The 60,948-nt window shown below is 40.5% G+C and overlaps 1 protein-coding gene across 3 annotated transcripts; it reads left to right on the plus strand.

The window, feature by feature from the left end:
* The first annotated feature begins 26,152 nt into the window (after positions 1 to 26,152).
* Positions 26,153 to 60,436, plus strand: SALL4 (spalt like transcription factor 4). 3 transcript variants are annotated; one of them, XM_034433020.3, is made up of 4 exons: positions 26,153 to 26,775; positions 48,400 to 50,904; positions 55,924 to 56,225; positions 57,938 to 60,436. In XM_034433020.3, exons 1-4 carry the CDS (start codon positions 26,703 to 26,705, stop codon positions 58,370 to 58,372), a joined length of 3,315 nt encoding a protein of 1,104 aa, XP_034288911.2. In that variant the 5' UTR covers positions 26,153 to 26,702; the 3' UTR covers positions 58,373 to 60,436. The 3 variants fall into 3 exon arrangements, with proteins under 3 accessions (XP_034288911.2, XP_034288913.2, XP_034288912.2); XM_034433022.3 differs by lacking the exon at positions 26,153 to 26,775 and adding an exon at positions 29,046 to 29,463; XM_034433021.3 differs by lacking the exon at positions 26,153 to 26,775 and adding an exon at positions 31,459 to 31,591.
* Positions 60,437 to 60,948: the final 512 nt, after the last annotated feature.

Here is a 60,948-nt window from a genome sequence, read left to right on the forward strand (position 1 = left end):
TACAGTCCCCTACTTTCTAGCCTTGTGCCTTAACCACTAGACCAGGCTGCTCACTGGAGTAAAAAGAGAAAAACCTGCCCATGAAATTAGGAAGTTAAATCTTTATTATTAAGGAAATCAGATCAAAATGGGGACAGGATCCTCAACCTTCACAGTAGAAACTATCCTATTGATTTTCATTCTTCTGTGTTATAAATCTTACAGGCTTTCTTCTGTTATTGCTGGCCATCCCAATAAATGGTGTGACCTACAATAAAACAGGATTTCAGCTTAACACTCTTTCAGATTCAGACTCGTATTAACACATGGATCAATTGCCTACTTTTCTTACTCAACAATGCAGTCAAATTAATTTCATCCCATTTGGTCAGAAACTATGGTAACCTACTTATCTAGAAAACATGTTCTGATAAACTGTCCTTACAACCAAAAGGCCTTTGCAATGTCTCTGTTTGGATCACAGAAACAGCTGCTCATAGATCTCTTTCTCCTTAAGGAGAAAGCATTTCCACCCACCCACTTCAAAAAACATCAGTGGAAAAAAATCATGAAGCTGATGAAAACAAGATTGAAGAATCCCTTTGAATCTTAAGCAGGAGTATTAGTCCTCCAGATCAGAAAAGTGAAGTGTTTTGCCTTTCTATTAAATCCAACCTAAGTGTTCTCACCTGAATTATGAACATAGAAATGTCTTTATTTGTGGAAATTTGCAATGGCACTGGGTGTTTCATTGTTGTTTTTTTCCTTGAAGACATTTCGCTTCTCCTCCAAGAAGCTTCTTTCGTTCTGATGAGAAGCAAAATGTGTTCAAGGAAAAAAACAAAGAAAATCTAGTTGCCTTTTGAAAAAGCACCTTTGAGACAACCATGACTGGATGATTGAGAATCTCCATAGATACTTGCAATGGATATTTTAATGATATGAATCAGATAAATTTCTTCCCCATATGATCCTTCCAGAAAACAACAATGACTAAAATTGCATTCCCTAATCCCATTTCTTAAGAAATAGGCCATGTAGAAAATGTATAGGACTGCATAATAAATGTGAAAACTACAAAGCCACTTCCTCCTTTACATTGTTTTTGTGTTTATTGGTGTTACTTCCTGAGGTAAAAAATGCATGAAGACAAACTGTACAAATCATTTCTCTGCTTATTTGTTAAGGAAATATGCTGTCCTTTCTTATTCAACTCTCAGGATCTCATTACAAGATTAAAATACCTAAGTAAAATAATACGTAATGTATAGTTTCATACACGATTCTAAATAGAAAGCATGCATATCCTGAGGCAAAAAAGCCAATTAGGGTTCTGCATATTTTTACATTAAGGATGGCTGCCACTGAAATGCTTTTGATTACTTCAGGAGCTTCAGTGTAAAATCTAATACAGAACAAAGTTCTCAGAAGATCTTTGGGTAATAAATATAATCTACAAATATAGAAAATAATCTGGATACAAAATCAATCTTCAGAAAACAAAAACAATCACCAGATTTTTAAAGGAAGAAAAAAATAATGTTCTGGGGAAAAGAAGAATCTGGTTGTTAGATAGCACACTCAGTGAAATATCTTGCTTTGCATTTATAAAATCTATTAGAGATCACAAAGTTCTCAGAAGATCTCTGAGTAACCCTTCAGATTGGAACAAATTTTGTAAAAAGATTCCAGGAATGTCTCTCTCTCGGTACCCAGTCCCTTTGTTCTATATTTTTCCGTGCAACCAACCAATTCTTTTTTAATCTTGCTTACTGGAGTTTGTTATCAAGACAGAGAGAAGCATCAAAGCCACAAGTCTCTAGAGATTTTCTGCAGGACTCCAAGGCCATAAATACACATTTAATCAAAATACAGTCTTGTGAAGTGCTGGAGAACTGTATTAAGAACTTCATCAACTAAGGAAGCCCCAGATAATCAGGGAAAAATAATCGTGAGGAAGGAGTAGTGAAGAGGGGGTTAGTAGTAAGATGGGCATAAGCACTATTTCTGTTTACTCTTAATGGAAATTGACTCTGCTCCTTAGGTGGGAAAGGCCTGGCTTGCTTTAATGGAGATGCCACAGGAGTGTTATTTGATCAAGAATGCTTTCCACAGCTGTTGTTTCTTTCTCTCTACTTCAGTCAACATTCTCACAGCAATAATTAATTTAGCACCTAGCCACAGACACAAAACACACAGTCCAGCATTGGAGATATCTATTGGGTGCAGAGTTTCTTAGTCTTGTTCCTTAAAAGCATTTCCCAATGCTATTTCTAATGCCAACCCTCTGTATGAAGACTATAGCTCCATATTGGTATCAGAATTTCCCAGTACATCCCAATGCTGCCTGGTTAAAGAAGCTGCACTAACCCCCAGTTATAAATGCTACAACTACCTTGTTTATTAATATATTTTATACCCTGCAGAGTTTATTAATATATTTATACTCTGATTTTTCTTGGGAACCCAGTTTGGGTGACAGCATCTAAATGATACTAATGTCAAAAGAAAACTAAGTGTAGGAATATCCAGAGTTGTTGGTTAGGCTGGGTTGGAAATGTTCTCAGAAGGCAGCAGGAGAAAACTGTTTCCAGGATCAACTCAAGTCTTTCCTTATTTCAATCCTGTAGTAGCTTTGGCCTAAGAAGTGGTGCCTTGTGTGAATCCAACCTGAATAGGTTCATGTCAGTGGTGAAATTTAAAAAATTGTATTACCGGTTCTGTGGGCGTGGCTTGATGGGCGTGGTGTGGCTTGGTGGGCATGGCAGGGGAAGGATCCTGCAAAATCTCCATTCCCACCCCCACCCCAGGGGAAGGATATTGCAAAATCTCCATTCCCACCCCACTCTGGAACCAGTCAGAGGTGGTATTTGCCGGTTCACTGAACTACTCAAAATTTCCACTAGCGGTTCTCCAGAACCTGTCAGAACCTGCTGTATTTCACCCCTGGTTCATGCCCTTACTAGAGCGAAGATCTATTTTAAAGTGATGCATTTTACAGGTAGTCCTCGGGTTACGACCACAATTGAGCTCAAAATTTTTGTTGCTAAATGAAACATTTAATAAATGAGTTTGTCCCATTTTACGACTTCTCTTGCCACAGTTGTTAAGTGAATCATTGCATTTGTTAAGTTAATAACGTGGTTGTTAAGTGAATCTGGCTTCCTCATTGACTTTACTTGTCAAATCACATGACCCCAGGACACTGCAAACATCATAAATATGATGTTGCCAAGCATCTGAATTTTGATCATGTGATCATGGGGATGTTGAACTGGTTGTAAGTATGAAAAATGGTCATAAGTCACTTTTTTCAGTGCTGTTGTAACTTTGAACAGTTACCAAATGAACTGTTGTAAGTCAAGGACTACCTGTTCTCGGGGACATGTATAATCTAGTAATAATTAATATAATATTTTATACTTTAACAATAATTAAAGGTTGAGGCATAGACACCTGCATGATCCATCATTTATCAAAATAACAAAAGCGGCATTGCATCATCGTAATGCAAACTCTTCTTCTATGTACATGTAGAGTGTCATGATGCACTTACAAAAGGGGCAGAGTTTGTGCTGCGTTAGCATGGCATTGCTTTCATCATGCACACATGCACATCGAAACACATATGAAGTAGGTGTATCTGGAGTGGGGGTAATGGTTGCTTCAAACATTTTCCAGATATAACTGACTGTCAATAGATTGCCTGCAAATCATACAATGAATTATAAACAGCAATGGTAAATGTAGAACGTCTAGGAAAGGGCATCATGGAATATTAGTTCCTATAACCAACAAGCAGTAAGGAGCCTCTGAATGAACAGAGATAGATGATATAGATGATAGCTACATGAGATGGATGGATGGATGGATGGATGGATAGATGGATGGATGGATGGATGGATGGATGGATGGATGGATGGATGGATGGATGGATGGATGCTTGGATACATGCAATGGTGGGATTTAATTTTTTTTACTACCAGTTCTGTGGGCGTGGCTTGGTGGGCATGGCAGGGGAAGGATACCACAAAATCTCCATTCCCACCCCACTCCAGGGGAAGAATACTGCAAAATCTCCATTTCCACCCCACTCCAGGGGGAAGGATACTGTAAAATCTTCATTACTACCCCACTCCAGGGGGAAGAATACTGTAAAATCTCCATTACCACCCCACTCCAGGGGGAAGGATACTGTAAAATCTCCATTCCCTCCCCACCCCACTAACCTGCTTTTCAGCTCCACATGCAGGGCAACAAAAGAAGACCCAGCGATCAGCTGGGACTCGATCAGCTGGGACTCGGGAGGCAGCGAATAGATGGGGGCGGAGCCAGTCAGAGATGGTATTTGCTGGTTCTCCGAACTACTCAAAATTTCCACTACCGGTTCTCCAGAACTGGTCAGAACCGGCTGAATACCACCTCTGGATGCATGGATGGATGCTTGGATGCATGGATGGATGCATGGATGCAAGGATGGATAGGTAGCTAAGCAGTAGATAGGTAGATAGGACAGACAGACAGATGGAAACGGGCAGGTAACATATTTATTCTTTAGTTCTTCCCAGGTTAAAAAAAGAGTTTTTATCTTCTGTCTGCTGAACTTTAGCCTCGGTTTCAACAACTGATCACAGGCAGTAGACATCTTTCCAAGTTAGAACTGGTTTTGTTTCTCTGTTTAATTACTACAGTATACCTTACTCTGTCTCCAAAAGGTGGCAAGATTGGATATTTGTTATTCTTGCTTAAGAGTAAAGCAACTATCACCTCACCATCTAAGAATGGAATGGAGCCAACTTTCAGCATAGTGTCCCAAAAGTTCAGCTGCATCAAAAGAGAATCATTTATAGTTTGCATGTTTAGAATTAATGCAACAGTACTTAGGGTTCTATTTCTGAAAGCAAAATTCTGGATCCAGTGCTGGATGAACTTAAGATGCTTTTGAACTGGGTATGATTCTCGCTGAAAATGCCATGCCATTTTCTTAGCACTGTATATACCTGTGGTTTTCTTTTTTAAAGTTAATTTTTAATTAAACAAGTTTTTTACAGAATAAAAATACAAATTCCTATTGTTTACAAGGAAAAAAAAAGTAAACCAAAGTAAAAGAAAAGTGATAAACGAATAGGAAAGAAAAGAAAGAAAAAGAGAAAAAGGGAAAGATATAAAGGAATGACTTCTTTAGAGCAGTTAAAAATGCATTTATATTTTTTCCTCATAATGGGTCTCTTCTTCTTCGTATATTTTACCCTTTCTAATCATCAAACCCATAAAAAGCAAGTTCATTTTTTTTCCATTCTCATTTTATGGAATGGAATATTCTCATTTATTTTTCCACTCTCTTTTATGTGCATAAAAAACTTCCAGTCACCAACAAATTTAGTTATTGCCTCTTCTCTAATCAGATAAGTCAGTTTTGCCATCTCATACAGCTGTGGTCTCTAATCAACTTAAAGGATGTATTTTTTGCACTTTCCACTCTAGTTTACAGCCCTGGGATTTCTAGTTTGCCCACCCAAGTACTAACCAGATCTAACTTCTCTTAGCTTTTACAGGTCAGCTAGGTGCTACTGCGTAGTTGAACGTCTGTATATATTGGAAACCCTGAAGTAGAAGCAATAGCCAAAGAAGCAGCGGCTATTACTCTAAGTCATTTCTGTGACCGATTTTTGATCTTCAGGCAAAAACAACATCTGGATTGGACCAGTTTTTCTCCTCACCTTGCCTGACCACCTGCCTTCCTCCCCAGCAGTGAGAACAATTCTTCTTTTAAACAGAACTGTTCCTGCCGAAGGACCACACTGGCTCTCAATTGCTAGCAGGGCTATATTTATGCAAACAAAATAGTAATTTCTACAAGCAGAAAGGCCAGATCATTTAGTCTCCTATTACAAGCCATTCTTGTGTTTATACCATCCTGTTTAGCTTACGCCTAATGCACCTCCTTGGTCACGCGCCCCCTGTACATCCCAAGAAATGTTTATGAAAATTCTGTATAAGCAAAATATTTTACTTTGCCTGGGGAAAAGTTCAGATATAGAACAGTTGCTTCCCAATAAAGAAGAGGAACCCGCTCCGTGCATCTCTTAAAAGGAAAACATACATACACAATTCAGCCCACCCACAGGTCTACAGCTTCCTTTTTCTTTCCTTTTTTTCCCCAGCATGTCAATTCACAGAAATTTCTCTTTGGCTTTGTTTTTATTTTATTTTATTGTTTTTCAATTGACAAATATTCCTTAGAATATAATTTTATGTTATTTTATTTTTCAATTGACAAATATTCTCCCAAATATCCCAAGCTTAACAAGACAAATAAAACCAGTTTGATATTGATATGGTGTTTCTTAGAACAATTCTTGGCCATGACTTAAATAGATCTACTCTAAAATGTATGATTGTTAACAGGCGTGAAACATCTAAATGCTTAGTAACTACTGTCCCAGGGCATCTACAGAAGGGCTGAAAAAAAGGCATGATGACAGTGGTTCCTGTGCAATTGAAGCTCTACATCTTTTTCATAAACCATTTCATGCGTACATAACAAAAATGGGATTGTGACCCATATTATGACCATATTCAGGTGCCGTGCTAGCTGCATCTGTTCCTGGAACAAAGGTGGTCAGCTACATTAATGCCCCTCAATATCATTTCATGGATATTGTATATCCTTATACTCATAGACAGGTATAAAACACTTGACATGAAAAGTATGTAATCCATCGAAATACTACACATATTGTATAGGTAGTCCTTGATTTACAGCCAAAGGTGGTATTCAGCCGGTTTGGCCCAATTAGTCTGAAGAGTAGTCATTTTATTTAGGCACATTTTTGAGGCCAGGCGGATGCTCAGAAGGCACGCGCGTGAGCAAAGCGCATGCACAGAAGGACGGGCACATGTGTGGAAGGACGTCATGTGTGTGCAAACCAGGCGCGCACACACACGAAGCAAGCATGCATGCGTGTGGTGAACCGGTAGTAACATAATGTGAAACTGTTTGTTTAGTGATCGTACCAAGTTACAATGGCACTGGAAAAAAGTGACTTATGATTGTTTTTTACACTTACGACCATTGCAACATGGTCATGTGATCAACAATCAGATGCTTGGCAGCTGGCTCATACATGTGACAGTTGCAGTGTCCCAGGGTCATGTGAACACCTTCTGATAAGCAAAGTCAATGGGGAAGCCAGATTCACTGAACAGCCCTGTTAGTAACTTAACAGCTGCAGTCATTCACGTAACAGCTACGACAAGAGAGATTATAAAATGGGGCAAAAACTCATTTAATAACTGTCTCACTTAGCAACATAAATTTTGAGCTCAGCTGTGGTCATTACGTCAAGGATTACCTATAATACAAAATGTACTAATAGAGACAAGCATGGTTGTCATGTAACACCAATGCTGCAGGAGTTCTATTAGTTGGTAAGTTTGTTTTGGGGTAAAAGTCATGTTGTTGGCCATTATGAAAGTCCTACATGACTTGAGGCTTGTTTACTTGCAAAACTACTTGATTCCTTCCTTGCCTAAGAGATGCTTGCTGAGAGTTGCAAGCATAGCAGGAAGAACTCAGAAGCAAGCTTTTTCTGCAATCCTCTATGGAATCCCCCCACATTAAAAAATATAAGATTACCCTTCTTACTAGGACTATTAAGACATTTATAAAATCACTTGGAGTCTGAGGCACAGGCAGTAGGAAAGTCCTGTGATGGATGACTACATTCTGATGATTTGCAGTATTTTCTGGGCTGGATGATTATGGTTCATTTTTATAACTAGAAGTTATGAATACAGTTGCTTCCGATTTAATTTGCTAATACTGCCTTTATATTATTGCTGTGTGGGCCACTTAGAATTAGCTGACTGAACTGGCATAGAACATTTTGAAAGGAATGAACAAATAAATGATCTAATGTCTTCGGGATATCCTAGGAGCCGATTCTCTTAATTCCCCAGTGCTAATTTAGTATTGTTTCATTGCCCTAATTAGATATTTTGCCCAACCTTAAAGAGGCTGTTCCTGCCTGAGCAGCTAGTTTCATTTCTCTACTCAGTTCTGATTATCTTTCAAATGGGGGTCATCAGGAAGAGCTCCAAATCAGAATTTTGATGAGACCAGCATAATCCACTATCTCACTGAGATCACAGTATAAGCTAAATAGCCTTCCCGGACACTAGTTAAGAACTGCTGTTTTTTCTGCCTCCTTTCAAGAAAACCATATTCTTTGACATCCTTTTAAAACTCATAACTGCAATAAATCAAAAGCAATTTGGCAAAGTATTGGGATGGCAAGAGGCCTGATTGGATCTGCCCACTTAGTTAAACTCAGTCTTGCTGAGACATCTTTCTGTTTATAAAATAGCTGTCACTTTATTGGGATTAATATATCATACTGACATACCATTCTCTTTGGGTGTCACAATAAAAATACATTTTAATGACAGGCTCACCTGTTAACTTTCCTATTTGCATTCTTCCCATCTAAGATTTATGGGGTGGGTTTGTGTTCTTGCTTTTTTTCATTCCCTCCCCCCTGATTTTTTTAAGACCCTTCTTGCAAAGTAAACTTGTATATGCTCGCTGCAGTCTTGTTAAAGTTAGCCATGACTGAATCTTCAGTTTTATGCACATTCATTTGGAAGTGAATAAAGTGACACTGGCTTCTGGGAAGACATGCACCAAAGAATATTAGGAATAAATCATTGCTTTCTCCAGCCAATATTCAAGCAAAGTATTCCTTGCTAAACTACGCTTCCAGAAGTCTCATAATAACATTTCCTTTATATACATGTTTTTCAATATGTATATTATTTTCAACTCTTTGCAAAAACAAACCACAAACCTGAAGAGTTGCCACTAGGGAAAGCTACACAATACCAAAAGCACCATTCCTTCTGTTTCTATTCTATTTAGAAGACATTGTGAGCTGTGAACAGGGGTGGGTTCTACTTACCTTTACTACTGGTTCACAATGGGATCACGTACAATGGGATCGCGTGATGACGACATCCGGGGCGGTGGGTGGGGCCTCCCGCTGGTTTTACTACCAGTTCTTGCGAACTGGTCCGAACCGGGGGCAACCCACCACTGGCTGAAAGCTAAAAAGATAGTATGTTACAGTGGTGGAATTCAAATGTTTTTTACTACCGGTTCCGTGGGCATGGCTTGGTGGGTGTGGTGTGGCTTGGTGGGCGTGGCTTGGTGGGCATGGCAGGGGAAGGATACTGCAAAATCTCCATTCCCACCCCACTCCAGGGGAAGGATATTGCAAAATCTCCATTCCCAGCCCACTTTGGGGCCAGCCAGAGGTGGTATTTGCCGGTTCTCCGAACTACTCAAAATTTCCGCTACCGGTTCTTCAGAACCTGTCAGAACCTGCTGAATAGCACCCCTGGTATGTTGCCATATTTTCAACCAGATACTGCTTTTCACAATAGTTTTTGGCAAAGATGTTTGTTGCTACAGAAATAAAAATGGGGGGAAAATGCAGTCAAAATTGATCCTGTTTGTTTTGATGGCAAATCCTTGCAAGTTTTTCCATCAGATGGTGGTAAAATTAGAAAATAAAATTGGTTCCTCTTTGCTAGAAGAACCACTTGGCTGCAAAATATCAAGCAGAAAGTTGGATAATTTTTTTTCTTTGAAAGTGATTGTCTTGAAAGGGAAGGTTTCTGGATGCATGTTCGAAATAGAAATTTGGGGTGTTAGGAAGTAATGGTTGCCTTGAGTTCATCCACCTAGAGATGGGAAGAGACTAGTTTCCCCATCAGTGAGGAAACTGGAATATTAAACTGTTTCCATTTCAACAGAACCAAAACTGAATTGGTTAGGGCTTGTACATTGTGAAAAGTTTAGAACCAAACTGCAGATCCAATTAAAACGCTTTAATTGGTTTTTCATACAGATCAATTACATCAAGGCCACAGATTTTAAGAACAACGGGGCCTAACATAAAGCACTCTAAATATTATGTTTTTCAATGAGTGTGCAAAGTGGCAGAATTAGACTAATTGCATTGACCATACCTAGTAAAGAACAGCTGAATCTTGGATCACATGTTTGCCATACGATCAACTGGTCCGCAGAATCAAACTTTTTCATTCAGAGTAATTTTAATTTATTGAAAATAAGTGAGATCAGCTAAGTTTATAGCATGTTTCAACCCTTCCCATTGTTCCATGCATATGTTGAATATACAGAAGGCATAACCTGAAGATTCATAAAATGCTTTGTTCAATAAATCCTGCCAGAGAAACTATGAAATGTTAAATATTTTTTAAAAATGAAAAGGGGAAGACAGTAAAATTACTGCAAATGGAAATTCTGATGGTCATAAATCAATCTGTATAAACAATGAATTCCATATAGGGCTCAGTTCTTTAAATGAAGCACTTTATATTGTCTTTGCATAGTACTAAATGCCCAGAAATACTAATAAATGAAGCGCAACGCACAGGATTTAGTCAACCCACTGATTGTTATAAGCAGCTCAACTGGTATTAAGAGTCACTGTTCACAAAAATTCCAATGCATCAAACTGAACTTTCAGCATTACTTCATAAATAAAATACTCACTGGTGGAGCCAGTCTTGCAAAATCGTCATCCTGACATTTGTATAGAGCAGTGATGGCTAACCTTTTCTGGACCAAATGCCCAAAGCACGCTCATGTAATGTATGCAGGCCCCCCCGCATGCGACCGCCCCCCTGCGCATGCACACGCCCCCGGCATGTGCCCCGCCCCATGCATGCATGCACGCCCCATGCATGTGCCCCGTGCATGTGCGCATGGCCCTCCGCACATGCCCTACCACCGCACATGCGCAACAGAGACCCAAAGACCAGCTCGCCGGCGGGAGGCACATCCGCATGTGCAGCAGAGCTAAACTGGGGCGACGGCTTTTGTGCCTACAGAGAGGGCGCTGCGTGCCACCTCTGGCACGAGTCCCATAGGTTCGCCATCATGCGCATAGAGCTTTCAGTCAAAGCACTTACATACTGAGCCCTGCACTTGTGAGGGCAACTAGGGGTGATTGTTCCCAGTGAAATCACAGATGGCTTGGTCATCCTTCCTACTTCCTAGCATGACTTCACAAGCAACTTACTGATAATATAGTTCCTATGCTACACAGTGATAGCTGTGCTTATCTCAAAGAAAGATAGCCTAGAAAAGTCTACACATGTTTGACTACTTATCAAGGAAGGAGAAGGAAGAAAAAGGGTAGGGAATTCCAAAATCAAACCCAGAGTTTCAAGTACCAGAACACATTGATCCAGAGATGGGATTCTGGGATGATTCTCATCTTGAAGATATGCTGAGGCAGAGAACACAAACTTCTCTTGGTTGCTCCTCTCATTGGATAAGAATCCAAACAAATCCCTCCAGGTGGCCCCCTTTTACAACTCTACATATTCTGCTCTATACTTGTAGTTGAAGATTTGGATTCTCATTTAATTACTTATATTTTATGCTATTTTGTTTTATGCTTTTATTGTATTTTTATCCTAGTAGTCTTGTATTCTTTATTTCATTCGTATTCCTTGTTACATATCTTACATTTATACTTATTACTTGTAAACTGAATATATGCATACATATTCAGTTTTTAGGTTTTATATTACTGCTTTCTGGCCTTATGGCCATAGTAAGTTGTTTTGAAGATTTGGGACCGGGAATTGGTTATTATTATTATCCCTCTTTTATTCATTAAACTCAGTCAATTGAACATTTAAAAATGTATCCTAAATACTATTGACTGGTGCTAATGGTTGATACAGGTTGCTGCCAGCATCCTAGGTATCAACCAAGTATCTTAAAATATATGATGTTCCGAGTAGCGCAGTTTTTCGCAGTTCCGCAGGTGTTATTGCAGGAAGCTGCAATTTCTTGATGCATTTTGTAAAATTCTTGGTGCCAAGTGCCCCAAAGACAATGGGTATCACTGTCACATGTTTCATCCATAATCACATAGCTTCGATGGTCAGGTCATGATATTTCGTGATTTTTTCTAGTTCTTTTTCTTTGACTCTGGCATCTCCTGGTACAATGATATCAATAAATTGTATGCTTTGGTTTTTGAAGACTGTGATATCTGGTGTGTTGTGTTCTAAATGACGATCCGTCTGTATTTGAAAGTCCCACAACATCTTCACCTTCTCATTTTCGACAACTTTATTTATTATTAAATATTGTTATACCTGAATTTTCTGTCTTTGCAAAAAATCATCTTATTGTTTATATACTGGGATGTTACAACTCTTAGGTCCTTGATTAGGACTTGAACTGTTAAGTTTTTCCCAGTTCCAGATTGCGAATCAAATTGAAGATTAATACTAATAGAATATTCTGACTTTGCAAAAAACCACCTTACTCGGAACTGCTTTTTTCCTCTTTTTGTTGTTTCATGCATTTGCATTCCTTCCATACACAAAAAAAATATTGTTTCTCTTTCAAAATATGAATAAATTGGGGGGGCAGGGGGTTTTGCAGCAAGTAATTTAATTCTTCTTTTGTGATTGCAGAAGAAAGCAGCCCTACCAAAATCAATATATAATTTCCAAACCATAAAATGAGGAGGAATTAAGAAAGCTTGGTAAATATAAGAAATTGCAATTTATCCCCTCCTCTTATCAGTCTAAACTATATCAAGATGACTACTAGTATTGTCCAGTTTTCTGGAGATAGAATAGAATAACAGAGTTGGAAGGGACCTTAGAGGTCTTCTAGTCCAACTGTTGGATAGAAATTTTCATTTCTTAGAGATATACATTTTAGACTAGAATAAAAGAGTTGGAAGGGACCTTGGAGGTCTTCTAGTCCAACCCCCTGCTTAGGCAGGAAACCCTACACCACTTCAGGCAAATAGTTATCCAACATCTTCTTAAAAACTTCCAGTATTGGAGCATTCACAACTTCTGGAGGCAAGTTGTTCCACTGATTAATTGTTCTAACTGTCAGGAAATTTCTCCTTAGTTCTAAGGTGCTTCTCTCCTTGATTAGTTTCCACCCATTGCTTCTTGTCCTGCCCTCAGGTGCTTTGGAGAATAGCTTGACTCCCTCTTCTTTGTGGCAGCCCCTGAGATATTGGAACACTGCTATCATGTCACCCCTAGTCCTTCTTTTCATTAAACTAGACATATCCAGTTCCAGCAACCATTTTTTATATGTTTTATCCTCGAGGCCCCTAATCATCTTTGTTGCTCTTCTCTGCACTCTTTCTAGAATCTCAACATCTTTTTTACATCATGGCGACCAAAATTGGATGCAGTATTCCAAGTGTGGTCTTACCAAGGCATTATAAAGTGGTAGTAACACTTCACCTGATCTTGATTCTATCCCTCTGTTTATGCAGCCTAGAACTGTGTTGGCCTTTTTGGCAACTGCAGCACACTATTGGCTCATAGTTAGGTGATTGTCCACTAGGACTCCAAGATCCCTCTCACAGTCACCACTATTGAGCAAGGTACCACTATACTGTACCTGTGCATTTTGTTTTTCTTTCCTAAATGTAGAACCTTACTTTTTTCACCATTAAATTTCATTTTGTTGGATGTCGAGCAACTTAGATATTGATCCTCTGGGTTACCACGCTAGCTAAGAAACTTGCATAGGAAAATATTGTGACCAAAGGTGTGATCAGCAGCTCAATTGGGTAATTCTAGAATAGGATGGCACATCTATTGCCTGGTAATTCTGGGAAATAGTGTTCAAATATTATAGGACACCAGTTTAAGAAACTGATTTAGATTACAGACTTAATGGCCTTTTGAGAACCCCTTCTGAAAACTGAACTATCATTTGCATTATTTCTCTTCTCCTTTCATCTATTTTTTTATGAAGAGTTTTGAAAAGAAGTTTAAAAACCAGCAAGAACTAACATAAAGAGAAGAAAGGAAGAAAAGACAACATGTACAAAAAAGGAAGCAGAATTACATTTGGGAGTCCTCAGCCTAACCAGAACCTGCAGATTTAAAAAAAAAAAAAATACCCTCCTGACACCAAATTTGTTTCTGGTTTTGTAAAATAATTCTTCGAACCAAACCCCTTTATAAAATGTATTCCCAACTTTCCTTTGGGTTGGAAGAACAGCCATGGTCATCTTTTATAAATATGTTTTAATCTTAAGCTTTCCAAGGCATAGAAAAGGCGTGCTAAAATAATGGCACAGTATTCCCCAACGCTATTGATGAGTTTAGATTACATGTCTCATCAATCCCCATCCAGGATGTTGATATGCATATTCGTGGTGGGGGGAGAGGATGATAAATGAAGCTTTTTTTAAGTAAGATTTCCTTCAAGTCAGCTTGTTTTTTCCCCTAGCATCTTCTAGGAAGTTTTTTTTTTTAACTTTTCAATTCAGCCTTTTCAAGCAGCTATATTTTAAAGGGGGCATCTAAAGTGGAAATTGTTTTCTTTTCCCCTCTGCTTATTCCTGTGACACAAGAGGTGGGGGGGGAGCTTTCTTTGATTTCTCTCCACTGTCATCCCTGGACAGAGAGATTTAGCACAAATAAATAAATCAGGAAGTCGGTCCAAGTTTTGAGAGCTCAAGTTACCTTTAGATGCAGGTAACATTAAGCTCCAAATGATAAACAAAGGGATAGGGGTGAGGGGTTAAAGGCATGCAGTTTCCGTGCTCATCTACAATTAATTAGAAGTCAAGCAAGAGCTAAATTCTGTGGGTTGGTGAAAAGATGCTATACTGTAGAAGGGGATATGTTTTTCTTAAATATCTTTGCATTTGTGATTCATCCAACCCTAGTACCATGATCAATGCACTTGCCTTATCCTGGATAAATTCTCACTGAAAAAAAGGAGAATGAGAATAGCAAATCTGTCCACCGCTCTCTTTTCTTATCTTTGATAAAGCACCCTGGTATATGGGAGGGGAGAATGGGGGCAAGAATAATATATTATTTTTTTCCATTATTCCTGAATATTGGGCTGTTGTTGTATCACACACATAAACCATCCAATTTTCTGCACCAAGATTGTACTTTGCTTTTTCAATGGACGGACTCCAAAACGTTGGTTAATTTGGATATATAATGTGGTTAATTATTAAAACTACATCCCTAATAATGAGGATCTTCAAGCTGCACTTCCTTATATGTTTTCTGTGGAATGCATAAGTGTTCTCGGAGCTTGGTTATTTGCTTGCAGACATTTCATTACCAAGCTGGATAACAGCATCAATGGACTGATGATGTTATCTAGTTTGACAATAAAATGTCTGCAAGGAAAAGTTCAGAGAGCATCAAAGACCCCACAATTCAACCCTGAACTACAAATATTCTTTTCTATTGGTCATACATGTTTTCCTCTATTAAGCCCATTGTCCACATAGGACTTATTTCTGATTAGCCATTCACAGACTTCAGCAACAGGGGTTATAACCCCTTGTCATTGATGAATGAAGTGAAAAAGATATGTCTTTCAACATCACCTGAATAAACTTATCAAAACATACTGTATGCAACTGTGATTTTAAAGAAACACACACAGAGAGAGAGAGAGAGAGAGAGAGAGAGAGAGAGAGAGAGAGAGAGAGAGAGAGAGAGAGAGAGAGATAAAGGATCCCCTTGCACATACTTGTTCCCAACTCTAAGGGATGGTGCTCATCTCAGTTTCAAATCTGAAGAGCCAGCGTTGTCCGAAGACGTCTCCGTGGTCATGTGACTGGCATGACTAAATGCCAAAGGCGCACGGAATGCTGTTACCTTCCCACCAAAGGTGGTCCCTATTTTTCTACTTGCATTTTTTACGTGCTTTCGAATTGAGAGGTTGGCAGAAGCTGGGACAAGTAGCGGAAGCTCACCCTGTTACGCGGCACTAGGGATTCGAACCGCTGAACTGCTGACCTTTCGATCGACAAGCTCAGTGTCTTAGCCACTGAACCACCGTGTCCCCATACACACACACACACACATGTATATAAAATTTTAATTTTATATATAATTGTAATTTTAAAGAATATATACATATAAATATATTAAGTGTTTTTCTATCGAGGAACCTGGTCTACCTGAGCATGTGGGAGGGAACATACTGCATCCTTTCGCCTTTCAGCTCCAATCCAGGAGCCCTCAAGCAGACACATTCACGATAAACCATTTTATACCAAATTTATATTTTGCTGATAAAGAAATAAAGGGAGACTAGTATAGATCTATTTCAAGCTATTTAGCTCTCATCGCTAAGTATGGCTAGTTGAGGAGAGCAAATAGCTTGAAATAGATCTATACTAGTCTCCCTTTATTTCTTTATCAGCGAAATATAAATTTGATATATACATACACACACACACATATACATACATGTATTTATTTAATTTTAATTTAATATATAATTGTAATTTTTAAAAAAAACATACATACACACACACACATATCTTAATTGCATGTAATATTTCCTCAATCTTTTTGTCCTTCTAAAACATAAACGAAAGTTTGCATGAAAATCTCTCCCCCCACCCCCCAAAGCATGTCTTATTTTAATTAAAATTATTCTGACCAAAAATAGTTGCTTAATTAAACCCCTTATGGAATAGGGCATAAAACAAAACATCAAAGATGATGAATCATAAAATAATTGCCAGCTTGTTGAGGAAAAGTATCCAGAATTTATTTCTATGTAGAAATTCTATTTCTATGCATCACTTTTGACTCAGAGATGTTTTAAAACATCCCTGAACAAGTCTCCAAAAGGTGCTTTGGTGGCCGTAATCAAATATGTTTATGTAGGAGCAAAGCTAGGTCTTAAAAACTCTAAAACACATTTAATCATTCGCACTGAAGATCTAGCAAAGCCTTAGCTTGGTTAGCCTGAACCTTAGTTTGTATTCTGGTGATTTAGCATGCAAGCTCATTCTTTTTGGTTAGTTTATGGTTAAATACACTCTGTATACCCAAAGAATGGGGACAATTCAAAACCAGACTTTAAGTCTTGTTTGACATAGCTAATTTTACATGGTTCTGAGTTGACATGTTGTTCAGTTACCACCCATCTAGATGTTACTTTAGCATATTCTATTCATTCATGATGAATATTTGATCATGAGTAGTATTTCATAACTTGAACACTTAGTTCCCAATGATCTCAAAGGTATAATTAACTTTAAGAGATTTTGAATGGTAAAAAAAATTAAAGGCTGGTTTATTCACATTAAGCATGAAAGCCAGCTGGATGACTTAGGCAAGTCACGCTCTTTCAGCCCAGCCCACCTCACAGGGTTGGAAGGGACATTGGAGGTCTTCTAGTCCAATCTTCTATCTGAGTAGGAGACCCTATACCATTCCAGACAAATGGTTGTCCAATCACTTCTTAAAAATCTCCAGTGATGGAGCACCCACAACTTCTGAAGGCAAGCCATTCCACTGTTTGATTGTTCTCACTGTCTGGCAATTTCTCCTTAATTCTAGATTAGATCTCTCTTTGATAAGCTTCCATCTGTAACTTCTTGTCCTGCCTTTAGGTGCTTTGGAGAATAAGTTGCCTTACTCTTCTTTGTGATAGCCCTGCAAATATTGGAAGATTGATCTCATGTCACCCTTAGTCCTTCTCTTTGATAGACTAGACGTAGCCAGTTCCTGCAATCATTCATCATATGTTTTAGACTCCAGCCCTCTAATGATCTTTGTTGCTCTTCTCTGCACTCTTTCCAGACTGACAATGATTATTTGTTTAATCACATTAATTAATTAATTATACCGTAGATTATAAATATTGTATTTCTGTAGCCAGGAGTGAAATCTTGTGAGCTGTTGTACCTTGAGTGCTAAAATAGTTTGACCTGTCTTCAGTGCTAAGTATTTCCTCCAGAGATGGACTCATTCTTTTTTAGTTATTCATTTATTTATTTCAAGATTTATAAGGCCACTCAACTCAGCCAGTAAGACTCTGGGTGTCGTATAAGGTAAACAATAATAAATCAAAAAGAAGTAAAAACAAAGAAAATAATCTAACAACCAGCAACAATATATAAATCCAAAATATAAAATGAAAATTGGAGACCAAACATACAACAGAACAACCAAGAAACTGAGGGGTGGGGGGTGGGGGAGTATTTAACTAAGTTGGAAGTTTGCATCTGAAGAATTGCTCATTCTTTCACATGCTTTTGCATTACTTTATATTTATTCCAAATGCATCATAAATACAGGTAGTCCTTGCCTTAACTCTATAATTGAATCCAGAATTACAGTCATAAAATGTTTAATCATTAAATTATTGCAAGTTCGAATCTCCCCAGGCTCAAGGTTGACTCAGCCTTCCATCCTTTCTAAGGTAGGTAAATTGAGGACCCAGTTTGTGGGGGCAATAAGCTGACTTTGTATAAAATATACAAAAGTATGAAGGCTATTGCTTAACGCATTGTAAGCTGCCCTGAGTCTCTGGAGAAGGGCGGCATATAAATCTAATTTAAAAAGAAAAAAAAAGTATCTCCCACATACCTGATTTTACAACATTTTTTTTTGCAGTGGTCATTAATGAATCTCTTTTTTTTCCAATGGGCATTTTTTGACAGAAACTGGAAATAAATACTGGAAACTGCCACTGATAAACCAAATATTGCCTGCTTTCCTGAAATGCCTCTCTAAAAGAATTGAACCACAAGTAGTCCTTGACTTACAACAGTTCATTTAGTGACTGTTCAAAGATACGACGGCACTAAAAAAACCTGACTTATCACTGTTTTTCAGAGTTATGCAGCATCCCCATGATCACATGATCAACATTCAGACGCTTGGCAACTGGTTTATACTTATGACCGTTGCTGTGTCCCAAGGTCATGTGTTCATCTTTTGCAACCTTCTGACAAGCAAAGTCAATGGGGAAGCCAGATTCATTTAACAACCAGGTTACTAACTTATCGACTGCAGTTAATTCACTTAACAAAGGTGGCAAGAAAGGTCGTAAAATGGGGGGGGGGATTTTGGACTCAGTCGTGGTCGTAAAGCAAGGACGACCTGTAATTCCATGGAATTATGCCAGGCTTCACTTTATTCCTATGCTTATATGTATCAGATTTCAGACCGGAAGTGGCCCTTTCCCCTCATCCACACTTAAAGGACAGTTTATTTAATTATTAATTATATTATATTATATTATAATTAATTAATTATATTTATATTAATTAAATATAATTATATTAATTATATTATATTATATTATATTATATTTAATTAATTAAATTTCAGACCGGAAGTGGCCCTTTCCCCTCATCCACACTTAAAGGACAGTTTATTTAATTATTTATTATATTATATTATATTATATTATATTATATTATATTATAATTAATTAATTATATTTATATTAATTAAATATAATTATATTAATTATATTATATTATATTATATTTAATTAATTAAATTTCAGACCGGAAGTGGCCCTTTCCCCTCATCCACACTTAAAGGACAGTTTATTTAATTATTTATTATATTATTATATTATATTATATTATATTATATTATATTATATTATATTATATTATATTATATTATATTATATTATATTATATTATATTATATTATATTATATTATAATTAATTAATTATATTTATATTAATTAAATATAATTATATTAATTATATTATATTATATTATATTTAATTAATTAATTAAATTTCAGACCGGAAGTGGCCCTTTCCCCTCATCCACACTTAAAGGACAGTTTATTCTACATTATCTTCCAGCCTTTAAGGGTCAGAGGAGACATAGTCCCCTTAACAACCCTGTTACTAACTTGACTGCAGTGATTCGCTTAACAACTGTGGCAAGAAAGGTTGTAGAATGGGGAAAAAATTCACTGATCAAATGTCTCACTTGGCAACAAACATTCTGGGGTCAATTGCAGTCTTAACTTGAGGACTGCCTCTATTTATTTATTTTTTTAAAAAAAAAAGGTGGGGAGGCTAAACGGCTATTCCAAAATAATACATTGCTGATCATCTTTTGGATTTGGAAGCTAGGAAAAATGGGACAGTTCAGTTCTATATGGCCTGAATGAAAAGCATGAACTAAAATCCCATTTTCTTTTCACCCTATGAATCATACAATTCAAGTCTTATGTATACGTGAGTTTTACATAGCAGAAATTTGCAAATCAGTCTGGTTGGACGATCCGTGCCTGGAATCACCGCTGTCCAAACCTTAATGGTGGATGAAAATTAATCCCTGCTTTCCCCCAATTCCTCCTTCCCCCCTAGAGCAGAGGCTGTTGTTTCATACTGTGAAAAATACATCTGATGCTGTTTACCTTGGATGAGATGAAAAGCTTAGGCGTTTTAACAAACATCCCAGCATTTGTTTGTTTCTCTGCCTAGCCCACATACTTGTCATTCTTCCAGGCAGTGGAGCCAGTTCATGTCTCTTTCAAAATATTACAGTTCTTATAAACCTTTTCAGCTTTCTTTTATACTAACAGAAGTTTGCTCAAAGTTACCTGATCCAGATATCAGCTCATTTCTTATTATGACTCTGCCGATTCCTCCTTGTAATAAGCTGAGCGACGTGCATTCCAAAAAACACAGAGAAATGGTTATTGGAGTCTTGTTAGCAGAAATCATGGTAATGAAAATAAGGAAAGCAAACAAACACAAATGGGAATTTCCTGCGCCCACCCCTCCCTCCAAGTTTTCTCCTCACAAAGGAGCTCTTTATTTTTCCAGTTCCATATTATGCATTTTTGTGAATCAAATCTCAAGAACCTAACTAGATACTCATGTTCTTTCTCTCCCGCTTTGTATTTTGCACTAAGCCAAAGCCTACATAATCAACTACATTTGAGTTCAGCCATCATATTAAAACCCTAGTCATGACTTACAAGCCACAGTTGTCGGGTTCATACAACACGCTAAAAAAAAAAAATGCTGATACGGAAAGCTGTAGAATTATACTGTATTGTTGCCTTGTTTGTGTATTTTATTTCTTTTTCTATTTGTATTTTTTCTTTTTTTTCCTTTTTTTTTTTACTTGTGATTTTTAAATTTGGAAAATGTTCAGTAAAAACTATTTTTAAAAAAACAACAACAACATGCTAAACCACAAGTAAACAAAAACTACCTTAAAGTTCAGAACCCCAGACTTGGTAAATAATACACAGGCAGTCCAGAGGTGGGTTTCAGCAGGTTTTGACCAGTTCTGGAGAACCGGTAGAGGAAAATTTGAGTAGTTCGGAGAACCAGTAGTAAAAATTCTGACTGGCCCCGCCCCCATCTATTCTCTGCCTCCCAAGTCCCAGCTGATAGGGAGGAAATGGGGATTTTGCAGTATCCTTACCCTGGATTGGACAGGGAACGGAGATTTTACAGTATCCTTCCCCTGCCACGCCCACCACACCATGCCACGTCCACCAAGCCACACCCACAGAACCGGTAGTAAAAAAATTTGAAACCTACCACTGAGGCAGTCCTCACCTTATGACCACAATTGAGTCCAAAATTTCTGTTTTATTAAATAAGCTTTTCACCATATTACGAACTTTCTTGCTACAGTTGTTAAGTGAATTACAGTACTGCAGTTGTTAAAATGGTAACACGGTTGTTAAATGAATCTGGCTTCCTCGTTGACTGCTTGTCAGAAGGCCACAAAAGGGGATCACATGACCCCCGTGGAACACCGCAATGGTCACATGTACATGCCAATTGCCAAGCATCTGAATTTTGATCACGTGCCCATTGGGATGCTCTAATGCAGAGGTCTTCAAATTTGGCTGCTTTAAGACTTGTGGACTTCAACTCCCAGAATTCTATGCTGGCTGGAGAATTCTGGGAGTTGAAGTCCACAAATCTTAAAGCGGCCAAGTTTGAAGACCTTTGCTGTAATGGTTGTGATTGTGAACTTTGAATTCTCTCCATGGAATTGCAGGACTGCAGATTAAAGACACCTCTCTGGGGAATGGAAAGCTATTTCTATATTGTATAGAATGTGAAGGATGTGTGTTTGTGTTTTATTTTTATGGTTATAATGTACACTGAAGATGGCATTTAATTTTGTTGTACGAGGTGCAATGACAGTAAACTAAACTATTGCTGCTGAGAAAATGGTATGAATGTGTTAATGAAGCCATTAGGACTTAAGGTAGAAAACGTGGTAATTTTTTCCCCCGAGCTCTATATCTGGAGGCTGGAAGAACTGACCACTCTAGACCAGGGGTGTCAAACTCGTGACGTCACGTTGTCTTCACGTGACATATTGCAACTCCCCCCCCCTTCGCTAAACCAGGGGTGGGTGTGGCCAGCGTGTGATGCATTTATCCTTTGCTTTGACATGCATTTCAACCCTGGTTCATCCTATTTGCTTATTTTAAAATTATTTATTTATTTATTTATTTTATTTTATTTATTTATTTATCAATTAAAAATAGATGTCTATGGAGATTCTCAGTCATCCAGGTCATGGTTGTCCCAAAGATGCTTTTTCAAGAGGCAACTGGCCTTCCTGTTTTTTTTTTCCTTGAAGACATTTCGCTTCTCATCCAAGAAACTTCTTGAACTCCAGTTGCCTCTTGAATAAACACCTTTGGAACAATTAAAAATAGAGTTTAAAAAAGACCTGACTCCAACTAACTTTACATATAAAGTGCCACATTAAAAAAAACAAAAACGAATAAGTGTCTGAGAGAGGAGAAACATGCAAAACAGAAAAATATCATACAAGACAAAATCTTATAGGGGTTCATTCATAAACTGCCTCAATGTTGAAGAGAACAAGCTAAGTTTTCTATGCCTTTCAAAACATCATCAGGATAGGGGCCATATGGATGTGCACCTTAGAACTCCACTACTCTTTGCACTGCAGTAAGAAATTTCATGAGACTTTTTTAAAAACCTGATTGGAAAATGGAAATTTTCAGGCATGGAATTGGGTGGGAGCAGTGGTGAAATTCATTTTTTTTTTACTACCGGTTTTTTGGGCGTGGCTTGGTGGGCATGGTGTGACTTGGTGGGAGTGGCTTGGTGGGCGTGGCAGGGGAAGGATACTGCAAAATCTCCATCCCCACCCCATCCCTGGGGGAAGGATATTGCAAAAACTCCATTCCCACCCCACTCCAGGGGAAAGATACTGCAAAATCTCCATTCCCATCCTACACCAGGAGAAGGATACTGCAAAATCCCTTTTCCCTCCCCATCCCAGGGGAAGGATACTGCAAAATCCCTTTTCCCTCCCCATCCCAGGGGAAGGATACTGCAAAATCTCCATTCCCACCCCACTCCAGGGGAAAGATACTGCAAAATCTCCATTCCCATCCTACACCAGGAGAAGGATATTGCAAAATCTCTATTTCCACCTCACTCTGGGGCCAGCCAGAGGTGGTATTTACCAGTTCTCCAAACTACTCAAAATTTCCACTACTGGTTCTCCAGAACCTGTCAGAATCTGCTGGATTTCACCCCTGGTTGGGAGAGGCCATTTCACCCAGTGAGTCCAATCCTTGCTCATTGCAGGGCAGACAGTTGCCTGGTTTCTCTTGAGCTCATTGACTGAGAAGGTTCATTATCTCCCTTGGAGATTGATTCTTTTGTTGAGTTGTGCTTATGGTTGGCTGGCTTTTCTGTCTTACTGTAACTGAAAACCAGTACTCCATCTTCTGCTCTCTGGAATGATAGACATCAGATATTAACCTTCTACGTTGCATCCTTTTAGTGTCTTTACAGTGTTCGCTCCCTCCAGCCATCTTTTTCTCAAGATTTAATATACTCAGTCCCTTATATAAGTCTTTTGTTTTCTTTGTACCCATTTCAATTATTCTGAGCTTTTCTTAAAATGTTAGGCATCATCTGCACCATACTTGAGATACAGAAATAGTTGCATTTCTAAGCCATTGAGAGTTAATTTCAATGTTTCAAACAGTATTAAAGTTACAAATAGCAAGTTACATAAATGAAACAGCGAATAAATGAATTCTGCATTAACAGCTACTCACACTTTTCTAATCTACCATCATTACCTTGAATTTTACTTATACTGTATATTTTAAACTATCAGCTCTCTCAGCTGTGTTTCATTTGCAACTTTTTATAAAACCTTTTAGTCCTTAATCAACTGGGAGAAAAATCTTGCTAGAGAGGGAATTTTGAAGCACGAGTATCGGGTCTACTCCTTACTCAAGAAAGGAGTAACAAACATATTAAAAGTGCTACGTGGTCTTGCTAGAGGCTTTATATAGGTTATCAAAACCAGCCTTAGTTCTCAGTCTGCCACTTTTCAGAATGATTAGGTTCACACATTGCAGCAAACCACAGTTTTTTTTAACTGTCACCTACTGAATATAAGAACCAGTTAAAATAGTAGTTAAGCCATCAGGCTAGAAACCAGGAGATGCTGCCTATGTCTTGCCTTGGGCACAAAACCAGCTGGATGACTGGAGCCAGTCACTCTCTCTCAGCCCTACCAAGCAGGCAATGTCAAACGACATCCAAAATCACAGGGACTTGTCCAGGCACTTATCAGAAGTCAGATCTGACTTGAAAATGTACACACACTGAATACACCACAGCATCTTATTAAGCCAAACTGAAACCACTTTAAGACTTAGTGGAAAGGGTGACCTAGGTTAGAAAAAGACAGTGGCTACTAGTAAGCCAAAACCAGGGGCATGGATTCAATCTTTGTCTGACCAAAACATTGTGCAGCTTGTTTGCTTGGGCTTAGATATGTGAACTACTTAAATAACAAATTAATGTTGCCTCTTGTGAGCACTATGTCTGCAAAACAACTTGCCATTCAAGAGGAATACGTATGTGCTTCCTATTTTGTCCTTCATTGGAGCAAACTGAACCACAAACTTGTCAAACTTATTTGACACTTAAGTGTGTTGTGTGAACCCAGCTAGGAGGCTGGTTTAGGATTTCATGTCTGAGTTTATACCCCACAATTAAGCCAATGAGTTATAAGTTTCACATACCCACATCCAGTTAAGTTTCCTTGGGTTATAACAGTTTATGGGCTTTGTGATTTTTCTGTGTTGGATGTCCTATTTGATTCCAGAAAGCAATCCAAGAATTAACTTTGATGAACTCAACTCAGGGTGTCACACAAACTAACAATAGTGGGTTAACTCAATAAAGCACAGTTCAGTTAACTTTGGGTGAGCCCATTGTGGAAATTCAGGCTGTATAAAAGGCTGTATATTCTGTGTCATAAGGGAGAATTGTATTTGCAACCTTTTTTACAAGGTAATCCATTCACAGTTTGGAAATCTTAAGCAGCTTGTCCTTTATCCCCCCCAAGGACCATCTTATCTTTGAACATTCGCTTGAAACCGGATTGTCAGATTCATGCAGGCTCCTCAACTCCTCTGTACATCCCTTTTTCTTTCTTCCTCAAAGTGGAAATCGCTCCCCACCCCACCCTTATCAAGGCAAATAAGCTAAAGAACCTGCAAGCCTAGAGCTAACCCCATCTGGGCTGCACACCTCTGGACGACCACCAGGTGGCAGCCAAGCCAGATTTCACTGTCTCTCTTCTGCCATCTAGTGGCCCTCCGGATTTTTGGCAGAAAATGAAGTGAGCTCCCCACACACTCGAAAATCCAATTCAAGGAAGGCATTTTCACGGAATTAATTTTAAAAAATGTATACATTCGTTCAATGTAAAGAAGCCTGAATGGCGCAGCAGACTAATGCTACTGTTAAAGGTAGTATTTAGCTTCCAGCTGCCTGCAATTACTGCGAGTTCAATTCTCACAAGGCTCAAAGTTGACTCAGCCTTCCATCCTTTCTAAGGTAGGTAAAATGAGGACCCGGTTTGTGGGGGCAATAAGCTGACTTTGTATAAAATATACAAAAGTATTGCTTAACGCATTGTAAGCCGCCCTGAGTCTCCAGAGAAGGGCGGCATATAAATCAAAATAAAATAAAAATAAATAAAAATTTTAAAAAATGGCCAGGAGTGATTTTCACCATTTCCTCTTTTCGTTCTTTTTCTCTCGAACTCGACGGCTCTGATTGTCAAGTAAATCTTTGAAGCCAGCCTACCAAACCCCCCCCCCAAAAAAAAGGGGGGTGGGGGAAAGTAAAGAAGCAAAGGATAAAGTTTGCACGAAAGCTTCCTCCGGAGGAGGACTGGGGAGAAAAAATGTGGTTTTCTTCAGTGTAACGGGGGGGGCGGGTGGAGATGCTTCTCAGGATCCTTTCCACGCGCGCACGGACAAGCCCTAAGTTCTCCATGGAGGCAGAAGACAATGCGAGGGGAAGATAAGGGAGGCAGGGGGAGGTTGTCCAGCCTGCCTAAGAAAACCAGTTCTGCCCCGGCTGTTTATTTACTTTCAAAGATGGACACGAGAGCTGCTGCTCGCCTCTTTTCCCTCTCTCTCTTCCTTCCCTTCAGGGAAATACCACCCAATCGGGCCGGCGGGCCTCTTGCGCGAAACCCCTCGCCTGCGCGGCGGCGGCGGCGGCGTCCGGCATCCACCCTTCAACCACCCGGACGAAGCCGGGCGGACAGGAGCGGGGCGAGGGAGAGACTACAGTGCCCAGCGTCCCCTTCTGCTCCCTGATCAATGGACCTTATTTGAATAATCTGTGAGCTCTTGGACTCAGGCCAATCAGCTGTCAGGGACCCATGATAAATCGCAATGCATTATTGATAATCATAATTACTCTGACATGCGCATTCCGCTCTTTGGGAGTAATTTCCCAACTCCAGGAATTTGTTGTGAAGAAGAAGAAAATAATTGCTACTATTTTGCTCCCGATGCGTGTTGTGCACCATGTCGAGGCGCAAGCAAGCGAAGCCCCAGCACATCCATTCGGACGAGCGGCAGTTCCCGGATGTAGCAAATGGTAAGGGGAGGAAAAGAAAAAAAAAAAAAAACAATCGAGGGAGCGCCGGTCAATTTCCAACTTTAATTGATGGGGGGGGGAAGAAATCAAGCAGGGGGATCGGGTTGGGGGTGGGGGGTTTGCATGCTTTTGTGCGCGTGTGAGTGGCTCCTTCTCCCACCTACCCCGTGCCGCATCGGGGTTTCTTGACCGGGATCCTGAGCCAAACTCTCGAAAATCTGGACCACTTCTCTTTCATCCCGATTTCCCACGACTGCGGGAGCAGATCGGAAAGTGTGTATCTTTATTTCTTAATATGCGCCTCCCCCCCCCCCTTCCACCCCATAGTCTTTCCTTCTTCCTTCATCCATCGGTGCTTGAATGTAGGTTTTAATTTATCGGTGGGAGGGAAATTGAACTCTGAACTCAGACTATTTTTATTTATGGAGAAGAAGAAAAAAAAATCCAGGTTTTCGTAGTGGGTGATTCTCTTTCCCCCCCCCCTGCCCCCCCCCAAAGCCCCTTCTCCGGTTGGGAAAAGTTTTTCTACCTCCTCAGTGTAGGTTGTCTTTAGCATCTCTCCCGCCCCCCCCCCCCCAATATCCTCGGGATTGATTTGGAGCCATCGTAGCCGAAAGCCGCGGACAGAAGGTAACTCCCTAAATATTTCTGGAAGGGAGGGGTGCGCCGAGAGGAACGCTGCGAAATACCTTTTGTGATATCTCTCTCTCTCTCCCCCCCCCCTCCTTCCTTCCCCGTTTGTGCCTCTTATTTGGATGAACTGCTGCTGCTTCTGCCATTTAGTAACTAAAAACTCGCCGAGAGAGAGATTACAATCGCTCGGGACCTTTTGTAGCCTGACCTCCAGCCATCTTTGATTTCCGACTTCCTAAAATAACTCCCGTGAGCTAATATGGTGGGGGGGGGAGAGAGAGAGAGAAGGGAGGGCAGAGAGCTTTTAAAAATCTTCCCGAAGTAGCTGCATGGAACCTCCACCTTCTCTCTCTCTCTCTCTCTCTCTCTTTCTCATTCACTCACTCACGCGGATCTCCTATAATTGATAGCGTGGCTTGATCTTTTGGCAGATTTAATTGATTTTGATAATGGGGAGGGGGAGCCGGCGCTGGAAAAGAAGCGCTTTGGTGATGGTAAAAGCGGAGAACTGGACGAAAGGGGGAAAGGGGGTACATTTCGGGATGGTCCGCTGAATTAGAGACGAGGACTTTGAAATCTCCTCCAAGGTTTTGGAAAACTGGATTTCAAATCTTATGATCCATCCTTTTTTTTTTTCCGGGGCGGGGGAGGCGCATGGGAGATGAATGGAGTTAATGGACCCACCAGGAAGGGGAAGACACTTTAGGAATAATCAGTTTAATATAGAGAGCCCTGAGCTTTGTAGTTTCGGACGTGGGGTGGGGGGGGGAACCTGATACTTTAAAATATTGGAAACTATGCCTAATCGATACACCTCTCCAATCTCTCTCTCTCTCTCTCTTTGGATCTCTCTCCCCCGGCTCCAGAGGCATAAATGCAAACTTTGGGTGAAATCTTTAGGTCTACTTTTAATGTTTAAGCAAGCGAGGAGAGGGTGAAGATCTCCCTGAAGCCCAGATCCGCCATCCCAATTGATAGGAATGCATATTTTGGGAAAGGGTGGGTGAGAGCTGCAGGAGGTTTGAGTCTCTTTGCCCCCCCTCCCCTCCCCTTCAGCCTCCCTCTTTTCTTTTGAGTCCAAACGTGCAATTGTTGAGCCCGGTTAATGGTGATTTAAGAAAACGAGCGAGCGAGCCCAGAAGGCTATAAATCCCATGTTTAATGCATGACTGTTTTTCCTTTGTGCATCTGGTTAGGATGGAGCTGGCGCGGGAGGGGGGCACGTTGGAGGTGATGTTGCCACATGTAAATCTCGCTGCCGGCAGCTGGAAACCCACCCGGGAGACTGTCTTGAAACAAAAGGGTTAATAACTTCTTTGGAGTTGCGTGATGGAGGTGGGGAGGGGGGAAGAGAGCGAGGGCAATCGGAAGATTAGGTAGATGTTCCTGCTTAAAGTGTGTTTGTGCTCCCGCTGCAAGGCACCCGAGCTTCCAAATAATACTTCTTGAATCAATTTTTATCTCATAACACACAAATTAATTTGCAGCCAAGGTTTCAGCTGTTGTTGGGTTGTCGCTTTAGGGTTGCGGAACCCTTTAACATCAGAAGAAATGGGGATTGGGGGAGGGAGGGAGAAGAGAGAGAAAAGGCGACGTCTTGATAAATCTTTTGAGTATGTTGTCAATCTGGGAAAAAGCATCCGCGCTTTTTAAATCGCGCTGAAATGTTTGTTTATCGTTGCGGATCCGGGATGTTTCGATTGCTCTGCTGCGCCACCTCGAGGATGCGGCCGGCGTCGCACGGCCCATCAGATTAAAAATGTGGATTTGGTTTCCCTGCCTTTGGGTTTTTTTTTTTTAATGCTCAGGGGTCTGAAGGATCGGATGAAATGGACAGCGACACCCAGACGCCTATCTTCACAGAATGTAGCTGAAGGTTCACTGAATGAAATTTCTGAACAGGGTGTAAGCCAATGATGATGTGGTCACATTAAAAGGAAAAAAAAAATTGCATTTGATGCCCTTCAAATAAATTGGGCCAATTCCCAGTTAATAGAAAATTGCAGAAGATCGAGTTCGGCCTATCCAGCTTATTAAATCACTGCACTGAGCAAGGTATTTGATCTCCCAAGATTCTTTAAACTCTCTTGCTGAATTTCCATGCAACAAAGCCAAAAAAGGCTTTACTCGCATTTTATATACAGTAAACTCAGCTAGTGTGGCTTCATTTATTCAAGAAAATAAGCAAATTAAAGTTTAACACACTGTCTGAACCCCACTGTGGTTCTCTGTCCATTCCAATTCTGAAAGGAATGTGCTCAAAAAGAAAAAAAAACCCAGATATTTTGGACATGAGCTTTAACTAATATGACCACTCTAGTCCAAGATTATGGAAACCCTCCTGCAAAAAAATTAGCTAATACTCCTACATAGGTAATCAAGCATCTTGTTTATTTAAAAGATTGCAGCAGTTAAGGTGGCAGGGTTACAGTATCAGAAAACACTTCAGCTGGATTCACACAACATGCTGCTAAACCTTAATGTGGTTAGTTGGCATGTACCTTTGCAAACTGAACCTCCTCACTATTCTGGCTAGTAAATGGTTGAGGGTTCTGTGTGCTGTATGAATGCAGCCTTTGCTTCTCCTTCCATTTGTAACCTCAGGATAAGCCTGAGAGGTAGATGTAGCCAAATACTGTAAGGAATTGAACTTGGGTGTTTCACATCAGCCTCAGGGGATGGATAAGAGAGTCAGTCTGGTGTAGTGGTTAAGGTGCTGGCTAGACACCAAGAGACTATGAGTTCTAATCCTGCTTTAGGGATGAAAGCAAGCTGGGTCACTTTGGACTCATCATTCTCTCTCAGTCCATCCTACCTCTCAGAGTTGTTGTTCTAGGAAAAATAGGAGGGAGGACTGCTAAGTATGGACGCTGCCTTGAGTTAACAAAAATAAATGCAGGATTAAAAAAATCTAACATACTTTCCAAAGAATGAAAATTGTGTTGTATTACTGTACTGTCAAACTCTTGCCCTCTATTTTTGTACTGGGGGATGTATTTAAATGGTAGGGAGAATCGTTTTAAAGGTGAGAAACTCATAGAAGATATCTGACTGTTAACAGTTTGTGCGTGGAAGAAGTCTAGCAACTTAGCTATATCTAGCTGAGGCACTTTAAGGTATGATAATAATTAAAATAATTATTAATTAAATAATTAAAATAATTTAAAATAATTAATTTAAGAATTCTGAAAGATTTGTTGGGAGACATTTTCTCACATTTTGGGTGGGGTTTATAATGAAATCAAGCTCTTTATCTTTTGCCTTGAAATGAAATCCAGATACTACAGAAATTTGCAAAAAAGACTTAAGTGGATATGGAGAGGGCCAGAGTGGGAAGGATGATTAATTTGATGGGTCAAAATAATAACAGGTGATTGTCTTAAAAGCAACCATTTCATACTGACAATTAGCACTTCCCACCGTCCAAATGTTTTAATTGCTCTTTGCAGCTGCTAACTGTCCTTGAGGCAAACTTCTTTTTTCTTAATATGTGAGGTATATCTGATAAGATTCTTCCATATGAATAACTGCAGGATCTTCAGGTATTTTTAACTATTACATTTGAAAGATAAAAACGAATATAAAACAGCACGGGAGAGCTCTTAAGGAATACTCTTCCTGATTACGTCAATTACTTTCTGACATAAACTGGTGTGGAAAAGATCTCCAAATATTTCACCTGAAACACGCACAGGTCATTTTATTTCAGAAAGGAAAAAAAAAAGATTAAGCAGTGCAAACCTTCCTTAGGACAAGAAAGTTTCTTTTATGCTTGAAAGAGAAGGTAAGGGGGGGGGAGGTGCCTTCATGATGATTTTCTTTCTGTCCCCACCTTTTTTTTAAAAAAAAAAATTCAACTGAAACATCATATTGGCTGCAGTGATTGGGCCTTTTCTCCGAAGCCTCACGCAGCTTATGATGCTTTTTTGACAAGCTGCTGCTCTAACCTTTGCCTCCTCCTGCCTTCTGTGGGTGGTAAGTTGATGTCAAGCTTACAATTAGGACTTTCCCGCAATTGACCTTGGCAGCAGGATTTGGGGCTGTTTTGGTTGGTCTTAAAACACTGCCCTAGTGTTAAGTGTGGTCTGGAGTTGCCTTGTTTATAATTGGAGGGACTTGGTGGTACGTTGAAGCTTCCATAGCTTACTAGTCGGTGCAGAGGAAGAAATGATTCTTGGATAAGGTAGAACAACTTGTTACCCTCTTCTCTTTCTTTCTGTCTGTCTCTTTCTCTTCCCGGGTGATGCAGTGCAAAATTGAATGAGGTACTCTCTATTATTACTTAAATACATGGGCTTCTGGCTGGTAATGTCTGGTTTGAAGTTTATATTTCCCCCAGCTCTAGTCTTTGAATTCAAACCCAGTCCAGATCACTAGCTAAGAATTCTTTTATGGATCTTGCAGTATTTTACATAGATAGTGTTATGTTTATCAATGCTTTTTTTGATATGTTTATCATAATGCTTTTTAATGCTTATCGAATGCTCCTGGCAGGAATGCAGTATTAGCCAATACGGATGAAGTCATGACTCTTTTGTGCATAGATAACTCATCAGTTGTGATCCTGTTTTTCTAAAATGCCACCAGGTCAAAATTTTATTTTAAATCTCTTTTTGTTTCCTGTATCTATTTGCCTGTTTGCCTTTCTTAGAAGGCTACTTGTGATATAAACACAGGATTCTTTAATTTGATCCATCCAAATTTGAGAATTTGAACATTTCTCTCTCTAAGTCTTTAAAATCATGTTTAGTAGAATTGGTAGACTTTTTCACTAAAGCATAATTTTCTTTTAAAGATGTGTTACTTGTGGGAAAGAAAAGGTATTACATTCCTTCAAATGGTTAATGTTATGTGCTGTTCCAAGGCAGCATATTGAAGTCTGTTTCAAGTGAGTGAATTCCCTTTCACTTCTGTGTGGCTTATTAGCAACTACAGTACACACATTTAGCTATCTCCAATCTCTTAACAAATGTGTTTGGGTGTTTTGCATTTTTCCTAATTTGGTGCAAGACTTTTAAATCCAGGAGAGTTTTATCATCTGCTTGACATGTGGTGTGATATTCACAAACAGCTGTGACAGTTTGATATGTGTTTTAACTTAAATGGCTGAAAGCAAAATCAAAAACCTCATGCATTTAAAAAAAAATTTTTTTTGTTACAGTGGCCCACACAAGCTTCTTGGTGACCCACATGTGTAACTAATTAGTATTGATTTAACTCTTAGGATATCTAATGGTGTTATCTTCATGCTTGGAATATTGGAAATGTTTAACCAAATAAAGCAACACTCTCCCACCCCCATACTAAGCCTTGCTATGTGCCTAAAATTCTTGGCCAAATATCTACCCAAGAAACAATTTGGAAATAGTTGTTCTTGGTATTGGCCCCGTGGTTAATGCAACTCTTTTGCAGAACAAGTAAAAAGCTTGTTTTGTGAGACAGAAACTCTGACTTGTAACATGATCTGTTTGTAATGTTCACAATGCTATAATTTTAATAGGAGTAAAACCATCCATATTCTGCCAAAGAGAGAGAGAGAGAGTTCTCAAAGTGCTTCCTCTTGACTGAATTATGCTCTATTTGGGAATTACAATCTCTGCTTTGGTGGACAACTTTTGAAAACAAATTTTTAAAAACCAATCCTCATAATGGAAGTGGGATGAATATAATAATTCTCTGAAGCATGAGAATTCTTTTGGAACAAATTGGATCCTATCAGCAGTTGTAAGCACTTGAGTAAATTAAATCAGATTATGAAAGGGCACCAGGGAAAACTTCACGGACTTGTGTTAAATACTGATGCCCAATATCGCATGATCTCATCTACACTTTAAGATCTGCTTCCTGTTTGTTGTGAATCTAGATTTCTCAGTGGAGTTTGGTGCATTTGAGTTATTCAATAAGTTTACAAGATCTTTAAGACATAAAATGCCTATGCATTTTTTGAAGAGGTACAGAACCTGATATACAGAACACTGGATCTGGGGTTAAAATATTTCCCAATCTAATTTTTCTACATGCATTGGTATCCTAACTCCCATCATCCCCAGACAATATGCCCAGTTTAAATTTGAAATTTAGCGTATACCTAGACCTGTATTCTACAATGTCTTCTCACATTTAAGAGAATGGGATATGCTATTCTTTCTGGTTTCTTATCTAAGTGTAATACATAGATTCTGATAAATAATAAAACAGCTTTTCTCAATTTAATGTTCCTCAGGTACGTTGGACATCGAGTTTTTAAATTCTCAACAAACATGGGATTATGGAATTTGAAATTCATTGTACCTGCAAGGGAACTAGATTATATTTGTTCAAAAGGCTAGGCAGTGGTTATTTATTTATTTATTTAATTTATGTATGTATGTATTATTTATTTAATTTGTTTGTTTGTTTGTTCATTAGTGGAGCTCACAAGTTCTAGTCCCAGAGCCAGCTGAATCATTTTCAGTCACCCACCCACCTCACAGGGTTGTTGTGGGGAAAATAGGAAGTGGAAGGTGTGTTGGATATGTTTGCCACCTTAAGTTGTTTATAAAAATAAGGCAAGGTATAAAAAAATAGATAAAAATGATGATACAGTTTGGGCAAAAGAACAGGTAAAAATAGGTACGCTAAATTCTATTAAACTTCATTTTTTAATGGTGACGGCTGCTCACATTCACTTCAGTGACTAAAAAACCCCCCAGCATAATTAGCATTACATCATGCTATGCCTTTAACCATATGGTAGTTTATTGGTCATGATGACTAGTTTGGCTCAATAGGCTTTTGTTGTGATTCAAATGTTTTGTTTCTTTTTGCATTGTGAAAGACACTCTGAATGCATGGGTGGTTTTGATTACTTCAGATTCAGGCCTGAGTCTTGGTAGTGAAATGTGCCCGAATTGGTACTAGGATCACGGGGATTTGAGAAGAGTTGCATGTGGCCGTCCAATCCCAAAGGTGCTTTTTCAAAAGGCAACTGGACCTTGTGTTTTTCTTTGAAGTTGTTCTCTTCTCACCCAAGAAGCTTCTTCAGAGAAAAAAAACACCTTCGGGACAACCAGCTTATTTCACCTTTGGGAAATAAGGAGAAATTTTCTGACAGAACAATCAACCAATGGAACAGAAGTTGCCTTCGGAAGTCATGGGAGCTTAATTACTTGAGACTTTCAAGAAGAGATTGGATTGCCATCTGTCAAAAATGGTGTAAGGTTTCCTGCTTGGGCGGGGGGTTGGACTAGATGACCTACAGCAGAGGTCTTCAAACTTGGCCACTTTAAGACTTGTGGACTTCAACTCCCAGAATTCTCCAGCCAGCTATGCCTGGAGCTATGCTGGCTGGAGAATTTTGGGAGTTGAACTCCACAAGTCTTAAAGCGGCGAAGTTTGAAGACCTCTGACCTACAGGATCCCTTCCAAATCTGCAATCTGTAACCAAGACGTGGATGACTGAGAATCTCCATAGAAACTCAATAGACTTTGCCATCCAATCTCTTTTCATACAGGCTTTCTCCTTAGCAGGAAGCGGTCTACTTCACAACTACAGGTAGCTCTCGACTTATAAATAAATTAACATTTATGTTGTTAAGTGAGACATTTGTTAAGTGAGTTTTGTGTTATTTTACAACCTTTCTTGCCGGTTATTAAGTGAATCATTGCAGTTGATAAATTAGGAACCTGTTCTGTCCACTCCCACGAGTGGCCTTGCAGAAGCTCAAATAGCCCGGCAGTAACAAACGCAGACTAGATAGACTGAAGCTGGCCCTTTAATAAATAGTTCTCTTCCAAAGCGTTTATCAGTCCAATAGTTACCGGGCAATGTTCCAAAGGTCTTGGCAGACAGCCAGCAGGCTACTGCAGGAATGCAGACTCTCGTCAAAAAACTCCAGACTAACAGTTGTAAATCCACTACATCCAAAACGCCAACAAATTGTTCACCATGCCTTTCCAGCCCAGTCACACCCCTTTTATACTTTGTAGGGTGTGGCCCTACATCTGACCACACCTCTTGGGACGTGGCAATACCTGTTCTCTACGACGTCTCCTACGTCTCTGTTGCATCCAATAAGGGCTCCCCCTCCTCATTACCAGCCTCTGTTTCCTCCTCACTTTGGCTGGGGTCCAGAGGCACGTCATCAACTGTCAGTTCTTGCTGACTCACCAGTTAAGCCCCTCCGGCACATAGCTCATGACAACTTCCTCCTCCTCCATATCATCCTCCGACTCAGCATGCGAAGATAAATCAGCCTCCAGGACCGGGGTCACAACAGAACCTTAAATCTTGGTTGTTAAGTGAATCTGGCTTCCCCATTGACTTTGCTTGTGAGAAGATCACAAAAGGTGATCATATGACCTTGGGACACAGCAATGGTCATAAATATGAACCAGTTCCCAAGCATCCAAATTTTGATCACATGATCATATAGAGATGCTGCAAATGTTGTAACTTTGAAAAACGGCCATAAGTGTTCTGCCCCAGCTACGGACTCCAAAGAACACAGCACCCACAAAGTCTATACAAAACTTAATTTACTAAAATAACTCAGTCTTTCTCAAACAAATGCTGTTAATAAACTTTCTTAACAGCCTACAAGAAACCAAAGATAAAGTAATCACAATCTTACTATGGTTGGCAGAAAGCCCAGAAGCAATTTGCAGAGAATCCACACACGAAGGAGAGAGAACTAAAGTTGTTCCCTGCAAATTGCTTCAGTCAGCGGTCCTCCTTAAATAGGCTAAGGGAGTGGCCAATTAGCCCCAAGCCTTACTCTTGAGGAGACCTCCTCCTGAGGAGCCACTCCTGCCTTTTGGCAGCTCTGTGCGCCCATTTATCGAGAAGAGGCTCCTCCTCTTCATCCTCTTCACTTAAAGGAGCTTCTGGAGGTCCTGAAGGCCCTGGCTGAATCCCTGCCTCTGGCACCACATCTTCTTCAGCCTCCTCATTGTCTGACTCGAGTGCCAGCTGCAAAGGCTGCTGGCGCAGCACCACACCAGCCTCCTCATTGTCAGAATCAGCTACAATCTGCACAGGCCGCTGACGGGCCACAACAATAAGTTTTTCACATTTTTCAGTGCCATTGTAACTTTGAACTGTCTCTAAATGAATTGTTCGAGTTGAAGACTACCTGTACTGTTAAGATTTAAAACCAGGTCTGCGTGATTTGTGGTTTATCAAGCTCAGCCCCGCCTTCCCTGTGAACTATTTCTCTATACCCATCTCCTGCAGCAAAACAGAAGATGCCTCATCTTTTCTGGAGGGCTGCAAGTTAATGGGTGTAGGAACAATGTGACACAATTTGGTGAGTCACTATTGCACTGGTCTAATTTTACTTTTGTTAGCTCATTTGTTTCCTTATTGCCTGAATTTTAGTCTTATCTAGTTGAATCATGGTTGGCAGATAGCCATTACTCAATAACATAATCTTTTTTTTTTAAATAAATTTTATTTATACATTGCAATACATTGCATTGTCAGGGTATACCATTTACAAATAAGAGAGACCAAAGAAAAGGTGATAGTAAATATTAACAGACGAACTAATAACAGTAATAATATAATAGCAATAATAATAATATAACCAAATAGTTTTAACTAAGTTTCTTCTTACATTAGCTTATTTACATTTGTGTTGATTATTATAATTATAGTTATATACATCTCTATTTTCAATACAAACATTCACAGTCTTACTTTTTCTAATTTCTACCTATTGTTTCTATCCATTCATAAACTTTATTCCACATCAAATAATATTCTGTGTCTTCTTTATCTTTTATGTTTAAAGTTAGTCTGTCCATTTTGGCACAGTCTGAAATTTTCCAAATTACAGCCTCCTCTGGTGGGGTGTTCTCATTTTTCCAGTACTTAGCATATATGATCCTTGCTGCTATCAACAACATAATCTAATATTAGGTATACTGGATGAAAAATTATAAAATGGTGGTTGAAGAATTGAAGATCTATTCCTCTTGTTTCTTTCTCAAAGCTGCTGGGTCTTTATCTCTTCTCGTAGTCTTATCTCAGATAATCAGAGTAAAAGTCTGCCTGACTTTTTCTTGGCCGATTCTCTTTGCTCAGAATTCATATTTTGCTGCCCTGGTATTAGGAGGCTTCTCAATTGCTTCTTTGGAACTTAGATTTATCATTCTTTGCATGGAGCAGATAACAGGTCACTGCTCCTATGTTTAAAAAAAAGCATTGAGCATCTTGCTTCCCTAAAGCTTTCCTAGATCTTGGTTCTTCATAGTTGGGGGATCGGTAATTGATTTCTTTCACTAAGTTTGACCTTCGTCAGCATGAATCATCTGGAGTTCATATAAACTGAAAGTATTCTTCTACACGGCACCTAAAACTCAATGCCATCACCTTTCTGCATTATTTAATTTCAGTTTTTTCACATTTCTGAACCATCCATCTCCCGCACAAATACATTATACATCGTGTTTGGTCTTCAAGCTTTAGCATCACAGCTAACTCTGTGCAGGTGTTGAGTGAATGCATAGAGCTCAAACTAGGTTCAAAAATGGGACAGACAAGATGCCCTACTCCTTTCTTTCACTGTTTACCAAGTAATTACCATGCATGTCTACAGGAATGCTGTATAAATGTTTGCTTGAATGCAAGAATAACTGTTTGCATGATTTGGAAGCCTGCTTAAGATTTTGGATCATGTAGAGAGAACTGCATGCGTGTTCAAACCAACATGAAAAGATGGTCCTTTCAGACCTCTACTTATTGTTGGAAGTTGTGAAATGGAGGGGGAAGGGCTTTATTTATTTATTTTTTATTTTTTATTTTATTTAATTCCTATGCCATCCCATCCCACTGAGCTTGACTCTCTGAGGGCTATGTTGCAACTCCATTCTCCGTATCTTTTCGTGTCTTTCAACCAAAGAGGGCTAATCTCACCAGCATTTCTAAATTTTGTCAGCATCTACTTATCCGATAGTCTGAGAGAATAAGCTATGCTTCTCATATCAGAGCTAGAATTCATATTGGGGGTGGGTGGGAACGTTAGTTCTTTCAAGCTTTTAATGAAAATGGCTAATTCCTGGCTGTCGGTTTAGTTGCAAAGCTCTCGTGCCGGCATTTTCTTTCTTTCATCACTGAAGGCTGCTGATGAATCCATTCTAGCTGCTAGTTTCTGATCATGGTTGGTGGCCATGACAGCACAATCAAATGGAATACCTGTTAAATAGGAAGCATAGCTTGGGATTGCTCTATTGCCTTTTTTGGCACACTCCTATGAATACCTCTGCTGGCATTTGTGAGTAGGTTGTGGTTGAGTCTTATTGTTCTGACCTAGGCTTCCTTTATTTTCTTTGACATGCTGCCAAATACCTAATTGGCAATTATCTTGGCAAAGCCACATGGAAACATAGATTCAGAAATGGAGCTTCAAAGTACAAACCGACACCATACACAACGTTGCTTCCTGCAAATGCCCACATGCCTTTGCTCTTCCTTTATGTCTTTTGGGAGGGGCCAATCATCTCCAAGCCTTACTCCTGAGTCGTCCCTTTTGTTTTAACTGTTCTTGCCTTCTGGCAGCTCTGCGCATGCGCGCACTAGGAACATATTCCTCCTGTTCCTCTGGCTCTCTGATGTCCGCCTCTGGAGACTCCAGAGTCCGCACATAACTCCCAGATGGCCCTGTCCTCATCTCTGCCTCTGACGCAGAGCCCTCGTCCGAGCCTTCCCCAGACTCTAGGACTGGCCCATGTTCCTCCCCAGCCTCCTCATTGTCCGACTCTGCTGCTAGCTCCACAGGTTGCTGGCGGACCACTTATTTCTAAACCCAGCCCATTGAATATTCAACAAATCATAGTTAAAATAAGGGAGAAATAACTGACCTTTCCATATTGAGATCTGTAACATTTGCCCAAGCAATGTAATCAATTTTGCTAGACATCCACAAGCTTAAAAGATATGTCAGTATGGCAGAGCTTGTATCTTGTGCTTAACTGAATTTCAAGTTTCGATCATAACTGAGTCTGGCAATAATTAAGTCACGACAGTCGTATACTGAATTTATGACTTTTTATCAGAGCAGTTGTTAAATAAATGCCACGGTCATTAAACGAACTGTGTAGTTGTTAAGTGAACCCATTGTTTCCCAGGGGACAATTTTTTGCTAGCAACACTATACTAAATTTCAACCAAAAAATGAAATCATGGTCTTGTGACCACAGGACTTTGCAAATGGCTGTAAATGCATGCCAGTTGCCATGTGCCCAGTGGTGGGATTCAATAATTTAACAACTGTTTAGACAGTTTTGATTTAATTTTGAAAAAGACGACTGTCGAAAGAGAACTGGAAATATGTGGTATAGGTAGTCCTTGACTTACAACAGCTCATTTAGTGACCGTTCAAAGTTACAACAGCACGAAAAGGGGGATCTATGATTGTTTTTCCCACTTACAACCGTTGCAGCATCCCAATGGTCACATGATTAAAATTTGAATGCTTAGCAACTGGTTCATATTTATGACGGTTGCACTGTCCCTGGGTCATGTGATCCCCTTTTGAGATCTTCTGACAAGCAAAGTCAACGGGAAAGCCAGTTTCGCTTAACAACTGGGTCATTAACAACTGCAATGATTCACTTAACAACTGTGTATAACAACAAATGGGGCAAAATCTCACTTAACAAATTTCTCACTTAGCAACAGAAATTTGGGGCTCAATTATGGTCGTAAGTCGAGGACTACCTATATTTAGTAGAGCTGTTCATCTTTAATGGATATGAAGAGAAATACTTTTTCATCGTTTCTTCTTCAGTTTCTTCCTTAGAACTGTTCCAGGAGATAGGAGGTACTCCCAGAACAGAGTTCATACAATACGGGAAGACCAGAAGCCTTCATAGTTTAGCATAAAGGAAGACTAAGGCAATTGGACTTGTGTTTGTTTTTCTGCTTCCTTTGACAAAGACATTTCTTAGTCCACCCATTGCAAGTAGCTGGGTGGAAATAGGTTGGCAAAATGTTTCTTCTATCTGAGTTTTAAAGGAGGCCTTTGATTACGATTCTTCTGTCCGAACTTCGCATATAAAACCAGCTATTGATGGTCAGACACTGTGGTTGGCAGTTTGGCATTGGTGTACCTGCAGCTGTGGTTATTGACACCCATGAGTTCTTGGCCCATCTGTCATTTCAAGATTTTTCTCGGTAAAATAAAAGTGACATTGGTATACTGTAAAAGCCCGGCATCATTTTTTTTTTTAATTTTATTTATATGCCGCCCTTCTCCGGAGACTCAGGGTGGCTTACAATGCGTTAAGCAATAGCCTTCATACTTTGAATATTTATACAAAGTCAGCTTATTGCCCCCACAAACTGGGTCCTCTATTTACCTATCTTAGAAAGGATGGAAGGCTGAGTCAACCTTGAGCCTGGTGAGATTTGAACTTACAGTAATTGCATACAGCTGGTGTTAATCACAATGCTATCAGTCTGCTGAGCCACCAGGCTCATACCTTACACTCAAGCGTTTAGCTGAGCCCAATAGATCCTGTAGACCAGGGGTGTCAAACTTACCCACCCCCGGTTTAGCAAAGGGGAAAAAAGTTGTGATATGTCACATAACGATGTGATGATGCAAGTTTGACACCTCTGCTGTAGTCATACTTTGAAAATTAAAATTTACAGGAGAAAGCTAGACAAAAATCTCATTACTTGGCCTTCTAAGAAATAGATAGTTTGTCATTGGCTATGTCCATTTTGTCATCCACACTATTGGAAGAGAAGTTCTCTGTAGCTATTTGATAAGAGCATCTCAAAAACTGATATATGAGTATTGGCTCCCAAAGCTTTGCATGCCACTGATCTTCCCCTTCCCTAGAGTTGCACAAACCTTCAACTTTGCTAGGTTAAAGATGACTCTACTTGCACTTTTCTTTCTTTCTTTCTTTTTTCCCCCACCCTGTCCTTCTCATCTTTTGCTCTCCCCACTGGCATTTCCAGTCAGCCCTGGGTCCAAGGAGAAGGAGGGAGTTGGCTTGGAAGTTAGGCCCACAAGAAATGGACTCTGCAATGAACACTGTAAGGCTTATTTGGGCAGCAATCTGCTACTTGAATCTTAGCATTCATTTTGAACTCTAGTTAAGAAAGAAATTTAAGAGAGTTTGCAAATCACCCTAAGACCTGGGGTCATATTCCTGTGGAGTTTTTAGGTGCGTGAGTTCAAAGAAATGTTTCAAAACCACTTTTTCCACTGCTGAGTGTGATAAGCCATTTTTGTGTGTCTTGGCATTAAAACATGCAAACAGCTTTCTTTTTGGGGTAGGGGGAACATGAATCTCTTGCTCCGACTGAACTCGGCAGTTTCTTCTACATCTTCCATAAAACTTTTATTGGTATAAATGATTCAGTGTGTGTCTGCTCAGTTGTGGGTGGAGGAACATGGTAGCTACCTGTACAACATTTTGGTAATTGTTAACAGTGAAGCTGACGTTTATTCTTATAATGAGTGAATTATTAAAAAAAAAAAAATAGGCCGCCTTGCTTTTCTCTGTAAAGTTGCCATTTACTTTTATAAAGTTTTTGTTTTAAAATCTGATGAGTGATCTTCAAAGCAAGCTTAATTAGTAGATTAACTACAAGCTACAAATATCTCAAAATACTGCTTTTCAAAGACTGCTCCTTAGTTCACGTTTTGAAGTTTTGCTGAGGCAGTATTTCCTGCAGTCATGGATAAGTTATTTTCTGAATAACTATTTACCCGAATTTACCTGAATTACCCGATTAAGCACTTTACTCCTTCTGTTTTAACAGCATAGGAGTTCACACTTTTTTTTTTTTAGCGAACAAGGTAATGATTGTGGTTATTTTCAAGTATTTCTTTCCCACCAGCTTTGTCATTTGGCTTTTAAAATTAAACAATGAATCAAAATGCATTGCAAAATTAAGAATGCTCCTGCGTACCATTTGGATCATTTTATGCACCCTGTGAAATAACAACAAAGAGTCTTTGCACAAACTCTGCTGGTCAGGAAGTTTCCCCAGTAGAACTCCCTTGTATAATTGCAGACTTAGAGGCAAATTGGTCTTAAAGGCAAATCTGTTTTCAGTGATCCGGTGTTCCATTATCATGATTGAGCTGACTGTCAGGGCATTTGGCGGGGTGGGGGAGCAGGGATTGAGTGCTGTGGCCCAGTAACATCAGGAGCCTAGGTCAGACCATCTGATGGACTTCCACAAGGTATTCTTTGAGCCACACCGCATGAAGGTAAAAATAAAGCCTCCTTTTATTGAATTTAGTTCACAATCACTGCATGGGTGTGTCCAGGGGTGAAATGCTACCGGTTTCCACCGGTTTGGGCAAACCAGTAGTAATAAAAGCTACCAGTTCGGGCGAACTGGTACTAAAAAAACGCTACCAGTTCATCTGAAAACGAACTAAATTCAAACCACGGAGGATTTCACCACTGGGTGTGTCCGTTTAGTTTCCTTGACAGCATTTCAGAGGTGATTTGAATTTGTCACCTTCTGGAACATTTTTAAGATTTCTCTGTCTAGTTTACTTTTTTTTGGGATTTGTCAGTGGCCTCCTTTCCAAGTACTAATTGGGTCCAGCTATTCCAAGATCAGCCATAGTGGCTTGATGCTGCCACCAGTTGTGACTTGTGTTTTACTGGAACTTATAAGCAGAAAAGCAAGAACACTGATGATTCGAAAAAGAATAAAAAGAGGGAAAGATAGGTAGAAGCATAAGAACCTGGTGATCATTTGCCTGCAGAAGCAAGCAAACATTTAGTGTTAGGACTGCATTCTGATATCTAAAAAAATGTTAAAATCATGGGGACCGGATCTTTAACCTTTTTAAAGATACTTTTGGCCTGGATGATTGAGTTTTCAATGGCAGACTACATTCTGAGTTTTAAATGTTTTCTTTTTGAGGGTTACACAAGTCATAGTTATAATGTAGTGACATCAAAATTTCAATCCATTTAGGTAGAAGTATTGGCGTTTTGAAAAGGAATTGCTTGTTTTAAAATACTTTTTTGTCCCTTGTTTTGCCATCAGGAATGCAAAAAAAAAGTAAAAAAAAAAAGTAAATCAGACATTATGGGGTTATATCAGTGATGGGTTGCCCCCGGTTTGGACCGGTTTGCAAGAACCGGTGGGAGGCTCTGCCCACTGACCAGGACGTCATCAGAAGTAATCTGCGCATGCGCAGAAGCTTCTGCACATGCGCAGAAGAGCCTGCGCACGCACGCATGAGCGAAACAAGCGTGTGTGTGCTGGCATGATGTGAATCAGTAATAAAGGTAAGTAGAACCCACCCCTGGGTTATACATGCTATGACATAGTGTTTCTCAACTGTGGCATGTTGGCAATGTGTGTGCTTCAACATCCAGAATTCCCCACCCAGCATAACTGGCCGAGGAATTCTGGGAGTTGAAGTCCTGACATCTTCAAGTTGCCAAGGTTGAGAAACACTCTTATAGCAGCTAGGGAGCTACTTGTGAATTGTGAGTTGTCAGTACTTCTGCTAGTAGAATAGGAGACAGTGGAATCTCCATTTGCTGGAGTACAAGCAAGGATATCAGCCAGAGGTCTTCAAACTTGGCAGCTTTAAGACTTGTGGACTTGTGGCTATGCTGGCTGGAGAATTCTGGGAGTGGAAGTCCACAAGTCTTAAAGCTGCCAAGTTTGAAGACCTCTTTGATATACCTTTTTTTTTCAGAGTATAAGACGCACCGGAGTATAAGAGGCACCTTAGTTTTTGGGAGGAAAATAAGAAAAAGGCTGATTGGCAGGTGGATCGGCCTCCGGAATACCCCCAAATAGCTGTTCCCAGAGGTGAATTTTAGCAATAGGTTCCTTGGTTGTGAGCTCTGTGCCTTGCTTTTTTTTTTTTTTTTTTTTTTGCTTTTTTTTTCTGCCTCTGAAACTTCTGAAACTCCGTTTCAGAAAAAACTTTTTTTCCTGCCTCTGAAAGCCTCCGAAACAGAACTTCAGAAAAAAAAGCCTCTGAAGCTCTGTTTGGGGGCTTCTTTTCTGAAGCTTCATTTCTGATGCTTTTTTCAGCCTCTGAAACCTCCGTTTGAGAAGCTGGGCGGGGCTACATTCGGAGTATAAGACGCACCCAAATTTTCACCCTCTTTTTTGGGGGGAAAAAGGTGCATCTTATACTCCGAAAAATACGATAAGCAATTCTTCCAAGGCTGAAGGCAACACTCTCAGTTGCCAAAATAATGGTGCTGTGTTTTGCAAGCCAAATGAGACTAAAGAACGAATTCACACACTCTACATCTCAACCAGCTTACTTCGGTTTCTCAGTTTCACCTTTCTCACAAACAAACAAACCAAAATACAACTGAGAATGAGGAAAGGAGCCTGTATCTAGATAAGATGAGAAAGACCCAAATAAACACAAACGTATAATTATCTTTGGGAGGGTCTGCTGCGGTTAGCATTGCGTAGCTCATTGTCTTGCATTATGTGTTTGCTACTACTAGTCATTACAGTTCTGGTATCAGAAAGAAAATACTGCTGCACAAAGTGTTGCATTTAAGGTGCAAAACACTCTGTTTCATTTGCCTTCCCCACATCTTAAGGTGCCCTCCCTGAGTTCCCCCCCCCACTAAAAATACTGTATTTTTTTCCTGTAATAGCTTACAAAACAGGGAAAGATGCCTATCCAGTCATTTCTTGCAAATTCATTGATTGTGAATTTTAATGTAAAGAAGAGATTTTTATTGCCGCAGCATTTCTGCTAAGAACAACACATCTTCATTGTACAACCTCAACTTAGGACGATCATTGGGAATTTCCAAAATTCCCATTGCCCAACAAGGCAGTTGTTGAGTGAGTTGGACCCAATTTTATGAGCTTTTTTTTTTTTGCCATGGTCATTAAGCAAATCACTGCATTTAAAAGACTCCTTCAACCATTAAGCAAATCCGGATTCCCACATTCCCCTTGCTTGTCAGAAGCCAGCTAGGGAGGTCACAAATGGTGATCAACGTGACTCCAGGATGCTGCAACCCTAATAAATACATGCCGGGTTGACAAGCCCCTGAGCACATAACTGGGGGGAGGCTGCAACAGTTGTAAGTGATAGGACTGGTTGTAAATCACGTTTTTTTAGTGCAGTTTTAACTTCGAACAGTCACTAAACAAATGGCTGTAAGTTGAGCACCATCTACCCTGTTTCCCCAAAAATAAGACATCCCCTGATAATAAGCCCAATCGGGCTTTTGAGCACATGCGCTAAAATTAGCCTCCCCCGGAAAATAAGCCCTCCTCGAAAATATTTAAATGCAGAGCTGGAAATCAGGTAAGACGGCAAGAGGAGCCCCATCTTGCTCCACGTGCCCCAAAATAATAAGACCTCCCTGAAAATAAGGCCAAGCGCTTATTTCGGGGTTCAAAAAAATATAAGACAGGGCCTTATTTTCGGGGAAACACAGGTATATAGTGTTCTTTCAGCCCTTCCAATGTCAACCCAGCTCAAGATATCAGCCTATTTACACTTTCACCCAGCCATCCTTTCTTATGAGCATTTCCCCCTGTGGTAACCATTCTATCAGTTTGAGAACGGATTTTTCAGCCTTTCCCTGATAATGAAAATATTAATTTTGCCACACGGGGGAGCCTTCAAAGAAAAAACTAGCTCAGTGACATTATTGCAGAGTCTTACTATGGGTTTCTTAGCACATATAATATGACAAAGCAATACGGTTTCCAGGATTTCTGATGTGGATACATGCAGGGGTGGGATTCTACCGGTTCGGACTAGTTCAGGCGAACCAGGAGCTCCAAAGATCAGCTGGGCCGACCCGCCCACCCCTGCGCTTTTCTTACCTATAAGTACTTTACTTACCTGGCGTGAAATGCTACTGGTTTGGACCGGTTCAGCCAAACCGGTAGCAATGGTGGTGGGTGGTTCTGAGAACCGGTAGCGATGGCAGTGTGAGGTTCTGCCCACCCACCCAGTCATCGTTACTTCCTAGTTTGAATCAGGAAGTGACCTGTTTTTTACCCTCTGCGCATGCGCAGAACGGTTTGCGCATATGCAGAGGGTCCACTCGCACATGTGCACTTCCAAACCGGTAGGGAAGGTAAGTAGATTTCACCCCTGCTATATCTTCACAGCTGATTAGTGCGTCAGAGTGGATTGTCGTGCCTCGGCTGTTTTAATTCCCTAGCACTAATACTAACACGGAAGGTGATTTTTCGTTCAATTGCGAAGCATTCGTGCGCAAAGCACACGATCACCGAACCAGTTGTTAAACCACTGGAGACATGTCCCTCTCTTTTTGCAGAAGTAGAAAGTACACTACAGCTAGAAGCGCTAGCTGTAGAAGCGCTTCCCACAATATTGTTTTATTTGTATGCCACATAATTGAAATAAATAATAGTGCCAACCTTGAAGTGAACCTGGCTGAGGCCATCTTTGAGGCTTCAGGGTTGCCACAAAGCAGAAGGGACAGGGAGGGGGGGAAATAGCTAGATGGGGTTTTGTAGCCAAAGCAAAAAAGTTTTCCTGTGGGAACCAAGGACATTCTGACAGGTGCCTGGCCAGAGGAGGAGTGAAGTAACCAAGCAACCGGCCAGCACCTTGGTTGGACAGCGTGACCAAGCAGTGACTTGGGGGTTCAGTGGTCAGGTAGTGATATCAGCAAAAGAATTTGGGGAAGCTTGAGTGATTTGGGATCTTTGCCACTTAACATCTGAATTTAAGCCCATTCAAGGTTGGAAAATGGTGATGACATCTATAGGGCTATTTGCAAGGATTTTCCAATTTATTTATGCAGACTCACAAGGTTTCCTAAAACTAATAATATTTTAACAGTTGCTGCTGCTGCTCAAAAATCACCCTTCCTCCACCTGATCTTAACAGAAGCAATGGAGGGCAAGCTTCAGAATTCCCAGCTGGAGGAGCCTATCCAGGCTAATGGGAATTTCTACAATCCCAATAAATCTGGAAATGTTCCAATTGGTAAACACCATCATAGCAGTTCTCCTGAGCACGTAGCTACTTGAAAAGTAGTACCACAGTTAGTCCTCAGCTTGCAACCACAATTCAGCCTAAAATTTCTGTTGCTAAGCGAGACAGTTGTTAAGTGAGTTGCTCCTCATTTTATGACCTTTTTGCTACAGTTGTTAAGCAGATCACTACAGTTGTTAAGTGAATCATGTTGTTAAGCGAGTGGCTTCCCCCGTTAATTGCTTGTCAGAAACTGACCAAAAAGGTTACAAATGGTGATCACATGACCCTGGGATAGGGCAACTGTTATAAATTATCCAAATTTTGATCATGTGACCATGAGGATGCAGCAATGCTCATACTTGTGAAAACCGGTTATAGTCACTTTTTTCAGTGCTCTTGTAACTTCACTGAACAAATGGTTGCAAGTCAAGAACCACCTATAGATCCAAACACTGGGAAATCAAAATGGTGTGCAGCCAATGGTGACCTGGAAAGCAAGTCACCCATCTTTGATTCACCAACTTTGTCTTTGCCCTAGGACAGGGGTCTCCAAACTTGGCAAAGATTTGTGGACTTCAACTCCCAGAATTCCTCAGCCAGCCATGAAGAGTTAGAGTCCACAAGTTTTAAAAATTGCCAAATTTGGAGACTCCTGTCCTACGATAATTCACAAATTGCTTTAAACTATAGCAGGCATAGAAACTGGTCAAAGACTGTCCCTATTCATCATAACTACGTAGTATGATGGACTGCAGGGCCGGCACAATGTGTAACATGTTCACACTGGTACAACTGTGAGTTGTATTGTGTTGTGGGGGTGCACTGAGGGAGCTCAACCAATCTCATTGTACATATGTTGAGCACTGATAATAAAGATTTGGATTTGAATATTCCTGTGTATTTCAATCATGGAAGCCAGGGTTCTCCAACTGTGGCAACTTTAATAGTTGTGGATTTCAACTCCCAGAATTCCTCAGCCAGTCATGACTCCCATTGTCCTTGCTTTTCTGGTCCGTAGTGTCATTCCACTAAGATCTTTTCTCTCTTTCTGATGTCTTTCCAGGAAGTTCACAGGATACCCCAGGTGACAGAGGTGAAATGAATGCCAAAAGATGTCGGACCGAAGAAACCCATGTCTGTGAGAAATGCTGTGCTGAGTTCTTTGACCTCACTGAACTCCTCGAGCATAAGAAAAATTGCACTAAAACACCACCTGTCCTCATCATGAATGACAGTGAAGGGGCAGTGCCCTTAGAAGCCTTCCCTGACAGCTCTGTGGAGACTTTTCCAACCAGCCAAATGGATGGTAGGTTGGCTGAGGAGAGTCACATAAAGAGCTCCCCAGCTTCGGCAGAAAAGAGAGAAGAGAAAGCTGGATCTGAACCTTCAGGAGTGACATATCTAAAAACAGAGCCCTCTGTTGCCTCCGCAACTCAAGGGCTAAGCTTTCTCCCCAAACCCAAAGTACCAAACACTAATGTGACTTTGCAAACTATACATGGCACTAAAGTAGCTGTCAACCAGTGTACCTCAGAGTCTCTCCCTCCCTCCGTGGCTGGCCTCAGTGCCATCCCGATGATCCTGGAGCAGTTGATGTGCCTACAGCAGCAGCAACTCCAACAACTCCAGTTGACGGAGCAGATCCGCATCCAAATTGCCATGATGGCCCCCCATGTCCTACATCCCTCCACTTCTGCTGCAGAACCCCTCAAAGCTTTGGGGGCTCATATGTCCCAGCAGCTGTCGGCTGCTGTTGCTTTAATTGGACAGAAAGCTGGGAATCCAAGCCTATCCCTCGAATCCTTGAAGCAAGGCAAACTACCTCATTCGAATATCGCTATTCCGACAGCCGTCTCGGTGGCCGGTGGGCTCGCTCCTGCCCTTTCCTTGAAGCCTGATGTGGGTCGAAGCTTGCCAAGTTCCATGTCTCGCTTCCTGAGCCCTTTGCTACCTCAATCCTCCAGCTCAGCCATTTTCCAGAACCCCCTTTCCACTGTCTCCCCAGCCAGCGACCCCTCAAAGAAGGGGAAAGGGAAAGTAGCAAATGTGAGCGTCCCTGAAAGTAAACCGAGCCAGGAGGAGTCCTTCTTCAAACACAAGTGCAAGTTTTGCGGCAAAGTCTTTGGCAACGACAGCGCTCTGCAGATCCACCTCCGTTCCCACACCGGGGAGAGGCCCTACAAGTGCAACATTTGTGGCAATCGTTTCACCACCAAAGGCAATCTGAAAGTGCATTTCCAGCGACATAAAGACAAATACCCTCATATCAAAATGAATCCTTATCCTGTGCCTGAACACCTAGATAATGTGCCCACCAGCACCGGCATCCCTTATGGCATGTCTGTCCCACTAGATGAATCTAATCTCATTGTGGATTCCAAACCTATTTTGACCACCCTGCCTGGCTCCGTAAGCTCGTCCTTGCCACCACCAAACACTTCCAACCCCACAAGTAGCAAGGATCCTTTTACCAATACACTTCTAAGCGATGCCCAGCCTAGGCCTTCTCCAGAAAGTGAAGGAGAGTCTTCATCAGGTCCGGCCAGTCATGAATCGGGAGCCGAGCAGAACCAGAGCTCTCCGCAGGCTGGCTGCAGTGGGAGCGCTTTCCACGGATGCAGGATTGGTGAGCAAGGCTCTGAAACAACAAAGCTCCAGCAGCTGGTGGAGAACATTGACAAAGCCACCACTGACCCCAATGAGTGCCTGATCTGCCATAGAGTGCTCAGTTGCCAGAGCTCCCTCAAAATGCATTACCGCACTCACACGGGAGAGAGGCCCTTCAAGTGCAAGATTTGTGGCCGTGCTTTTTCCACCAAAGGCAACCTCAAAACACACTACGGCGTGCACCGGGCAAATACTCCCCTGAAGATGCAGCACTCCTGTCCCATCTGCCAAAAGAAATTTACAAATGCAGTGGTGCTACAGCAGCACATTCGCATGCATATGGGAGGGCAGATTCCCAATACCCCAGTGGCAGAAAACACCCATGATAATAACGACACGGAGGCTACTTCAGCTGAGAACAACGGAGATCCCTGTTGCTTAGAGATCAACGAAAGCATGGAAATGGATGAAGATTTGGAATCACCCCACGGCCCAAACCACTCTTCTAAATCTTGCAACACTCAAGCTGATCCGTCAACATCTGTTTCTGCCAGTATTTCAGCGCTAGAAAACCATATGAAGATGGTGAATTCGGCTCTGACTTTGCAGCGACAGAGCAGTTTGAAGTCGAGTGATAATGGATCTGCAGAGAGCGATGGCATGACCAATGATTCTTCCTCGGTGGCAGGTGATCTGGACTATCAAAACGGTAGCCGTAGCCCCATCACCTCTGAATCGACTTCCTTCCTGGCCATGTCTCCAACCAACAGTCAAGCAGAGAGCACCAGATCAAAGTCACCGTGTTTTAGTATCCAAGAAGACGGAATAGTGGGAAGTAAGGCTGAAGGCCCTGAAGTCACACCTACAGAAAGAGAACGGGCTTTGGATCTAACATATGGCAATATTAGTCGAAAAGTGATCAAAGAGGAACCTGGGTTATACTTCCAAAATGGAGAATATGGTGAGTCACTTTAAAAGGAAGCAAAAATCCTAGCAATTACTGTGAAATTGATTTTCTTTTTAATACATGGAGGGAGTTAAATGTTTGTAGTCTATGCTAGGACAGCCAATCTCCCAGATCAGAAAATTTTACTTCATAAATCTGAGTTCCATTCATCGTCGGCCATATTTTTCTCTAGTACCTAATTTTTGAGGAATATTGACTGTGAAAAATGACACCTACCTATCTGATCAAAATCAGTTGAAGCCTAGGAACAACTCCATAGCTCTCACCAAAGAGGTGAGATTGTAATCGGTACCTATCTTGTTTGCATGACTGTATTGTTCCCTTCCTTCCCTTGTGTTCTCTGCCATGATTTTCAGGAGCAGCAATATTAAATCTGAAGTCAGCGTAGCTAGACAAAGTATAATGCAGAATTCACTTTATGAATGACAGGTAAATGTGAATTTGTTTCCTAGGCAAGAAAACTCTTTATTTCTAGTTTTCTTTTATATCTGATTACTTAAAATAGCTTAAAATATAACTCATGGCTTTGGAACAAGTGGGAAAGTACTGCAACTCAACATGGCATCATATCGCTGTTTTGAATTATTTAACTCCGATTTTTCTTGATGGGATGGGAGCTGTGATCACATTATCCAAACAACATCCTGTTGAAGGCTGGCTTCTCACACTAAATGATACAGAATTATAAATCAAAGTAGGACTCTTGTTTCTGAAGGAGAGCTCTTTATGCGTCACCAAAAAAAGGAAATGCACCTACCCCAAAAGAACAAAAGCAGAATTGTATGGGCTCTAATTTATACACCATGTTCTAATGTTTCACGCCAGGCTGAAGAAGATGTTGATCTGTTCACCAGTTGCATCTGGCATTTGGCTGCTAAATGTTGATGGTGAATTTTAAGAGTCTTGCTGTTCTCTCTTTAACTAGACTTAGCTGGCAGGCAGCCCTTGACATAAAGAATAACAGCCCTGCCAACAGAAAATTGTCCTCTGTAAAATAGGATATCTAGCTATTCTTCTTTCCTCTAACTTGTACAGTTTGCTTGGTAGCTAATACACATATCTGGAAAATACATGTTCTTCAGTGTAAACAGTGACTGGGTTCATATAGCATGTTAAGCCATGATGAGGTTTGTTTGGTTTTGGCTTAGACCAAAGTGCGAACTTAACGATTATGGATTGGTAGATGTGGTTTATAACTTATTGTTAATGAATCCAGTCAAAAGTATCTGTTCAACTAACTATAATCAAGCAAACTATGACTTAGCAGGATGTGTGAACTAGAGTTGTGTTAAGATTTGATTCAAAGTTTGAATTTCCATTAGAACTGATTTTTCTGAGTAAGTTCACTGATTCAGATCAAATGGTCAGATTCGATTAGGTGCTTCCAAGTAACATAAGAGATGTTTCTCTCGTGAGAGAGAGTCCACTAATTTAAAAATGACACATCATTTCAAATTATTATCTCAGTTTATTTTTTCCTGCCACACTCTCCCCCCCCCACCAATCTTTCGCAAGCTTTTCTTGAACAGCTGAAATGATTTGTGTGAATTCCAATCAGGGAAAAAAAATTGGCCAAAATTATAGTTGTAAAAAGCAGAGACATCACCCTGCCAACAAAAGTGCATATCGTCAAGGCTATGGTTTTCCCACTTGCCATGTATGGCTGTGAAAGTTGGACCATAAGAAAGGCTGAGCGCCAAAGAATGGAGACCTTTGAACTATGGTGCTGGAGAAGACTCCTGTGAGTCCCTTGGACTACAAGGCGATCAAACCGGTCAGTCCTAGAGGAGATCAACCCTGACTGCTCTTTAGAAGGCCAAATTCTGAAGATGAAACTCAAATACTTTGGCCACCTAATGAGAAGGAAGGACTCCCTGGAGAAGAGCCTAATGCTGGGGAAGATTGAGGGCAAAAGAAGAACGGGACGACAGAGAATGAGGTGGCTGGATGGAGTCACTGAAGCAGTAGGCATGAGCTTAAATAGACTCTAGGGGATGGTAGAAGACAGGAAGGCCTGGAGGAACATTGTTCATGGGGTCGCGATGGGTTGGACACAACTTCGCAACTAACAACAACAATAATTGTAAAATTGAGCAATTTAGTTTACCATCTATTATGCTGAGGTCATGGAAATTCATGGCTGGCTGGCTGGGGCCTCCCGAGTCCTTGCCCAAATCCTGGCTAGCATTCAGATGACTGAGTTAAGTGCCCTGTACGAACCCAGCCATGTGAAATATGAATTATGGCTTTCTTGGTTTGGAGGAAAGATGGGTTCAGAAAAAAAAATTAGGCTACTGTGGTCTATTGAGAAATATTGTTCAGCTTTTAAAAACCTGCCTGATTTATATTTGTGGGTATCTTCAGTTATGACCTACATTTGGTGGGTCCCTGAGAGAGGTACTTTCTCTGCTGTGACACCCACCTTATGGAAAATTAGATTAAATTAGATTACTCCCATTGCTTTTTTTTTTTTTTTTTAAAGCCTCAAGACCTAGTTATGCTGCCAGGCCTGAGGCTCCCAGGGTACCAGAGATTTGTCTCAATGGCTCCATTGCTGGGACAGCATTTTTATCCTCCCTTCGCCTATGGTTTACTTTAATGATATTTTTGCCTTTAGGCTCATTAATGTGGCTTTTTTTACATTTTCATCCATTTTTATATTGGCTGTTTTATCGTTGTGTACTGCCCAGAGCAGTACATGGGCATCTGTATAAATTTGATACATAGATAAATAAATAAATACTTAACTGGAATTAAATGGAAGGGCAAACTTGCCAGTATACAGTGTCGTTTAGCACAGTGTATTTAATTCCGTTTGGACACTGGCCAACTCCTACTGACTCACAAAGTAATATAAAAATGAATACGACACCCAAACAAGATGACATCAAAGCAAAATATACAGACACAGCAATAACAAACCTGGGACTCCATCTGTCTTAATCCAAGGTCTGGGAGAAGAGCCCAGTCTTCAGGGCTTTGTAGAACAAGGGTCTCTAACCTTGGCAACTTTAAGCCTGGAGAACTTCAACTCCCAGAATTCTCTAGCCAGCAAAGCAAAGCTGGGCTGGGGAATTCTGGGAGTTGAAGTCCTCCAGGCTTAAAGTTGTCAAGGTTGGAGACCCTGTTATAGAACACTTGAGAAGGTGGGAGCCACATGGATTTCAGGGAGGTGGGATCTCCTTTCCAAAGGCTTCTTGAGTTCTGATAGATGACATTGTTTAATTGAAAGCACCCCCAGTATGCCAACTCTGGTGGCATATGCCAATTGGGTAGAATCCATGGGAGAGAGGCAATTCCTCAAGTACAAGTGGTCCTTGACTTAACAATTCATTTAGTGACCGTTCAAAGTTACAACGGTACTGAAAAGAGTGACTTATGACCATTTTTCACAGCTGCAACCTTTGCAGCATCCCCATGTTCATGCGATCAAGATTCAGATGCTTTGGCAATTGGTTCATACTTATGGCCATTGCTGTGTCCCAAGGTCGTGTGATTCCCATCTTGCAACCTTCTGACCAGCAAAGTCACGGGGAAGCCAGATTCACTTAACAAGTGTGTTACTAACTTATCCACTGCCGTGATTCACTTAACAAATGTGGCAAGGAAGTTCCTAAAATGGGGTAAAACTCACTTAAACAAATGTCTCACATAACGACAGAAATTTGTGGCTCAGTTGTGGTCATGAGTCGAGGACTACCTATAACCCGTTCCTATGCCACAAAGACTGTCAACTCTGAAGCCGGCCTGACGGAGGTCATTTTTGAGACTTCAGTGTTGCCACACTGGAGCCGAAGGATAGGGAGGGAGGGAAATAGAGATAGTTGAGGTTTTGTAACCAAAACAAAATAGTTTCTCCTGGGAACCAAGGACGTTCCAACACAGGTGGCTGAAGCGAGGAGGAGTGATGTTACCTAGCAACTGGCTAGCACCTAGATTGGACAATGTGACTTATTGTTTGGGGGAAAAGGGAAACTTTCACTTTTTAATTAGGTGAAAACCGCGGGAACTCTCAGAGTTGGTTTTCACCAGTCTGTGCCAGTATGATGTCTCCAAATAAAACTGTTCTTTAAGGAATTTACCTGCCTCAGAGTTCTGTTTGCTATGGGTACATTACTTGAAACATTGACATAGACTTTATAGGTTGTAACCAGCATCTTGAATTTCACTCCAGAAGCAGACTGGCAACCAGTGTGGCTTACAGAACAAAGATATCAGATGGCCATACTGAGGCATGCCCATAAATGCCTCCCACTGCCGTATTATGAGCCAACTAAGGCCTTTGAGTTACTTTCAAGGGAAGCCCCATCTAAAGTGCATTGGGGCAACTAAGGGATGAGAGTAGTGGAATGTCTGGATGACCTTGGGGAAAGGAGAAAAGATGCCAGCTTCTCAGGGTTTGACATCATATCAGCAACCTGTTCCATTGAAGTGCTTTGCTGGGATAAGTGCATATCCCGTACTGTCAAATTATACAGGTAGTCCTCAATTTACAATTCATTTAACAATTTTCAAAGTTACGATGACCCTGGGAAAAAAAGGGACTTCTGACAAACCTTTGCACTTTTGCATCTGATCAAAACCTGAGTATTTGGCAATCGGCATATATTTGCATCATCCTGGGGTCTCACCATTGCCATTTGCAACTTCTGACAAGCAAACTCGGTGCGGGGAAAGCCAGATTCATTTAACAACCATGTGATTTGTTTAGCAACTGCAGCAAAACAGGTGGTAAATTGGGTGTGACTCATTTAACGGCCACACGGCTTAGCGATGGAAGTTCTGGTTCCAATTGTGGTTATACATCAAGGATTAATCTACATACACCTCAAATCTTCACCCCACAAGTTCCTAATTATTTTCATCTCCATCAGGTCTTTTCTACTCTGGGTTTGGCTTGTTCATATTCACTCAGTTATTTGCTTTGAATAATAAAATTGGGCTTGGATAATTTTTATTAATTTTTATGTATAAGCAATACATCAATAGACATTTTATCTTTTTGTTCTTCAGGCCGGAGCAGCATTCACCCATCATTTATCAGGGCACCACCGGCTCTCATAAAAATGGAGATGTCTAGTGATCGCCCCATCAGCACCAGCCATTTTATTGCCCCTCCTGTATTATCACCCAGTGTGCCTCCTCTACTGGTGCCACCCCATCGCCGTACAGCTAAGCAGCATATCTGCACTACGTGTGGTAAGAACTTCTCTTCGGCAAGTGCTCTTCAGATCCACGAGCGGACTCACACGGGAGAAAAGCCGTTTGCGTGCACCATCTGTGGAAGAGCTTTTACCACCAAGGGGAATCTCAAGGTGAGCAATTTGAAGGCAACGATAGCATACGTATGTTCAGCTCCTTCTTCATTATCGCGGCCACGCGGGGGATTATGGGAGCGACGGGGCGCTCACATATAACACCTCTCCTGCGCGAGCTGCACTGGCTTCCTGTGGTCTTCCGGGTGCACTTCAAGGTGTTGGTGACCACCTTTAAAGCGCTCCATGGCTTAGGGCCGGGGTATTTGCGAGACCACCTTCTGCCGCCGATAGCCTCCCACCGACCGGTTCGCTCACACAGAGAGGGCCTCCTCAGGGTGCCGTCAGCCAGGCAGTGCCGGCTGGCGACCCCCAGGGGGAGAGCCTTCTCTGTGGCAGCGCCTGCCCTCTGGAATGACCTGCTCCCTGAGATACGCACGATATCAGACCTCCGGACTTTTCGTCGGGCCCTGAAGACACACTTGTTCCATCTAGCTGGGCTGGCTTGATCCCACCCTCTTAGTTTTTAATCGAATTTCGGTTTTAATTGGGTTGTTTTAAATTCGGGCCAAAATTATTTAATTGTTTTTTTAAATGTTTTTAAATTTTATATGTTATGTTTTATCCTGGCTGTACACCGCCCTGAGTCCCGCAGGAGAAGGGCGGTATAGAAATATAATAAAATAAAATAAATAAATAAATAAATAAATCGGCTTTAGGTTGTTGCAGTTATTACAGGATGACATCCCATATTTCTGAGATGTTCTCATCTCTTCCCAAAAGTGCTCTTTTAAAGAGGCAACTGGACTTTCTGGTTTTTGAAGACGTTTTGCTTCTCATCCAAGAAGCTTCTTCAGCTCTGACTGGATGGTAAAGAATGGAAGGATTTATACTTCTTCCTGAAGAAGCTTCTTGGATGAGAAGCAAAACGTCTTCAAAGAAAAACCAGAAAGTCCAGTTGTCTTATGAAAAAAATCACCTTTGGGACAACCATGACCTGGATGACTTGAGAATCTCCATAGACATTCTCATTACTTGTTTCTCCTCTTCATGATCCCAAAGGTGCTTTTTCAAGAGGCAACTGGTTCTGGTTTTCTGGTTTTTCTTTGGAGATGTTTCGCTTCTCATCCAAGATGCTTCTTCAGCTCTTCTTGGATGACAAGTGAAACGTCTTCAAAGAAAAACCAGAAAGTCCAGTTGCCTCTTGAAAAAGCACCTTTAGGACAACCATGACTATGGATGACTGAGAATCTCCATAGACATCTTCCTTGTGATGGACTCATGCCAGCGCCTCCTTTCTCTTTAATTACATACCTGCAATTAAAGAACACATGGGACGAGATACATGTCAGGGACAGGCAACATTTTTCCTCCCATGGAGATTACATGTTACATGTCCTTGAATAATGGATAAGAGTATGTGATAGTAGGGCTACAAGCTACCAAGGGATGAGGCCAGACAGAGGCAGAAGTGGGTGGGTATACTCTTTTTTCAATTGTGTAAGAGACAGTTAGCTATCACCAGAGGTCTGAATTGCAGAGTTCAAACCAGACTCGGGGCCATTAGTTGCTTACCAGATACATTTCTCTCCAGAATAAAACTCTGGAACGGTAGAAATTGAGAGAGGGAGTTTTATTCAAGAGGTCATGGTAGCCACTGGCCCTGAGCAAGGATTTGAATCTTGCATATCCATTTGTTTTAGTTTTAGTTCTTCCAATTTTGCCCAGATTCACACCCACAGAAGCCTAATGTTGACATTCTTCTCCATAAGGTCCATGTTGGAACTCACATGTGGAACAATTCTGCCAGACGTGGAAGAAGACTGTCCATTGATAACCCGATGGCTTTGCTTGGCAATGATTCAAAGAAGGTATCAGAAATGTTCCCTAAAGATGCAGTGAGCCCTTCGGTGAACCTTGATCCATCGGCATGGAACCAGTATGCTGCAGTGCTCAGTAATGGCTTAGCCATGAAAACTAATGAGATCTCTGTGATCCAAAGTGGAGGCATCCGTTCTCTTCCAAACACCATTGGGGGAAGTCCAGCAATCAATGTAGCAATGAATTCTGCCACCGTTTCCAAGATGGATAGTTCCCAGGCTCTGATTGGCTCAGAGATGGAGAAGCCGAGCAGCAGTGCTGAAGACAATGTGCCAAAACACCAATTCCCTCACTTCATAGAAGAGAACAAAATTGCTGTTAATTGAAAAACCAGAAAGCTTGAAAGGTGGCAGGATGGATTTTTTAAAAAAATCACTATCGGAATATACATATATATATCTATATATTTTTAAGAGATGACACCGCAAGTATCCTTATTTTCTTATTGACGTGCAAATGATTCTAAGGCTGTCTATGGAAGAGTTGCCCAGAGTACAATCATGTCCGTGTTTTGCGCAAAACAAAAATGAAGCCAGTTTAGGATCCTCCCTTTTTCTATGCGGGTCTTGCAAGATTCTTCTTATGTGGGAAACATCAACCTGTAAAAAAACCTTCGATGTTTTACAATGTGAAATTCCAAAGGTTATAACATTTACCTCATTTTTTTTTCCTTTTTTGTTTGCTTACTTGTTTTTGTTGAGATGGCTTAAGTAGAAACCATTGGGGAGATTTGAGCAGAATAAGAAGCGAGTCTCTCTTGATATTTTGGAGCGAGGAGGGGAAATGGCACTCATGGAATTCGTGACTGATAACGTGGAAAGTAATTATGCGGGTAAAATATCCTAGAATGCCATGTTCCCTTTTTCGTTCGTTTTGTTTGTTTTTCATTCGATGCGGTTTTGAATGTAATAGTGTTACGATGCCTGTTGGACGTCAGGATCTGATATATACAGAACCCTGTTTTAAAAAACCCAAAACTGAATGTTTAAACAGGCACATTGTTGGCCATTGTACACCTTAAATGCTCTGTATCGATTACTGCTGCTTATTTAAAGACTACATCATTGTACATGCACCACCTACAGTGCCAAAAAAGCTGACTCTTCCGTGGCTCTGTGTTGCTTTCCTCCTACCCATCCCAATATGCAGACAGAGGCATACTGTTGAAGGGAAATCCAATCCTAGCAAGTTTTTGCTGTTTTTGCCATTTCTCTTCAGATTCTCAGGTGATGACTTTGGAAGCAGATTACTTAGTGAATGGAAATCTTCCCCACAAGTTTGCTCTTTCTCTGCCACTATCCCTCACCTCCACTTTATGTAAGGGAGTCTGCCTAAATCTGTATTTAAAATGAAGTAGGTGTTTCATCCGTCTTTGTTGTGTGTGAGAGACAACATTTCCACTTTAGCAATTCAGGGGCTGCAATCCAGCGAAGACATATGCGAGTTTCGACTTCTCATACAGCAAGACTGAGTCATTTCTATTTTGCCAGAAGAGGAGACTTTGGGGGCAGTCCTACATTTTCTTTGGACTTTTATCTATTTGTAGTTCTTAGGGGAGAAAGCCTGGAAAAAAAAAATCCCAATGTGGCATTTGTACTGTATGAAGGTTACTGGAATGGTCTTCTGGATTCTAAGTTATCTACCTCATTATTATTATTTTTTATTATTAATTTGTTTATGGTAGTGTTAAGTTCTATTTTTCTAGACAATAACCACTGTGTCGAACTTGAGATCCAGACAGAAACTACTGTGCACTATTTCATGCCAAAATAAGATATGCTTGTAGGGATAGTTGAAGATGTTTAGAGGTGTGTTTCATGGAGGGGGGGGGAGTTGTTTTTAGTCCAGACACCTCCATTCTCTTTTCATCAGCAGGATCTGCCTGTGTGTTAGCTGCATTGGAAAAACTGAACAAAGATTTGGAGATTAAGAGAACTTGAATGAAAATGTGGCTTTTTCCAACATCAAAGTCCAGCTTCGCTCATGCAGAAGGTCTATGAAACAATGTGGATGTATAATAATATTTTTTCTAAAAAAGAAAAAAAAAGAAAAAACACCAATGTGGTTGCACCTGAACTATTGTATGTGTGTATGTCTCCAGTTATATATATTTTTTAATTATTATAATTTGCTTAGGATCAGTTTTTGCCAAGTTGTGCCTTTCCACCTGGACTTTGTAAAGTAAGAACACAAACTGTTTACACTGTAAAATGGATCTTGTTACGTGGAACATGCCAAAGGTGCATCCCGAGAATAATCTCTCTTTCTGCATTGTGAATGTTTGGACAATTTAAGCAATTCTGCGTAGGATTATATTTTGTTTGTTTATTTGGACTATCTACTGATGCATTTTCTGTTGATATGAGAATAAATCTCTGATAATTTTTTCACATGATGCAGCCAAACTTTCATTTTCGCTACATGACCATATTCAATTCACTAGAGAAACTTCTATTGCATTTTTTTAAAATTAAATGTTTGTTTTGCTTTATGTGGTTTACAAATATTTATATCCAATATAAATATAATCAAAACTCAAAACATGTAAAAGGCATTACAAATGTCTTACAATTTACAAGGCACTACAAATGTAAAGCTTCCTACTAAAGTGTAACACAAGGAAAGGACAGGCTCAAAACACAACCTAGGTCCCACCATGAAAAGGCACAATTGGCTCTTGATGTTCAATGAATCCCTGGCAGAAACTGCAAAGATAATTCAATAAGGTCTAGCAACATGGGAGGGACTTTCCAGGCATACAGTGTCTTGGAAAGAGTTTGGTCCCAAGCTATTAAAGCTTTATCCCATCATAATAAGAGTCTTGAGTTTTGTTTGAAAGTTTCAGCAGAGGAATGATGACAAAATGCATGACTACATTATTATGCAAATGCCACAATTTACA

Source organism: Pantherophis guttatus, chromosome 3 (genome assembly GCF_059756535.1).
Source record: "Pantherophis guttatus breed Tessera chromosome 3, ASM5975653v1, whole genome shotgun sequence".
Taxonomy (NCBI): domain Eukaryota; kingdom Metazoa; phylum Chordata; class Lepidosauria; order Squamata; family Colubridae; genus Pantherophis; species Pantherophis guttatus.

Excerpts from the sequence above, each read along its gene's own strand:
- SALL4 (XM_034433020.3), top strand. The coding sequence starts at position 26,703 with ATGTCGAGGCGCAAGCAAGCGAAGCCCCAGCACATCCATTCGGACGAG. Across the intron at positions 50,905-55,923 it reads CTTCCAAAATGGAGAATATG|GCCGGAGCAGCATTCACCCA; the intron begins GTGAGTCACTTT and ends TTTGTTCTTCAG. Across the intron at positions 56,226-57,937 it reads CCACCAAGGGGAATCTCAAG|GTCCATGTTGGAACTCACAT; the intron begins GTGAGCAATTTG and ends CTTCTCCATAAG.